The sequence below is a fragment of the Diplotaxodon limnothrissa genome, linkage group LG18 (genome assembly GCF_057381915.1).
Source record: "Diplotaxodon limnothrissa isolate DT_005_m linkage group LG18, D_limnothrissa_male_GT1.1, whole genome shotgun sequence".
Taxonomy (NCBI): domain Eukaryota; kingdom Metazoa; phylum Chordata; class Actinopteri; order Cichliformes; family Cichlidae; genus Diplotaxodon; species Diplotaxodon limnothrissa.
This window is the reverse complement of record NC_140613.1, coordinates 5,419,982-5,476,787: the sequence shown is the minus strand read 5'-3', so window position 1 is coordinate 5,476,787 and position 56,806 is coordinate 5,419,982. Positions and strand designations below refer to the sequence as shown.

Here is a 56,806-nt window from a genome sequence, read left to right as displayed (position 1 = left end):
TTGAACCACATTTCTTATGATACTCAGAGTTTACATTTTGGAAATGTGGTGAGACCTGGGGTAGAAAGAGACTGAAGCCAGCTTCAACCTCGGCAGTTTTGTGTGTGTCTGAAGCAGAAAGATAAGAACTGTGTGGCCAACTCATCACACACATAATCCTGAATCAGAAAAACAGCATCAAGTGTTGTAATTGTTAAACACAGAAGTGTGATTTATATGTGGTTTTACTGATGGTTAACACAGTCGCACAAACACCTGAAACTGATCAAAATATAAAACAACATATTAAACATAAATATGTGCCAGTTACCAGAACTTATATGTGGTTTCACTGAGGTTTAATTCTGCTCAGTTTCTCAATACTCACTCATACAAAAGTTTGTTATGTTTTATTGATTATTTGGCTTTAGGTTTTCCAGTTTTCCAGCTGCTGCTGTTTAATGTTTGCCTGGGAAAAGAAATTTCAGTTAGTGTGGGGAGTTTGGTTAAGCTGGTGGAAAACAATACTGTTACACTGACCTTTTGGATAAGATTGTCTTACCTGTGGTTTCTCTGATGTGCACGACAAAACAGTCTCCAGGCAGCTTGAGTGCCCATTTAAAGGTTCCTGGTGGTACCAAGTGATTGAAGAGAGGATTGAAAAGCCATATTAGTTTATTGTAGATTGTAGTCAGTTGGCCAAGCTTGTAATGAAAAACGGTTCATTACTCGAAGCTTTCATCACAGTCCTCTTTGGTGACATCTGGTGGACAAATATATGAAGAGCAGCTTGAGTCTGCAGCTTATAATGAACTGCTTCATTATGATTGCCCACTCTGCAGAGCTGACAGCTTGTGTTTGATGTCATGTGACAGTTCTGTGTGATATCGGGCTGATATGTTGCTTTGAACGTGAATTTTCGGGGGGTGAAAAAATTATGTTATCATCAATCAATCATGTGGTCAGAAGAATCTGTGCTTACCTTGCAGGAATGTTTTCAATTGACAGATTGGGAAGTTTTTATTCAGTCTTGATGCTTTGGTGGATGTTAGCTCATATGCAGGTTTTGTAAAGACATGATTATACCCCTTAAGCGTGCTAAAGTGTACCCTAACAATAAGCCATGGGTCACCAAATGCATCAAATCCTGTTTAAGGAAAAAGAGACAGGCTTTTAAAGAGGGGGCTGTTACTGACTTTCAGGCAGTCACCAAAGACTTGAAAATCGAGCTCTTGAAAGCAAAACAGATCTACAAAAACCTTCTTGAAAGAAAATTTGCAGCAAAAGATTTTGGGTCTGCCTGGACTTGTATGAAAACCATATCAGGGTTTCAAAATCCCCAGAGCAGCAGTCAGATCATTGTAGACGGTTTTAAGCCAGACAGAGATTTGAATATGCTTGATGCTCGTTTTAGTTCTTCTGAACTGAAACAGAAACTGAAAGTTACTCAACACTTCATCACTGAACTCAGCGATGTCCAAAAGGCCTTTCATACAGTTAATGTGAATAAGAGCCAGGGCCCTGATAACATTAGTGCCGCCTAATTAAATCTTGTGCTAAAGAGCTCAGTCCTAAATTTCAGCTTATTTTCAATAAATTCTTTCAAATACAAAATGTGCCCTCGCTTTGGAAGGAAGCTGTCGTCGTTCATGTCCCTAAATCTAGTCGTCCAAACGTCCTGAATGACTTCAGGCCTGTTGCCTCACCTGAGTTGTCATGAAAGTCTTTGAAAACATCATCAGAAATGTGATTATGGAAGAGATTGAATATCAGCTGGATCCAATGCAATTTGCGCACAGGCCCAACAGAGGAGTGCAGGACGCGCTTTTGACTAAATCTGATTCTTAAACATGTAGAGAGTAAAGGGACTTTTGCAAGACTTCTTTTCATTGATTTTTCTTCAGCTTTTAATACAATACAGCCCCATATTTTAATGAAAAGACTTTTAGAAGAGTTTGAAATCAGGAAAAACCTGGTTTGCTGGATTTTAGATCTTTTAACTCATTCACTGCCATTGACGTCTATAGACGTCAATTGAAAGCATACGTTGACTCATGGCTGGCAGTGAATGAGTTAACTGACAGGTCACAAAGAGTGAGAATAAATGGGGTTCTGTCTGACCCAGTGTTCTCCTCCAGGGTCTCTTATCGCCCTTATTATTCATTCTCTTTACAAACACGTGTCAGAGCAGATATGAAAACAGGGCCATCATTAAATTTACAGATGACTTTGTTATTGTCAGCTTACTGAAAGAGGGTGAAACTCACCATAGTCCAATCATTGATTAGTTTGTTCAGTGGTGGGAGGAGTCTTATCTCCAATTGAACATATCTAAAACAAAAGATAGGGTTATTGATTTTAGGAAACAACTAAATGGGCACAGAGTCACTTTAATTAAAGGTCAGAAAATAGAGCAAGTGCAATCATATAAATATCTTGGGACCATAATCAATGAAAAACTGAACTTTTATTGCAAATCGGTCTGTAAAAAGGGTCACCAGTGCCTTTACTGCCTCAGGAAACTTGCTCATTTCCACATTGAGCGAAAGATTTGAACTTTGTTTTCTTGTTCTTTTATTGAGTCTGTTTTATCTTTTTGTTTGGTGCCATGGTTCAGTCAGACCTCTGTCACAGGGAAAAATTGACTGATTTAGTGAGTGAGATGGTCCAGTCGTCTGATAGATGAGTCACAGGCCTGTTTAGACTCCCTGTACTCTAAACAGGTACCACAGATGGCTTAATCAATCCTTAAAAATGGTTCCCATCCTCTACGGGGTGGATTTAGCTTCTTTCTTCAGGACGGAGGTTTCTAGTTCCAAGATGCAGGACAAAGCATTATAAAAACAGCTTTGTCCCTGCTGCTGTCACTGAACTCAATAAGAATTGTTTTTGATTTGATTCACTTTGTTTAATTAAAATATGTGTTTTGTCAGGTTTCATTAGGTGTGTGTGTTTGTGAAGGGAGGCCAAATGCTATCATTGTTCTGTAAAGCAAATTTACCTGTGGGTATAAATAAAGTAACCTTAACTTAAAGCTTATAGGAGGTTGTGAGGTCACTGCCTCCACCTGATTATGTAATTAATCAGCAGACTGGTACGTTTATATATAATATACTATAAGTTATATCATTATAATTATGTGTACATCATATTTCTTATGTACATTTTAGACCTGGGAGCAGAAATGCTGATGAACTGGTTTTTATTGAGGAACAGGCAGAGCGTCCTCTCTTCCTGGCTCCATGTCTATAATTATGTCACACACTGATTCGCTCTCACAAAATCACCAAAACACAGCACAAATCCCACCAATGGTTCAATTCCTTATAAATCTTTGAATCAGGTACTGAAGCAGTGACGTGCTGAATGAAGCTTCAGACGTCATTGATCACGTGACTCTGTTCAGTCAAACCAAGCCTCAGCACAGCGTTTCTGAAGCAGTGTGTTGATTTTTTGACACACGTGCCGGAGCTTCAGCTTCAAACGGGCCGTCACCATCAGAGTTGCTGGAACCATGTCCCACTACTGGCTACTCTGTTTTATTCTGTGTTAAGTTTTTGAATGTGAATTTTCTGTGTTAAGAATAACAAAGAAAATGTAATGAAGTGATTTTAAAGTTTAAACTTTGTGTTAAATCTTGTGAGTCAGAGAGAGAGAGAGAGATGAGGTGTGGGTGGACATCAGATGATCAAATGTCAACAACCTGATTGGCCCAAGTGTGAAGATGTGGCGTCCAGTGAGGGAAGGGGGGAGAAAGGGTGAGCAGGTATAAAAGTGAGGTGAAGAAGAGATTCGGAGTTCTTCCCTTTTGTCCTCTGTGAGATGAGCAGTTCAGAAGTTTGGATCTAAGAGGTTCACAGTTAAAATTCCAGCAGAGACGCTAAAAGGAGAACCACAGTCCAACCTGTGAATGTTTTTAACCCTTTGTGAAACAACAAAGGCATAAATATGATCATATCAATATTATCTACTGGGTCAGACTCATATCAGGGATTAGAACTCCTTTTATCAGAGAGATGAAATCTACTTCCTGTACAGGGTTTTTTGTGGGCCTAGCGATCGACAGAAACTAGAGTCAATAAAAAAACTAGACATTGGCTCAATGTGTGTGTGGCACAGGCAAACAAGGACTGAGCGCTGTGTAGTCCCACATAAAGTCAGACACCTGGTCACCCTAGGTGGACCATGGCATGGTCTATATGGAGGATACAGACACTGCTGAAAACATGACTCTGTCTGGTTTAGATGATCAAATGTCTTTACTTTAGGAGGCTGTGGCTCAGAGTACATTCACATAATGCCTTTGAATAAATGTAAAAAGCTTGTTTTGCTCCTGCTTTGATTTCTTTGTCCAGGTAGAAATTCTGCTTTTTGCCTCTAAAATCGGAAACAGTTTGAAACAAAGTTTGGCGCTCTAATCCTCTCTGTGTTTGTCCTTTGGTCAGATGGTGATATTGAATGAAATATTCCAGTATTCAGTAGCTCAGCAGCTTTGTAACATGTGGTTTTGCACACTGTTCAAACCTCAGATGTTTGTGTAAACAAGTGTGGAGGACACAAACTCACGGGGGGAGGAACGACATTTACTGTTGATGTGTCTGACATTTAGTCTCCATGAGTTCTCATAAGACTGAAGAACTCTGTGATCTCTAACATGCAGCTGTATGTTTTGAAATCATGTGTCTCATTCTCTGGACTTTACTAGACAACGAGTGAAGAACAGATAACGAATATCATCTTTAAAGTGATGAATAATAACTCTGCCTCTGTGTCTTCATAAAAAGATCGTACTTCTGAAAGGTCAGAGGGCAGCATCCACTCTGGGTTTACACAGTTTTGCAGCTTTAGCTCTTCTGAAGTTCAGCACCTGCTTTTTCAACCAATCAGAAGCCAGTATTGTAGAGAGTTCATATTTCTTTTCATGCAATTGAATAATTTTGAATGTTTAGGTGAATATTTATATTTAGAGTATTTTCTCGATCAGTGTCTTCAGTCCTGACCCTGAGTGCGTACGTTTAAAAATAAAGTGATATAACTTCTTTTACATTACTGTGAACTTCTTGTACAGTTTGACAGCTGATTGTTGTCGTGTTTGTCGTCATATGAAGATCGTTTCCTAAAGAGGACTGAACAGTCATTTAGCCTCTGGCTCCATCCATGAATCTGATGTTTGCTGTATAATCTGTGCTGTTAATAGTGTAATGGAACATATAATTTGCACATATAATTTCATATGTAATTATGATGATCTTTACCCATTAAGATTTCAAATGAAACGATAAACAAAGGCCAAGAAAACTGAGTTAAACTCCTGAGTCTACTATATATTTGCACCATGAAGAAATGAATTGTTAAAGGTTAACTGGGTCAGACTTGTTACTGCATGCTGTAACCAAACATACCACACCCTGCATCATGTGATTGGCTCTTGGTCACTCTGTAAGAATATTTCTTTAGTGCCTCCCTTCACAGATGTGTCTGTATCAGGATGGGTCTAAACAACATGGTGTAAATGCAGTTGCTGGTGAGCCTCATTTCCTGTAGGAGGTGAACAAGAGCAGAGATCTGTTTCCCTTCAGAGCACAGATGTTGTTTCTGTTCAGAGGAAGTGAAACTGTCTGACAGTCACTGAGAGACGGTGAAACGGCACAGCACATGAATCAAATGGATCAAACAAAATTCTGCTGTTCAGTCTGTTTGGATCTACTGAAGGATCCGGTGACTATTCCCTGTGGACACAGCTACTGCATGAACTGTATTAAAAGCTTCTGGGATGGAGAGGAAAAGAAGAAAATCTACAGCTGCCCTCAGTGCCGGAGGACTTTCACAGCGAGGCCTGTCCTGGAGAAAAACACCATGTTAGCAGATTTAGTGGAGGAGCTGAAGAAGACTGGACTCCAAGCTGCTCCTGCTGATCACTGCTATGCTGGACCTGAAGATGTGGCCTGTGATGTCTGCACTGGAAGAAAAATAAAAGCTTTACAGTCCTGTTTAGTCTGTTTGACATCTTACTGTGAGAAACACCTTCAGACTCATTATGATGTGGTTCCATTAAAGAAACACAAGCTGGTGGAGCCCTCCAAGAAGCTCCAGGAGAACATCTGCTCTTGTCATGATGAGGTGATGAAGATGTTCTGCCGTACTGATCAGCAGAGTATCTGTTATCTCTGCTCTGTGGATGAACATAAAGGCCACGACACAGTCTCAGCTGCAGCAGAAAGGACTGAGAGGCAGAGAGAGCTGGAGGTGAGTCGACAAAACATCCAGCAGAGAATCCAGGACAGAGAGAAAGATGTGAAGCTGCTTCAACAGGAGGTGGAGGCCATCAATCAGTCTGCTGATCAAACAGTGGAGCACAGTGAGAAGATCTTCACTGAGCTAATCCATCTCATCCAGAAAAGAAGCTCTGATGTGAAGCAGCAGATCAGATCCCAGCAGGAAACTGAAGTGAGTCGAGTCAAAGAGCTTCAGGAGAAGCTGGAGCAGGAGATCACTGAGCTGAAGAGGAAAGATGCTGAGCTGAAGCAGCTCTCACACACAGAGGATCACATCCAGTTTCTACACAACTACCCCTCACTGTCAGCACTCAGTGAGTCTACAGACTCATCCAGCATCAATATCCGTCCTCTGAGCTACTTTGAGGATGTGACAGCAGCTGTGTCAGAGGTCAGAGATAAACTACAGGACATTCTGAGAGAGGAATGGACAAACATCTCACTGACAGTCACTGAAGTGGATGTTTTACTGTCACAACCAGAGCCAAAGACCAGAGCTGGATTCTTAAAATATTCATGTGAAATCACACTGGATCCAAACACAGCATACAAATGGCTGTTATTATCAGAGGGGAACAGAAAAGTAACAGCAGTGGAACAACAACATTCTTATTCTGATCATCCAGACAGATTCACTGGATCATGGCAGGTCCTGAGTAGAGAGAGTCTGACTGGACGTTGTTACTGGGAGGTGGAGTGGAGAGGGAGAGTTTATGTTGCAGTCGCATACAAGAATATCAGCAGAAAAGGATATGGGAGTGAATGTTGGCTTGGACATAATGACAAATCTTGGTCATTAGATTGTGACAACAACAGTTATACATTTTGGTACAACAACATCCAAACTCCTGTCTCAGGTCCTCGTTCCTCCAGAGTAGGAGTGTACCTGGATCACAGAGCAGGTATTTTGTCCTTCTACAGCGTCTCTGAAACCATGACTCTCCTCCACAGAGTCCAGACCACATTCACTCAGCCGCTCTATGCTGGACTGATGGTTTGGCAAAATGGAGCCACAGCTGAGTTGATTAAAGTGAAATAGACTAAAGTCTTTCATATTGTGGGTTTAAATCTGTATTTTAGTTTCATTTTATTTTCTCTCCATCATTTCTGCACAGAGATCAGCTGTCAGTCAAACTTCTTGGCTCTTGAAGAAGGTGGTCGCACTTTTCTCCTCCTCCTCCTCTCCCTTAGCTTCCCTGCTTAGCCTCTTGTGTCCTTGGGTAGTCTCGTGTTTTTTGTATTACTTTTCCCTGGAACATTTTTTCACAGTCTGTTCTCTAAAACCTAAAAGAGGAATTATGGATTTGATCCCGAAATGCTATTGACACCCTTTTCTCAACGAGAAGTCTGGGCTTGGGTGAGCCTGAGTGTCCTGGAGGTACGTTTCCTGCCAGCTACACAATGGACGGGTGGTAGAAGTGGAGGATCGTGTGCCTGGCGGGACTGTCGGTCGAAGACGCTGAAGATATCTACCTATTCGGAACCATGATAACAGGGTTCTTGCTGATCGGAGCTGGCTTATCGAAGAATTAAGAAAGCGGAGCCGGCTGTTCAAACCCCCCCAAGGCTGCCCGCTGGGACTGAAACGATGGGACGAGGTGTGAGTTTCTCAAAATGGGCTCATTGAGTGGAGCACGGATAAGATCTTGGAGAAGCTTGCGGCTGTCGTGAACACTCAAAATAAGACCTCTGAGCGCAAATTGGATCACATCTTGAAGAAGCTCACTGCGGTGGTGAGTTCTCGGAATTGGCTCTTTGAGCACAAGAATGACAAGACCACGGAGCGCAAGTTTGATAACATCATGGAGAAGCTTGCGGCTCTCCAACGGAGATTGAGAGACTAGTGTCGAAGTGTCAAAGAACAGCTTTTAAATTCTCATGAGTTGTTTGCACAAAAGAAAAAAACACCATCATAATGCGGCTATCCCTTTGGCGCCAGCTGTGGGCTCAAGGCATGAGCCGAACAACAACACTCTGATAACGACTGTGTTAAGACTGTTCTTCCCACTCTATGCAAGGCCACCTGGGTTGGCTGAAAGACTGTTTACTTAGCCTGGCAGGGCGAAGGACACTGTCTCAGCTGAACTCTGGACACGCACACACATACACTTACACTGATACGCACTCACTCATCCCCCCTCCCTTTCCAAACGTCTTTGATGCTTGTTCCCTCCTGGAGAACACGGCAGGTCTGGGCCCGCGCTGGAATTATAGCGCAGGGCAGGATGGCTGCTGTGTTTGCTTCTGATTACTCCTCACCCCCTACCCAACCCTGTTGCTTGTCACGTGCTCCATAATGTTGTACTGTGGGCATTTATGTGCTTTCTGTGCAGAGGAGTTTTTTTGATTCCTGCTCTCATGCTGCTATAGGAGCCCAGCATGAGTAGTGTTAGGTATTTTAGTACCACGGTAAGCATTTACAGAAGATTGTTTTATACAGGAAAACTGTTACTCAATAAGGCCTATATACTAGTTGTTTTTCTCTTTCTCTGTGACCCAAGAATTAAGGTGTAAGACTCACAAGCTGGTACCTCAAGGTCGAAAACACCACAGAGATGAGACCACTTCCTTACTCCCATCCTCCCTTTTTCTTTATCTCCTGGAAAAGGCTCGTTAAAGGCTAGGTGGTTTGTTTCAGAATTCACTGATGAAAGAACTCTGTATTCTATGTCTAGGAGTGTATTTTGCTGGGATGATCATAAATTGTAGCTGAGCTGATAAACTACACACAGGATACTTCTTTGCTCACAAGGCAGGAAGACGTTTCCTTATTTGGTCTGTACCGGTTTGAACTGGGAAAGCTGACACACGAACCTTTTTTTCCTCTATATAAGCTGTTATGTACTAAATAAACCTTTGAGTCGATTTGGGAAGACAACCTGAAGCAGTCTGTGTTTCCTTGTTCTCCCAAGCTGCTCCCGACGTCGTAACTAACCCAGCTGAATGGCATACCTGAGTGTTACTTTAAATAATTAGGAATCTTAGAAGGAAAGGACAGAACTCTGCTTATCGCTCACGCCACGGAGGAAACCCGGGAAGGCAATTTCCTTCAAGTAGAGGTCTGTTTTTCCTCTTGGACTTTCTCATTGTAGTGTACATTTCAGTGCGTTTCTGTAATGCTACCGATCTCCGACCTGTCTCCCCATGTGATGTCTTTGTTGTGTGTGTAGGGTCGGGGGGGAGGGGGGGTTGATTGATTGATTGATTAAACATTATGGGTGGTACCTCCACATCTTCTAGTTGTTCTCTTGATGTTTCTGAGTTTTTAAAGGAGATCTTTCCTGTGACTGTTTATGGAGGCTATCACTGCTCATCATCATTTTCATTTACTAAAATATTTCTCCACATGAAAATGTAAACTTCTCTATCCTCTAAATGTTTCTGGAATATTTGTATTGAAAAATGTCGACATTTCTCTTTATGAGTATGGCAGACCATGTGTGTGTTTGTGTTTGTTTTTGTCAAAATCATCAAACAAATGAGGAAAAACTGTGATTTTAATGAATGAATTCATATATTGTGTTGATGTTTTATTGTGTGAATAAACTGGAAGGTTTGACTATAAATCAAACTTTGAACAAAGTCTTTTCTTCTGTCTTCATTCCAGGATCTCACTCAAATCTGATGCAGAAAATATGAAACTAATCTGAGAGAATAACTGAAGCAGTTTTCCTCCCGAAGCATCACAAAGTTTAGAGTTCATGTTTAGAGCAGAAGATTCAGCAGTCGCTCTGTGACCTTTCAACTTTCTTCACTAAAACAGCTTCATTACAGAGAAACAAGTCACATTTTCTTGATGTTCTTAAGTCCTTTCAAATGTTTTTAATGGTCCTTGAATGCAGCATCAGTGTCGCAGGTTTAAAAGGTCACTTTCTGTTGTGTTCAAAGATTTCCTTCAGATATGGTCTTTAATCAGTAAAGCCAGTGATACAGCAGTGTCATTAGCTGTGTTATTGGCACCAGGCTGTGTTTATGTATGTGTTTAATTCTGTCTGAGGATGTCTTCAGCATGAAATGATCATTTGCTCAGCTGCTGTGTCTCATCTCTTATCAGACATTGGTTGGAACAGAGTTTTGTTGCTGACCATCTGACAAGAGGGTGAAGAAAAGCTTCAGGCTTCATTTGGACACTACGTTGGACAGAAGTCTCCACAAAAATGACTCAGAAACACAAATATTATTAATGAAAGTCCAAATGTCAAAAAGGGGTCATACATGATCCTGAGAAATGTCCTTGAACATTTGAACATGAGTCAGAGGGTTGTCAGGTTTCTACACTGCATCGTGGCATCAAGCCTGAGATGTCTGTGGAAACAAGTATGGAGGACACAAATGCACAGACGCAGTCGAGCTGTTTACTGCTGATGAGGAAGGAAAATAGTCTGTTGGATATTAAAGCAGCATTTATTAGAGTAAGAACAGATACTTGTGTCCTTCATTTGATCCCCGTCAATTTACAGAAGACTTAAGGACCCTTTGACTTCTAACATACAGCTGCATGTTTACAATTATTTATTTATTTCCAGCAAAGCGAGACTTTACTGATTAAAGACATATAATCAGACATATTACTGTTACTCTCTGAAAAAGACTCACATAAAGCAGATTTATCACAAACAAACATCAAGACACATCCTTCATGGCTTAAAGTTGCAGTGGGACTCTTTCGCCATCTGGTGGTTGTAACAGTTATGACAACTGTTCCTGCATATATGTCCCTCCTCAGTGTGAAGAAGACTGGACTCCAAGCTGCTCCTGCTGATCACTGCGTGTTCCTCCTGTGTCTAAAATCTATTTCCATTATGAATCAGGAAACTGTTTGCACCAATCATAAAGCCAATAAAATACGTCACACACTAAGAAATAACAAAAAGGAATTGTGCATTTCAAGGAGATTTTTCCCTCATTTTGTGAAATCATAAGAATACAAACTAATGCAAGACTGTCATGTTTTCATAAGTTTGTAGAGACACTGTTCTGTTGTATTCTAGGACATCAGTCACTTTTTAAATGCATGCTACTCCTCTTCATCATCAGCATCATCATCAGCACCCATGACCTCCTTTTAGTCTTTGTTTTGTTATTTTTCAGAGTTCAGGAGACGTTCTTATGGGATTTCCACAGTGTACAAGTACTGTTTAGAGCCTTTACCTAAAAGAAAAGAGTAAAGTACAAAGTAGATTTACTCACTGCAGGAAAATAATGCCTCAATCTGATATATTGTCTTATATGACAAACTGAAAGTGATGCATCAAAGTGTAAGCAGCATTTTCCTGTTACAGCTGGTCTAGATGCAACTGATCTGATCTCCTTTATGTACAGGTAGATATCCAGTGGGTTTGCTAAGGGTCACAGATGAGGGGCTGTGTGAGACGTTTAATGGGAAAGGAAATAAAACCATTGTTCCAGACCTGCAGCTAAGATACTCGAGTATCTTCAAATATGAAGCTGAGTATTACTTCCATACTTTCCTCCACTGCTGATGACCTTGTTACCTGCTGCTCCCTGTTAATGATCAGCCTCAGTTCTGATAGTAAACTGTTGGCTCTCTGGGGGGAAGAAAGAAGTTTGTATTTGTTTAAGATACAATGAAATCATATTTTGACATATTGGAAGATGACATGGAGCTGAAAAAATACTACAGGTATAAATGGAAACTACAGTTTATTTCTGTTATTTCCTGTGATAGTGTTTGTACACTCGCTCATGATAACTGTTCATTCAGCTGCTGTTTTTGTCTGCTGGACATCTTTAGCTTTCAGTAAGGATGCATTCATAGATCAGCACATCTTTTTGAACCACATTTCTTATGAGACTCAGAGTTTACATTTTGGAAATGTGGTGAGACCTGGGGTAGAAAGAGACTGAAGCTTCAACCTCGGCAGTTTTGTGTGTGTCTGAAGCAGAAAGATAAGAACTGTGTGGCCAACTCATCACACACATAATCCTGAATCAGAAAAACAGCATCAAGTGTTGTAATTGTTAAACACAGAAGTGTGATTTATATGTGGTTTTACTGATGGTTAACACAGTCGCACAAACACCTGAAACTGATCAAGATATAAAACAACATATTAAACATAAATATGTGCCAGTTACCAGAACTTATATGTGGTTTCACTGAGGTTTAATTCTGCTCAGTTTATCAATACTCACTCATACAAAAGTTTGTTATGTCTTATTGATTAGTTGGCTTTAGGTTTTCCAGTTTTCCAGCTGCTGCTGTTTAATGTTTGCCTGGGAAAAGAAATTTCAGTTAGTGTGGGGAGTTTGGTTAAGCTGGTGGAAAACAATACTGTTACACTGACCTTTTGGATAAGATTGTCTTACCTGTGGTTTCTCTGATGTGCACGACAAAACAGTCTCCAGGCAGCTTGAGTGCCCATTTAAAGGTTCCTGGTGGTACCAAGTGATTGAAGAGAGGATTGAAAAGCCATATTAGTTTATTGTAGATTGTAGTCAGTTGGCCAAGCTTGTAATGAAAAACGGTTCATTACTCGAAGCTTTCATCACAGTCCTCTTTGGTGACATCTGGTGGACAAATATATGAAGAGCAGCTTGAGTCTGCAGCTTATAATGAACTGCTTCATTATGATTGCCCACTCTGCAGAGCTGACAGCTTGTGTTTGATGTCATGTGACAGTTCTGTGTGATATCGGGCTGATATGTTGCTTTGAACGTGAATTTTTGGGGGGTGAAAAAATTATGTTATCATCAATCAATCATGTGGTCAGAAGAATCTGTGCTTACCTTGCAGGAATGTTTTAAATTTACAGATTGGGAAGTTTTTATTCAGTCTTGATGCTTTGGTGGATGTTAGCTCATATGCAGTTTTTGTAAAGACATGATTATACCCCTTAAGCATGCTAAAGTGTACCCTAACAATAAGCCATGGGTCACCAAATGCATCAAATCCTGTTTAAGGAAAAAGAGACAGGCTTTAAAAGAGGGGGCTGTTACTGACTTTCAGGCAGTCACCAAAGACTTGAAAATCGAGCTCTTGAAAGCAAAACAGATCTACAAAAACCTTCTTGAAAGAAAATTTGCTGCAAAACGTTTTGGGTCTGCCTGGACTTGTATGAAAACCATATCAGGGTTTCAAAATCCCCAGAGCAGCAGTCAGATCATTGTAGACGGTTTTAAGTCAGACAGAGATTTGAATATGCTTGATGCTCGTTTTAGTTCTTCTGAACTGAAACAGAAACTGAAAGATACTCAACACTTCATCACTGAACTCAGCGATGTCCAAAAGGCCTTTCATACAGTTAATGTGAACAAGAGCCAGGGCCCTGATAACATTAGTGCCGCCTAATTAAATCTTGTGCTAAAGAGCTCAGTCCTAAATTTCAGGTTATTTTCAATAAATCCTTTCAAATACAAAATGTGCCCTCGCTTTGGAAGGAAGCTGTCGTCGTTCATGTCCCTAAATCTAGTCGTCCAAACGTCCTGAATGACTTCAGGCCTGTTGCCTCACCTGAGTTGTCATGAAAGTCTTTGAAAAAATCATCAGAAATGTGATTATGGAAGAGATTGAATATCAGCTGGATCCAATGCAGTTTGCGTGCAGGCCCAACAGAGGAGTGCAGGACGCGCTTTTGACTAAATCTGATTCTTAAACATGTAGAGAGTAAAGGGACTTTTGCAAGACTTCTTTTCATTGATTTTTCTTCAGCTTTTAATACAATACAGCCCCATATTTTAATGAAAAGACTTTTAGAAGAGTTTGAAATCAGGAAAAACCTGGTTTGCTGGATTTTAGATCTTTTAACTGACAGGTCACAAAGAGTGAGAATAAATGGGGTTCTGTCTGACCCAGTGTCCTCCTCCACAGCTTCTCCTCCAGGGTCTCTTATCGCCCTTATTATTCATTCTCTTTACAAACACGTGTCAGAGCAGATATGAAAACAGGGCCATCATTAAATTTACAGATGACTTTGTTATTGTCAGCTTACTGAAAGAGGGTGAAACTCACCATAGTCCAATCATTGATTAGTTTGTTCAGTGGTGGGAGGAGTCTTATCTCCAATTGAACATATCTAAAACAAAAGATATGGTTATTGATTTTAGGAAACAACTAAATGGGCACAGAGTCACTTTAATTAAAGGTCAGAAAATAGAGCAAGTGCAATCATATAAATATCTTGGGACCATAATCAATGAAAAACTGAACTTTTATTGCAAATCGGTCTGTAAAAAGGGTCACCAGTGCCTTTACTGCCTCAGGAAACTTGCTCATTTCCACATTGAGCGAAAGATTTGAACTTTGTTTTCTTGTTCTTTTATTGAGTCTGTTTTATCTTTTTGTTTGGTGCCATGGTTCAGTCAGACCTCTGTCACAGAGAAAAATTGACTGAATTAGTGAGTGAGATGGTCCAGTCGTCTGATAGATGAGTCACAGGCCTGTTTAGACTCCCTGTACTCTAAACAGGTACCACAGATGGCTTAATCAATCCTTAAAAATGGTTCCCATCCTCTACGGGGTGGATTTAGCTTCTTTCTTCAGGACGGAGGTTTCTAGTTCCAAGATGCAGGACAAAGCATTATAAAAACAGCTTTGTCCCTGCTGCTGTCACTGAACTCAAGAAGAATTGTTTTTGATTTGATTCACTTTGTTTAATTACTAAATATGTGTTTTGTCAGGTTTCATTAGGTGTGTGTGTTTGTGAAGGGAGGCCAAATGCTATCATTGTTCTGTAAAGCAAATTTACCTGTGGGTATAAATAAAGTAACCTTAACTTAAAGCTTATAGGAGGTTGTGAGGTCACTGCCTCCACCTGATTATGTAATTAACCAGCAGACTGGTACGTTTATATATAATATACTATAAGTTATATCATTATAATTATGTGTACATCATATTTCTTATGTACATTTTAGACCTGGGAGCAGAAATGCTGATGAACTGGTTTTTATTGAGGAACAGGCAGAGCGTCCTCTCTTCCTGGCTCCATGTCTATAATTATGTCACACACTGATTCGCTCTCACAAAATCACCAAAACACGGCACAAATCCCACCAATGGTTCAATTCCTTATAAATCTTTGAATCAGGTACTGAAGCAGTGACGTGCTGAATGAAGCTTCAGACGTCATTGATCACGTGACTCTGTTCAGTCAAACCAAGCCTCAGCACAGCGTTTCTGAAGCAGTGTGTTGATTTTTTGACACACGTGCCGGAGCTTCAGCTTCAAACGGGCCGTCACCATCAGAGTTGCTGGAACCATGTCCCACTACTGGCTACTCTGTTTTATTCTGTGTTAAGTTTTTGAATGTGAATTTTCTGTGTTAAGAATAAGAAAGAAAATGTAATGAAGTGATTTTAAAGTTTAAACTTTGTGTTAAATCTTGTAAATCAGAGAGAGAGAGAGAGATGAGGTGTGGGTGGACATCAGATGATCAAATGTCAACAACCTGATTGGCCCAAGTATGAAGATGTGACGTCCACTGAGGGAAGGGGGGAGAAAGGGTGAGCAGGTATAAAAGTGAGGTGAAGAAGAGATTCGGGGTTCTTCCCTTTTGTCCTCTGTGAGATGAGCAGTTCAGAAGTTTGGATCTAAGAGGTTCACAGTTAAAATTCCAGCAGAGATGCTAAAAGGAGAACCACAGTCCAACCTGTGAATGTTTTTAACCCTTTGTGAAACAACAAAGGCATAAATATGATCATATCAATATTATCTACTGGCTCAGACTCATAGGATCAGGGATTAGAACTCCTTTTATCAGAGAGATGAAATCTACTTCCTGTACAGGGTTTTTTTGTGGGCCTACCGATCGACAGAAACTAGAGTCAATAAAAAAACTAGACATTGGCTCAATGTGTGTGTGGCACAGGCAAACAAGGACTGAGCGCTGTGTAGTCCCACATAAAGTCAGACACCTGCTCACCCTAGGTGGACCATGGCATGGTCTATATGGAGGATACAGACACTGCTGAAAACATGACTCTGTCTGGTTTAGATGATCAAATGTCTTTACTTTAGGAGGCTGTGGCTCAGAGTACATTCACATAATGCCTTTGAATAAATGTAAAAAGCTTGTTTTGCTCCTGCTTTGATTTCTTTGTCCAGGTAGAAATTCTGCTTTTTGCCTCTAAAATCTGAAACAGTTTGAAACAAAGTTTGGCGCTCTAATCCTCTCTGTGTTTGTCCTTTGGTCAGATGGTGATATTGAATGAAATATTCCAGTATTCAGTAGCTCAGCAGCTTTGTAACATGTGGTTTTGCACACTGTTCAAACCTCAGATGTTTGTGTAAACAAGTGTGGAGGACACAAACTGACGGGGGGAGGAACGACATTTACTGTTGATGTGTCTGACATTTAGTCTCCATGAGTTCTCATAAGACTGAAGAACTCTGTGATCTCTAACATGCAGCTGTATGTTTTGAAATCATGTGTCTCATTCTCTGGACTTTACTAGACAACGAGTGAAGAACATGTAACGAATATCATCTTTAAAGTGATGAATAATAACTCTGCCTCTGTGTCTTCATAAAAAGATCGTACTTCTGAAAGGTCAGAGGGCAGCATCCACTCTGGGTTTACACAGTTTTGCAGCTTTAGCTCTTCTGAAGTTCAGCACCTGCTTTTTCAACCAATCAGAAGCCAGTATTGTAGAGAGTTCATATTTCTTTTCATGCAATTGAATAATTTTGAATGTTTAGGTGAATATTTATATTTAGAGTATTTTCTCGATCAGTGTCTTCAGTCCTGACCCTGAGTGCGTACGTTTAAAAATAAAGTGATATAACTTCTTTTACATTACTGTGAACTTCTTGTACAGTTTGACAGCTGATTGTTGTCGTGTTTGTCGTCATATGAAGATCGTTTCCTAAAGAGGACTGAACAGTCATTTAGCCTCTGGCTCCATCCATGAATCTGATGTTTGCTGTATAATCTGTGCTGTTAATAGTGTAATGGAACATATAATTTGTACATATAATTTCATATGTAATTATGATGATCTTTACCCATTAAGATTTCAAATGAAACGATAAACAAAGGCCAAGAAAACTGAGTTAAACTCCTGAGTCTACTATATATTTGCACCATGAAGAAATGAATTGTTAAACTTTAACTGGGTCAGACTTGTTACTGCATGCTGTAACCAAACATACCACACCCTGCATCATGTGATTGGCTCTTGGTCACTCTGTAAGAATATTTCTTTAGTGCCTCCCTTCACAGATGTGTCTGTATCAGGATGGGTCTAAACAACATGGTGTAAATGCAGTTGCTGGTGAGCCTCATTTCCTGTAGGAGGTGAACAAGAGCAGAGATCTGTTTCCCTTCAGAGCACAGAGGTTGTTTCTGTTCAGAGGAAGTGAAACTGTCTGACAGTCACTGAGAGACGGTGAAACGGCACAGCACATGAATCAAATGGATCAAACAAAATTCTGCTGTTCAGTCTGTTTGGATCTACTGAAGGATCCGGTGACTATTCCCTGTGGACACAGCTACTGCATGAACTGTATTAAAAGCTTCTGGGATGAAGAAGAAAAGAAGAAAATCTACAGCTGCCCTCAGTGCCGGAGGACTTTCACAGCGAGGCCTGTCCTGGAGAAAAACACCATGTTAGCAGATTTAGTGGAGGAGCTGAAGAAGACTGGACTCAAAGCTGCTCCTGCTGATCACTGCTATGCTGGACCTGAAGATGTGGCCTGTGATGTCTGCACTGGAAGAAAAATGAAAGCCTTCAAGTCCTGTCTGATGTGTTTGGTCTCTTACTGTGAGAAACATGTTAAGCTTCATTATGAATGTCCTGCATTTGACAAACACAAGCTGGTGGAGCCCTCCAAGAAGCTCCAGGAGAACATCTGCTCTCGTCATGATGAGGTGATGAAGATGTTCTGCCGTACTGATCAGCAGAGTATCTGTTATCTCTGCTCTGTGGATGAACATAAAGGCCACGACACAGTCTCAGCTGCAGCAGAAAGGACTGAGAGGCAGAGAGAGCTGGAGGTGAGTCGACAAAACATCCAGCAGAGAATCCAGGACAGAGAGAAAGATGTGAAGCTGCTTCAACAGGAGGTGGAGGCCATCAATCAGTCTGCTGATCAAACAGTGGAGCACAGTGAGAAGATCTTCACTGAGCTGATCCATCTCATCCAGAAAAGAAGCTCTGATGTGAAGCAGCAGATCAGATCCCAGCAGGAAACTGAAGTGAGTCGAGTCAAAGAGCTTCAGGAGAAGCTGGAGCAGGAGATCACTGAGCTGAAGAGGAAAGATGCTGAGCTGAAGCAGCTCTCACACACAGAGGATCACATCCAGTTTCTACACAACTACCCCTCACTGTCAGCACTCAGTGAGTCTACAGACTCATCCAGCATCAATATCCGTCCTCTGAGCTACTTTGAGGATGTGACAGCAGCTGTGTCAGAGGTCAGAGATAAACTACAGGACATTCTGAGAGAGGAATGGACAAACATCTCACTGACAGTCACTGAAGTGGATGTTTTACTGTCAGATCCACAAGCAGAGCCAAAGACCAGAGCTGGATTCTTAAAATATTCATGTGAAATCACACTGGATCCAAACACAGCAAACACATGGCTGTTATTATCAGAGGGGAACAGAAAAGCAACATTTATGAATCATCAACAGTTTTATTCTGATCATCCAGACAGATTCACTTGGCAGCAGGTCCTGAGTAGAGAGAGTCTGACTGGACGTTGTTACTGGGAGGTGGAGTGGAGAGGGGGAGGAGTTTGTGTAGCAGTCGCATACAAGAATGTCAGCAGAGCAGGGAGTGAATGTTTATTTGGATGTAATGACAAATCTTGGTCATTAGATTGTAACAACAACAGTTATACATTTTGGTACAACAACATCCAAACTCGTGTCTCAGGTCCTCGTTCCTCCAGAGTAGGAGTGTACCTGGATCACAGAGCAGGTATTTTGTCCTTCTACAGCGTCTCTGAAACCATGACTCTCCTCCACAGAGTCCAGACCACATTCACTCAGCCGCTCTATGCTGGACTCTGGTTTGACTACGATTATGATGATGATTATTGTGGAACCACTGCTGAGTTGATTAAGCTCAAATAGACTGAAGTCTTTCATATTGTGGGTTTAAATCTGTGTTTTAGTTTCATTTTATTTTCTCTCCATCATTTCTGCACAGAGATCAGCTGTCAGTCAAACATTATGGGTGGTACCTCCACATCTTCTAGTTGTTCTCTTGATGTTTCTCAGTTTTTAAAGGAGATCTTTCCTGTGACTGTTTATGGAGGCTATCACTGCTCATCATCATTTTGATTTACTAAAATATTTCTCCACATGAAAATGTAAACTTCTCTATCCTCTAAATGTTTCTGGAATATTTGTCTTGAAAAATGTCGACATTTCTCTTTATGAGTATGGCAGACCATGTGTGTGTGTTTGTTTGTTTTTGTCAAAATCATCAAACAAATGACGGAAAACTGTGATTCTAATGAATGAATTCATATATTGTGTTGATGTTTTATTGTGTGAATAAACTGGAAGGTTTGACTATAAATCAAACTTTGAACAAAGTCTTTTCTTCTGTCTTCATTCCAGGATCTCACTCAAATCTGATGCAGAAAATATGAAACTAATCTGAGAGAATAACTGAAGCAGTTTTCCTCCTGAAGCATCACAAAGTTCAGAGTTCATGTTTAGAGCAGAAGATTCAGCAGTCGCTCTGTGACCTTTCAACTTTCTTCACTAAAACAGCTTCATTACAGAGAAACAAGTCACATTTTCTTCATGTTCTTAAGTCCTTTCAAATGTTTTTAATGGTCCTTGAATGCAGCATCAGTGTCGCAGGTTTAAAAGGTCACTTTTTGTTGTGTTCAAAGATTTCCTTCAGATATGGTCTTTAATCAGTAAAGCCAGTGATACAGCAGTGTCATTAGCTGTGTTATTGGCACCAGACTGTGTTTATGTATGTGTTTAATTCTGTCTGAGGATGTCTTCAGCATGAAATGATCATTTGCTCAGCTGCTGTGTCTCATCTCTTATCAGACATTGGTTGGAATGTCATTGGTCATAGCAGATGGCCCCGCCCCTCCCTAAGCCTGGTTCTGCCGGAGGTTTCTTCGTATTAAAAGGGAGTTTTTCCTTCCAACTGTTCCCTAAGTGCTTGCTCATAGGAGGTCATATGATTGTTGGGTTTTTCGCTGTATGTATTATTGTAGGGTTTACCTTACAATATAAAGCATCTTGAGGCGACTTTTGTTGTGATTTGACGCTATACAAATAAAGTTTAATTGAATGGACACAGTCAAACTGCACGATGCAAATAGAATGACTAAAATCATCTTTCTTGTGGTTTATTGACTTCAGACCAGCAGACAAAGCCGACAGATTCTAAAGTTGGGGAGAAATCTAGATTGTGTACTAAAAAGTTTTTCTTGTTATCAATAGACATTTGGAATGACAGTGTTATGACGTGGACCGAAAACGCAGACAAAGGAGAAAATCAAAGAAAAAAAAATGTAAAAAAGGTGAACCGTTTCTTTTGGGCTGAAGTCAAAAATGGAAAACAATTAGGGCAAAACATCCTGGGACAAACTAAACTACAAACTAAACTGGGAGCAGCTAAATTACTATGATGACTGAAACATGAAACTGAACCGGAACATGAAGAAAAAAAAACATGAGCATGAACCTGAGAAGTAGAAATAAAACGCTGTGACCAGACGTGACTTGACATGGAGAAAACACACAACCTGAAAAAGAACAGGGGAAGGCAGAGGACATGAATACACAGAAGGGTAATGAGGAAAGTGGAAACACAGCTGACACAAATGTACCTGAACGCCACAGGGAAAGTACAACTAAACACACTGATTATGGAACAGAATCCACAATAAAACAGGAAACATTGAGACATGAACTGGGACACGCAAGCTTGACACGAGACAGAGGGAGCGAGACACAAAGGGAACCTACAGACGAGGAGATAACACATGGAAAAAAACAGAAAGAGACTCAAACAAGGAGACGAAGGAGAAACATAAACTAGGTTAAATCTCAACTAAACCCTAACTAATACTAAACACCAGAACCTAACATATTTACAATGTAACATAAAGCAAACTCAACTCAGTTGTTGTTTGTTCTAAAGTAAAGTTCACAGTCTTAAGTGTTGATATTCAACACAAAGAAAAGCTCACGTGTTTGAATTTACTTACAATTAGTTTTTATAAATTCTGACCGTAAACAATTTTTACAGGTTTGATATTCTTGGACACTCAATATCAGGTGATGCGATTTAATAAAAATTTTAAAATTTGTAATTTTATATGTCCCAATGAGTCATTTGCACTAAACAGTGACAGTATAACAGATTTGTCATTTAGATCCCAAATTTCTGAGAGAAATAACTGAATTTAAAATATGGCAGACCTCAAATCAGACTTAATTGATAGAGACATATGCAAATGTGGTGGCACAAAGGTGGAAAACAGGTAAAGGCAACTAGATGGTGTTGACAGCGCCACCTGGGGAGGAAGTTACACCCCAGGAGAGGTTACAATAGCCAGTGCAAACGTAACAGTTACAAAAGGCACACGGGCTCGTTATTAATCCTTTCATGGATGATGGGGGCGATCGTGGCTCAAGAGTTGGGAGTTCGCCTTGTAATCGGAAGGTTGCCGGTTCGAGCAAACCTTCCGATTCTGTTCGGTCGTTGTGTCCTTGGGCAAGACACTTCACCCGTTGTCTACTGGTGGTGGTCAGAGGGCCTGGTGGCGCCAGTGTCCGGCAGCCTCGCCTCTGTCAGTGCGCCCCAGGGTGGCTGTGGCTACAATGTAGCTGCCATCACCAGTGTGTGAATGGGTGTGTGAATGTGTGTGTGAATGGGTGAATGACTGAATGTAGTGTAAAGTGCTTTGGGGTCCTTAGGAACTAGTAAAGCGCTATACAAATACAGGCCATTTACCATGGATGAATTATGACAACCTCACTCAGGATTGTTTTCTTAAGTATTTTTATTCATCTTTAGTCATGAAAAAAAGATTTTTGAACTTGAGTTTTTTAAACGTAGTTTTCAAAGAGTTTTTTACATGTCCACTTAGGTGGACAACATATGTTTCAACTTGTGAATTTGACACTGTGTGTTGTGGTTATGTGCAAGTATATCATCAACACTGACACAAATACAAGAAAACAGCCTTTGAATAGCTGTCCACTGTAGTGACCACTATGTGTGAAAGGTCAGAGGTGAGGAAGGTCAGTTTCATAAAACAAAGTTTAGACAAAATAACTGCAAATGTAGAGCTGCAGAAAAGAAACTCCTTAGATAGCAGGGCTGTCAACACAGAACCGTGAATGAAAACACTTTATTAGCAAACATTCATTAAATGAACAGGCTTCACTGCAGTGATGGTGGAGACCGGCCACTTGAGGAGGCAACCTACAGCAAGTGAGAGCAGCTAAACAGATTCAGCACAAAGATGTAAACACAAAGCGTGGATCGTTCACCCGATGGCACGTACACAGACACATTGTCGGGGCTGAATGCTGACATCTCACATTTTCTGAAGCTGCAGGTTTTGTCACTCTCTGACCAAAATTCACTGAACGAGCAGCAAAGAAGATCAAAACTGCTTCACATTTGATGAACATCATCATAAAATCCCTCCTACCTTTGCTGTTTTGGTTCCACCAGGGTAAAATCACACCTCCTGCACAGCTCTCTCTCTCTCAGTGTACTTCAAGAACAGTTTCCCATCTCAAATCTGTTCTCTGCATTATTCACTTGCTTATTATGCACCAGTCTACCGTTGTGTACAGCGCTGTCAGGTGCTGTTTTTATGAAATAACCTCTGACAAAAAAGCCTCATTTCGGTTGTTCAATACTGAAGAAATCTAAACTTTTTAAAATGATGCCAAATTGCAAAACACTTAGCTGTGTCTCTAGTAAAGCCTCTGTACCTTTGCTCTGCTTCACTTCAGCAGCATCACGTAATCTTCATATGCTGAGTCAAAATTGGATCGAAATGGTGATTGAATCGAATCGGGACCTTGTGAATTGGAATCAAAATGATTGTAGAAATCAAAATCGATACCCAGCCCAAGATATAACCCCACATACAGCTGAGCCACAAAGTGAACCAACTCATCTAATTACAACAACAGAGGACCAAATGCACCTAACCAGCCTGCACCAACCTGACATTTCTTCCCCCTAAGTTAAATGAATAGATGGAAGTTAAATGACTGCAGACATAAAAGCGACTAGTTCCCACACAACAGTTCCCTGACACTGTGTTAATTTGTTTAGTTTTTATCAACAGTTGTAACAGACTAAGCTACCTGAGACATTGCATTGAATTATTGTTTATATCTTAATTATTTCACCTGACTGATTTCACCTCAGATATCTTGTTTTTTCCTTTTGGTAGATCAAAGCAGCTCGTGCTGTTTCTTCTTTCTTTTTCATGCCAAAAAGAAGAAGATTGCTTCAAAGAAGTGGAGTTCATGGTCTCAGTGGATTGTTGTTTGGAGATGTGTAATATTAGTGCATGCTACAGTTTGTTATTCAAAATTGTTCACTTGTTATCTGTTTTGCTGACAAAGCATTCAAACTGAGCAGAATACAGAAAGAGCAGAGATTACAAAACAAATCAGGAAATGACTTCAAACTTACTGAGAGCAAGGCCTCTGTTACAAATCTGTCTCATACAAAAACATGCTGTACAGGTACAATATGGTAAGTGTTCACGGGAATTCAACAGCTGGCTCTACCTGAACCACTTAAATATTTTATAAAGTCACTGAGTCAAGAGTTTCTAACGTTTGTTTTCTTACGGTAATTGCAGTTAAAGTGTGGCTGGTAAAGATGAAAACACATACAGAATGTAAACTGTCTGAGTTTGTGAGATTTGTTAATAACAACTGACACAAAAACAAAGATAAACAACACAAACAGGTTCTTAATATTCATTAATAATTAGAAAACATCTGAACATCCTGGTCGTGGATTTTTACAGTCTTAGTTGTGCTCACTGTCATCTTCATAATTATCATGATCAACATATGACAGGGGGAGGTCCTGAGGTGGGCGGGGCTGTCTCTGGTGACGTCACCATGAATGGCAGGAACAGCGTTTGCCACATGTTGCTGAAACATCACAGTACACTGGTGTAGTTTCATTTCCAGCTGTTTAACATTTGACACGTCAACACTGAGGCGAACAAGAAGAAACAGTGTTGGGTCTAAAATAACTGGCACGAAGTAACCAGTAACCAGTAGTTAGAAAGTGGCTGGCATGTGTTTATAGTGACTGCGTTATGATAACTACAGTTAGGTAACTATAGTTACCAAAAGCAGAAGCACACAGACCAACAGGGATCAGATGATGAATGTTACAGGAACTCGCTCATCTGTGGTGATCACTGAGTGCTGCTGCGTTCTTTTATTGGAGTTGGCTGGTTGGACAGTCGAATAGTGAAAATGACTTAAAGAGGTCTAGAATATTACTACTATTAAACATTAGAGCTCAAGTTTGGATCGTTTAGATCTAAATTGATCAAACTAGCTCTTAATTTCAGCAATCCAGTGAACAGACAGGAGATTAGAGGACAGTTTGGCGTTATATATCAAAATTACAGCCAATGAGATGTTGCATGGTGGAGCATCTTCTGATATCATATATCATATCATGTCAATTCAGGTGTCAAAGTAATTTGACAAACTTGAAATTGCCAAAATTTTCAAAAAGCGATCATTATAGTGAAGAAAATCTCTTTTTCATCCGTTTAACCAAACATTTTAAACCTCAGCTGTCTCAGTCCTTCTATAGCGTTCTGCAACTACGACTAACCTGAGGAGGCTTGGATTTGGTTGCAGGCGTCCCTGAACATCCTCCTCAGCAGCACACATGTGGGTACCATATAATATCACACTTCTTTCTGAGCTTTGCTTCCTCTAGACTAAAGATGGCATCCTGTGTCACACAGTCGTATCATCATCCACCTGGAGAAGAAACATTTACAGTAATCCTGGTTTTGTTTTCTGATCCTCTAAAAAGATTGAGGTCAGCAAAGCCCAGAGAACACAAGATACACAAGGTCAAACATTCAGACTCAAACAGCTTTCATCAATGAAGAACACAAGGTTGGTCCAATTATACTAGATATCATCATACATCACATTACTGTGTATGAATAATAACCAAGAAACAAACTCAGAGATGCTGAGGATGTGGTCCAATCATCAGACTATAAACAAACATCTACCAGACTTCTTTGTTGGAACAGGTAATGCCTAAAGTAGGGCTGATTCTCCCATCAGGGATCTGTACAGTGTATTCACCTGTGGTATAAGCAGCAGTCACTGAAATAAGAATAAGAATAACTTTATTTATCCCGAGGGAAATTCTTTTGTCATGTACATGCTCAAAGCAGCAGGAGAGACAGAGGAACAGATGAATAAGATATACAATATATACAATAAGAATAGTAGTGTACAGTAATATACAGTAGGATAGTGCAAGACATAGTATCAAATAACTCTAACGAAGTGTATAACTATATCCTGGAGAATAAATAACTTAACTATCAGTGCAGGCGATTCTATAAAGTGACATATTATTGTGCAATTGAATAAAGGGAGTAGCAGCATATGATGGAGGGATGAAACAAATATTCAATAAGGTACTGTTGGGTAATATTGCACGGTCTGGAAGGGAACAGAATAACATTGGTAATAGTCTCAGGAGACGTCTCCAGTCTGACACCCAGGACAGAACCAGCCTTTTTAATCACTTTGTTCAGTCTGTTGGCATCAGCTGTCTTCACCCCACTGCCCCAGCACACAGCTGCAAAGAACACAGTGCTCTCTACCACAGAGTGATAGAACATGGTCAGCATTTTCCTACAAGCATTAAAGGACCTGAGCCGCCTCAGTAGGAAAAGCCGAATCTGCCCTTTTTTAAAGACAGCATTGGTGTTCTTGGTCCAGTCCAGTTTACAGTCCAAGTGTACCCCCAGGTACCGGTAGTCCTCCACGATTATGCCGGCTTGTACACGTACACGAGAGACACGAGAGTTCTTCTTTACTGATGTTTACTGTGCTTCTCTTAACGTACACAGGTACACCGTAGAACTGGTGAATACAAATGTACAAGAAAATTATATTTCAGCATTAAAACATGTTACAATATAAAATTCACAAAATATAAACAAACATACCACTTTGGCCTGCAAGTAGACAAACCGGTGTAATTGGAACTTAGGGCTTATTTCTTCTTTAACATTCACACGGCTAGACCGTCACCATGAGCAGCTTCTCTGACCTAGGGGGCGGGCAAGATGGCGGACTGAGCAGTCGCATCCGTCTGAACTCCTCACTAAAGTCCCGATGTTTTAATCTTGAAGTTATAAAATCCACTCCTTTGAGCTATATTGACGACGTTTCAGCCCGAACATGAAGAAAACCAACAACACGAAACCTCCGGCAGTGAAAAACCTCCCTTTTACAACCCAGAGAAACAGCGAGCATGACTACCCAGCTCCGATGGAAACGGCTAATTCCAGCAGCAACAAGAGGGACAGACTGTTAACAACCCCTGATAATACTCCTGAGAAACCACATATGGAGAAAAAAGCAAAAGGTACGGCTAGTGATAATGACTCCAACACATCCACTGACACTATACTGAAAGCTATTGAGAGTCTTGGAAAACGTGTTGATGACCGCATGGACGAAGTTAGCAAACAAATTCAACAACATAGCGCCATGCTGGCTTCCATCGCTAAATCAGTGCAGTTTAATTCAGAGGAGCTGCAAGAATGCAAAAAGAAAATAAAACACCTGGAAAAAGAGATGGAATCAATCAAAAAAGATAATGACGATATTAAGGATCGTGTATTGAGCCAGGAAAGATACAAAAGAAGATGGTGTCTTCGTATCAAAGGGAAAAAGGAGAAAACAAATGAAAATATCAGAGAAGAAGTGGTGGAACTTCTAGGAAGGATTGCTCCGGACCTAAAGATGAAGATGGAAGAAGCAGTTGATGTTGTCCACAGAGTGGGAAGAGCGGTGGAGAATAAGCATCGACAAATCATTATTCTGTTTGTGAGACGTGCCGTGAGAGATGACATCTGGAGGCGAACAAAGGCTTCTCCCGTGTGCAAAGAAGAAGGCATCCGCTTTGCTGAAGACCTGACCCCAGAGGACTGGAGATCCAGACAAGCGTTGTGGCCAAAAATCGACCAGGCTCGGAAGGAAGGCAAGGCTGCAGGCTTCAGGGGCCCTTTTGGTTTCATAGAAGGCAAACGTATCAGGGTAGAGACTCCAGGTACGGGCTGACATCTGACTACGAAAGGAATATACAGTGGAACATTTCGGATGATGGGACTTTTACCTCAAGATTTTCCTACTCCATCTCCTAAACTTCCTCTTTAAAGCTGTTCATGTGTTCCGTGTTCCAACTAAAAACGAATATTTCTTTTTTTTCCTTTAATACAAGGGGAATTAAAGACTCAATTAAGTGCAAAGCTGTTTTTCTGTTCTGCAAGGGGCAACAGGCAAATTGTTTTTTTCTCCAGGAAACTCATTCTGAGGAATCTGATGTGAAATTTTGGTCACAACAATGGGGAGATAAAATTTATTTTAGTCATGGTACAAACAGGTCGGCTGGGGTTGCTATTTGTTTCAACAGATGTCCTGGAAGATTTTTGTGCAACATGGCAGACAAAAATGGACATTGGGTTGCCTGTGTGTTAAATACTGATAATACTCTGATTATTTTGGTTAATGTTTATGGATACAACAATGATCAAGAGAATAAGAACCTGCTGCATCAAATTTCTACAGTTATAAAGGAACTTTATACCAAATTCCCTACTGATTATATAGTAGTTGGAGGTGATTTCAATGTGACTCCTGATGAATGGTTGGATAGATGGCCTTCAAAGTTTTCAAGAGAACATAAAAACCCAATATTTGAAAAATTCGCTAATGATACTAAATTAATAGATGTATGGAGAGTGTTAAACGAAGATGTAAAACAATTCATTTCAAAAAATTAATTTTAGATATCCAGAATGATGAAGCCATCAATACACCGATACTCAAATGGGAATATCTTAAATTTAGAATCAGAAAAACCTCAATTGCATTCGGTAAAAAGTTAAACAGACAAAGAAAAGAAGAGGAATCAAATGTAGTAAAAGAACTTATGAATCTGTATGGCAAATTGAATTGGACTGAGGAAGAAAAAGGAAAAATTAATAATTTACAATCTAAGTTGGACGAAATGTACCTTTATAGAGCCAAGGCTGCTTATTTGCGATCCAAAGCCAAGTGGATAGAAGAGGGTGAAAAGAACACTGCCTATTTTTGCAATCTAGAAAAACGTAGACAAGAATATAACTCAATATGTAACCTAATAATCGACGGAGAGGAATGTACAGACCCTAAACGCATTTCAAATGAAGTATTTACTTTTTACAGTAACCTTTATAAGTCTTCATACTCAGAACAAAATGTCACCTCCTTCTTTGACAAAATCAGTAATTGGATTCCAGTAATTGATGATAATTTTAGAGAAATTTGTGATGAAGACCTGACTATAGAAGAATTTGACTTTGCTATTAAGAGCATGGCATCTGATCGTTCACCGGGACCAGATGGTATAACAACTAATTTCTACAAGCACTTTTGGGAAGACCTAAAATTACTATTATTCAGTGCAATAAATGAATGTATAAATCAAAAGGAGCTTATGACAACAATGAAACAGGGAGTTATAAAATTAATTCCAAAACCGGGGAAAGATAAGAAAAAACTAAGTAATCTAAGACCTATAACACTTTTAAATACAGACTACAAAGTTTTTACAAAAGTTTTAGCAACAAGACTAAAAACAGGTATTTCTGAAATAATTAGCCCGACACAATCAGGATTTCTCAAAGGACGGTTGATCCAAAATAATATCCGCTTGGTTTTGGACCTCATCGATTACAATTACCTAATTAAGGATGATGGTTTTATGTTGTTCTTGGACTTCCATAAAGCATTTGATTCTATTGAACACACTTTTATTATTAAGACATTTAAACATTTTGGGTTTGGTGATGCATTTCTGGATATGATCACTATGTTGTATACTGATATTAATAGTTGTGTTTCTCTTTTAGAAGGCACATGTCCCAGGTTCAGGGTGGAGAGAGGTATCAGGCAGGGCTGCAGCATCTCACCTCTTTTATTCATTGTAGCCACTGAATTACTTGCTATTACTGTCATAAACTCAAACATCAAAGGATTAGACATAAATAATCACAAATTAATAATAAGTCAGCTTGCCGATGATACAACAGTCTTTCTAAAAAATAAAGAACAAATTCCATTGGCCTTAGATACAATAAAGATCTTCTCTGATGCTTCTGGACTACGCCTGAACCTGGACAAATGTGAACTCATGAGTATCCACAATTGTTCTCACTCTTCTTTGTATGATATACCTGTCAAAAATGAAATCAAATATCTTGGAATCTGGATAACTAAATGCATGGCTGATAGTGAAGAAAAGAATATTCAGAATACAATTGACAAATGCAAAAAAACTCTGAACCATTGGCTACAGAGAGATTTAACGTTGTTCGGCAGGATAATGTTGACCAAGGTTGAATCTTTGTCCAGATTAATCTATCCAGCTTATTCCCTAGCCATCCCACCAAGAATTATAAAAGACATCAATAAGGTGAATTTTAATTTCATATGGAAAAATAAACATCATTATGTTAGTAACAGGGACTTGATAAAAGATTATGAAGAGGGGGGTTTAAAAGCAATCGATTTTGAAATAATGAATGGCATTTTAAAGATTAATTGGCTACGATCTTTCTTGAAAAATGATAATGAGATCTGGTTCTTGATACCATCTCTTATTTTCAACAAAGTTGGGGGGATCCAATTCCTTTTAGTATGTGATTTTGAAATTTCTAAACTACCCATAAAACTTTCCAAATTTCATCAACAAGTTTTGTTAAATTGGAAATTAATGTTTAAACATAACTTCAGTCCCCACAATGTTCCATTGTGGAATAATAGGGTGATATTGAATCGGGGGAAATCTATGTTTGTGGAAGAATGGATGACAAAACAAATTTGGTCTGTGACACATATAATGGATGAAAATGGAGATATACTTGAATTAAACAGGCTTAATGAGAAATATGACATGAGTTGCTCGTTCGAGCTTTATAAAAAGGTTTCACAGAATATCCCAACAGTCCTTGTAAATACGGTAAAGAACAATTTTTCAAATATACAGACTCCAAATTTACATAAAATTAAACTAGATGGTCTTGACTTGGTTGATGGAAAATGCAATAATCAGTTTTTGAGGAGGTATTTGGTTAACACCTTATATCCAGGTAGGACAAAGCATTCACTCGTCTTTAAAGATTATAACAAATCTGAGATCTCGTTGATCAGAACCAAATATTTAACATTTCCAATTCCCCCCAAATTTAAAGAAGTCCATTTTAGAACTACAAAAAATATTTACCCCTCCAATGAATTTATGAGAGACAGATTTAAATTTGTGTTAGACAACTGTTATATTTGTAAAACAACTTCGGAAACAACAGAGCACATGTTCTATGGATGTGTGACAATCCAGAATTTATGGAAATCTCTCCATGTCCTAATATTGTCCCAGTATGGATATATTGATTTTTGGTCTTTTCAAAATATTCAAATTGGAGTAATCCTTATGGACAAAAATAGTGAGTTTTTAGTTAACAATCTCATTATTATAACAAAGTATTACATACATAAATGCCGATATGCTAAATCCCCCCCTTCATGGCCTGCTATTAAAAACGAACTCTCCCTGTTCCGTAAATCCGTTAAGCTAATAAATAAGCCCCAAGCAATCAAATTGCATAGATTTTTAGAAGAGTTTGATTTTTCTTAGCCCCTTATTTAAGTTATGTGTCTTGTTTATGGAACCTCACTTTTAGAGATTTTATGATCCCCCTTGTCTTCTTTATTTCTGTTCCTTGTTTTTCATTCTTTTTTTATTCTTATTTATTTTTGTATTGGTTATTCATCTTTTTATATTATTATTATGTAGATGTGTGAATATGGATGTGTATGTATACATGTGTATATGCAAATATATGTATATATGTGTGTGTATGTATGTTTACTTTCAGTTATTGTCGATTTCATTGTGGTGTATAGGAGATGTGATTCTGTTCTGATTGTTTTAATATGTCGCTTGTCTCTTTGAGATTGTCATTGTTACTGTTCTAAATAAAGTTCATAAAAATAAAAAATAAAAAAAAAGAGCAGCTTCTCTGACCTTACTTCCCAAAACAGGAAGTGACCTCTGCCCTTACCTTATACTTACAAAATTAACCGGTTATTTTCCATGTACCAAATTAACTGTACACCAATCCGGTAGGCAAAAAAAGGAAAATGTTAACATGCTCAACACGAAAATAAAACATACAAAATAAAATGCGTTAATTACATTTATCATTACAAGAGCTCCGCCTTGTGGTCAAATAATAACATTTCACCAACTGTTACAACGATCTCTACATCAGCCCCCTCTGATGGTGACTGCGGTAGGAGGAGGAGCATGCTTCCTAAAGTCCATGATCAGTTCTTTTGTCTTTGTGATGTTAAGTTGTAGGTGGTTTAGCTCACACCACTCGACAAAGCTGTCCACCACACTCCTGCACTCCTCCTCCTGTCCATCCCTGATACAACCCACAATGGCAGAGTCATCTGAGAATTTCTGCAGATGACATGACTGAGACTTGTACCTGAAGTCAGGTGTGTAGAGGGGGAAGAGGAAGAGAAATATTATTGTTTCACATAATAAGATCTACTTCATAAAAACCAGGGTGGGAGGATTTTAGATGACCTCTGAAAACTGACTCACCTCTGCGAGTGTGAGGCTGTTCCTCCAACCTCAAAAAAAATCTGACTCTCCAGTCACAGACAAAAACAAATATCCAGCAGGGTAAACGCTGACTGGGTGGATGCTGGAGGTTGCTGGTCACACACATTAGCAGAGTGCTTCTAGTTCCCACTGACCCATGTGGACAGTGACTGTGGAGAGCTGCCCTGGCAAACTGAAAAAGGGAAATAAAATTTAAAAAGCCAAACAGGATTTCCGTAAAGACCATCTTGGAATCAGTAATCAAAGATGGATCACAAACTTATAGAAAATCATTGGTTCATCAAATAAATATGAACAGGTTCCTTAACTGTAGTGATTTGATTCCCATCCTTCATGTACACAGCACATTTGTCAGGGCCTTCAGGTAAATACAGGAATAATCTCAGGTAACATGGCTTATTGTAGGAATTCTGTGAGAAAGGTTGCTCTAATATTAATACCACAAAATCAAAGGACAAAGCAACAGCTCAGATTTCTTGAACAATTTAAAAAAAAACGTCAGCCTATCGATCCATTTTCTTCTTTATATTTAATTCAGGGTCACAGTGGGAGGGTTGGTGGGTGGGTGGGGACTAGGGCCTGTCCCAGTAATTATAGGTAGAGTACACCTGGACAGGTCACCAGTCTGTGGCAACACTAACAGAGACAGACATTAGAGTAACAAGTCTGTTTAAAATGACTGCAAGCTTGCTACAGCTGCATATATGACCATGTGTTTCTGTGCATACAGTCCACTGCAGGAAGCTGCTGTCAATTTTTTTGAGTCAACTTTAAACAGACCTCACAAAAGGCTGATGGAGCTCGTCCAGTAGTCTGAATTAAGAATGATACCTTTGGCCAGGGATGAATCCAGCACATCTCCTCACCACCTTCATTTTAACGGTCCTGGAGTGTGTACTCTTAAGTATTTTTCCCAAACTTAAATAAAAAATACTGGTATTTAATAAAATACTCGGTTAAGTAGGTGAGGCAAAGTTACAGTTACTGGATCAGTTTAAGACCAAAATACATTCAAATGAATTACTGACATGGACACTTTGTAAAAAACAAAAATTACTAAACAGTTCATGAAAAAATTTTACTAAAACCTTTGAATTAAACTTCAAAGTTTTCATTTCAAGCACATCTTGATGTTTTCTTTTAAATTCCACTGTGACTGTGTACACAGGAAAAACTACAAAATAATGTTTGTTTGTTTGTTTTTGTAAACACTGTGGACCGATCTGCATTTGTTGTTGCTAAATTTAAATATTTGTTACTATTTAATAATAATAATGGATTGGATTTATATAGCGCTTTTCAAGGCACCCAAAGCGCTTTACAATGCCACTATTCATTCACTCTCACATTCATACACTGGTGGAGGCAGCTACAGTTGTAGCCACAGCTGCCCTGAGGCAGACTGACAGAAGCGAGGCTGCCATATCGCACCATCAGCCCCTCTGGCCAACACCGGTAGGCAAGTAGGGTAAAGTGTCTTGCCCAGGGACACAACGAACAGGACAGAGAACCCAGGGATCAAACCGGCGACCTTCCGGTTACAGATGCGATTCCCAACCCCCCTGAGCCACGGTCGCCGATCATAATCTCATTTGAACATAGGTTTGATTTAGTGGAGTCAGTTGTTCCCATGCATCATTCTGTAAGTGTGAGAATGAACTAAGATTAGAAAATGTCAAAATATAAAGTTTGATTTATTTTTATTGATCACAGCATCCTAAACTTTGCTGAACTTTTTGAAATATAAAATGAACTCGCTGAGTGTTGACTGTCATAACTCAAAAAAGTTAAACTGGGCTGACCCAGTTGAAACTAATTTTAACAGTTTAAACCAGTTAAACTAGTTTGCCTGGGTCAGACTTGTTACTGCATGTTGTAACCAAACATACCACACCCTGCATCATGTGATTGGCTCTTGGTCGCTCTGTAAGAATATTTCTTTAGTGCCTCCCTTCACAGATGTGTCTGTATCAGGATGGGTCTAAACAACATGGTGTAAATGCAGTTGCTGGTGAGCCTCATTTCCTGTAGGAGGTGAACAAGAGCAGAGATCTGTTTCCCTTCAGAGCACAGAGGTTGTTTCTGTTCAGAGGAAGTGAAACTGTCGAACAGTCACTGAGAGACGGTGAAACGGCACAGCACATGAATCAAATGGACCAAACAAAATTCTGCTGTTCAGTCTGTTTGGATCTACTGAAGGATCCGGTGGCTATTCCCTGTGGACACAGCTACTGCATGAACTGTATTAAAAGCTTCTGGGATGAAGAGGAAAAGAAGAAAATCTACAGCTGCCCTCAGTGCAGACAGACTTTCACACCGAGGCCTGTCCTGGTGAAAAACACCATGTTAGCAGATTTAGTGGAGGAGCTGAAGAAGACTGGACTCCAAGCTGCTCCTGCTGATCACTGCTATGCTGGACCTGAAGATGTGGCCTGTGATGTCTGCACTGGAAGAAAAATGAAAGCCTTCAAGTCCTGTTTATTCTGTCTGGCATCTTACTGTGAGAAACACCTTCAGACTCATTATGATTCACCTACATTCAAGAAACACAAGCTGGTGGAGCCCTCCAAGAAGCTCCAGGAGAACATCTGCTCTCGTCATGATGAGGTGATGAAGATGTTCTGCCGTACTGATCAGCAGAGTATCTGTTATCTCTGCTCTGTGGATGAACATAAAGGCCACGACACAGTCTCAGCTGCAGCAGAAAGGACTGAGAGGCAGAGAGAGCTGGAGGTGAGTCGACAAAACATCCAGCAGAGAATCCAGGACAGAGAGAAAGATGTGAAGCTGCTTCAACAGGAGGTGGAGGCCATCAATCAGTCTGCTGATCAAACAGTGGAGCACAGTGAGAAGATCTTCACTGAGCTGATCCATCTCATCCAGAAAAGAAGCTCTGATGTGAAGCAGCAGATCAGATCCCAGCAGGAAACTGAAGTGAGTCGAGTCAAAGAGCTTCAGGAGAAGCTGGAGCAGGAGATCACTGAGCTGAAGAGGAAAGATGCTGAGCTGAAGCAGCTCTCACACACAGAGGATCACATCCAGTTTCTACACAACTACCCCTCACTGTCAGCACTCAGTGAGTCTACAGACTCATCCAGCATCAATATCCGTCCTCTGAGCTACTTTGAGGATGTGACAGCAGCTGTGTCAGAGGTCAGAGATAAACTACAGGACATTCTGAGAGAGGAATGGACAAACATCTCACTGACAGTCACTGAAGTGGATGTTTTACTGTCACAACCAGAGCCAAAGACCAGAGCTGGATTCTTAAAATATTCATGTGAAATCACACTGGATCCAAACACAGCATACAAACTGCTGTTATTATCAGAGGGGAACAGAAAAGCAACAGCAGTGGATCAACAACAGTCTTATTCTGATCATCCAGACAGATTCACTAGATGGTGGCAGGTCCTGAGTAGAGAGAGTCTGACTGGACGTTGTTACTGGGAGGTGGAGTGGAGAGGGAGAGGAGTTTATGTAGCAGTCGCATACAAGAATATCAGCAGAAAAGGAGGGGGTAATGAATGTGGATTTGGACATAATGACAAATCTTGGTCATTAGATTGTAACAACAACAGTTATACATTTTTGTACAACAACATCCAAACTCCTGTTTCAGGTCCTCGTTCCTCCAGAGTAGGAGTGTACCTGGATCACAGAGCAGGTATTTTGTCCTTCTACAGCGTCTCTGAAACCATGACTCTCCTCCACAGAGTCCAGACCACATTCACTCAGCCGCTCTATGCTGGACTGATAGTTTATAATTATGGAGACACAGCTGAGTTGATTAAAGTGAAATAGACTGAAGTCTTTCATATTGTGGGTTTAAATCTGTGTTTTAGTTTCATTTTATTTTCTCTCCATCATTTCTGCACAGAGATCAGCTGTCAGTCAAACATTATGGGTGGTACCTCCACATCTTCTAGTTGTTCTCTTGATGTTTCTGAGTTTTTAAAGGAGATCTTTCCTGTGACTGTTTATGGAGGCTATCACTGCTCATCATCATTTTGATTTACTAAAATATTTCTGCACATGAAAATGTAAACTTCTCTATCCTCTAAATGTTTCTGGAATATTTGTATTGAAAAATGTCGACATTTCTCTTTATGAGTATGGCAGACCATGTGTGTGTGTTTGTGTTTGTTTTTGTCAAAATCATCAAACAAATGAGGAAAAACTGTGATTTTAATGAATGAATTCATATATTGTGTTGATGTTTTATTGTGTGAATAAACTGGAAGGTTTGACTATAAATCAAACTTTGAACAAAGTCTTTTCTTCTGTCTTCATTCCAGGATCTCACTCAAATCTGACGCAGAAAATATGAAACTAATCTGAGAGAATAACTGAAGCAGTTTTCCTCCTGAAGCATCACAAAGTTCAGAGTTCATGTTTAGAGCAGAAGATTCAGCAGTCGCTCTGTGACCTTTCAACTTTCTTCACTAAAACAGCTTCATTACAGAGAAACAAGTCACATTTTCTTCATGTTCTTAAGTCCTTTCAAATGTTTTTAATGGTCCTTGAATGCAGCATCAGTGTCGCAGGTTTAAAAGGTCACTTTCTGTTGTGTTCAAAGATTTCCTTCAGATATGGTCTTTAATCAGTAAAGCCAGTGATACAGCAGTGTCATTAGCTGTGTTATTGGCACCAGGCTGTGTTTATGTATGTATTTAATTCTGTCTGAGGATGTCTTCAGCATGAAATGATCATTTGCTCAGCTGCTGTGTCTCATCTCTTATCAGACATTGGTTGGAACAGAGTTTTGTTGCTGACCATCTGACAAGAGGGTGAAGAAAAGCTTCAGGCTTCATTTGGACACTACGTTGGACAGAAGTCTCCACAAAAATGACTCAGAAACACAAATATTATTAATGAAAGTCCAAATGTCAAAAAGGGGTCATACATGATCCTGAGAAATGTCCTTGAACATTTGAACATGAGTCAGAGGGTTGTCAGGTTTCTACACTGCATCGTGGCATCAAGCCTGAGATGTCTGTGGAAACAAGTATGGAGGACACAAATGCACAGACGCAGTCGAGCTGTTTACTGCTGATGAGGAAGGAAAATAGTCTGTTGGATATTAAAGCAGCATTTATTAGAGTAAGAACAGATACTTGTGTCCTTCATTTGATCCCCGTCAATTTACAGAAGACTTAAGGACCCTTTGACTTCTAACATACAGCTGCATGTTTACAATTTTATTATTTATTGATCTCTAGCAAAGCGAGACTTTACTGATTAAAGACATATAATCAGACATATTACTGTTACTTTCTGAAAAAGACTCACATAAAGCAGATTTATCACAAGCAAACATCAAGACACATCCTTCATGGCTTAAAGTTGCAGTGGGACTCTTTCGCCATCTGGTGGTTGTAACAGTTATGACAACTGTTCCTGCATATATGTCCCTCCTCAGTGTGAAGAAGACTGGACTCCAAGCTGCTCCTGCTGATCACTGCGTGTTCCTCCTGTGTCTAAAATCTATTTCCATTATGAATCAGGAAACTGTTTGCACCAATCATAAAGCCAATAAAATACGTCACACACTAAGAAATAACAAAAAGGAATTGTGCATTTCAAGGAGATTTTTCCCTCGTTTTTTGAAATCATAAGAATACAAACTAATGCAAGACTGTCATGTTTTCATAAGTTTGTAGAGACACTGTTCTGTTGTATTCTAGGACATCAGTCACTTTTTAAATGCATGCTACTCCTCATCATCATCAGCATCATCATCAGCACCCATGACCTCCTTTTAGTCTTTGTTTTGTTATTTTTCAGAGTTCAGGAGACGTTCTTATGGGATTTCCACAGTGTACAAGTACTGTTTAGAGCCTTTACCTAAAAGAAAAGAGTAAAGTACAAAGTAGATTTACTCACTGCAGGAAAATAATGCCTCAATCTGATATATTGTCTTATATGACAAACTGAAAGTGATGCATCAAAGTGTAAGCAGCATTTTCCTGTTACAGTTGGTCTAGATGGAACTGATCTGATCTCCTTTATGTGCAGGTAGATATCCAGTGGGTTTGCTAAGGGTCACAGATGAGGGGCTGTGTGAGACGTTTAATCGGAAAGGAAATAAAACCATTGTTCCAGACCTGCAGCTAAGATACTCGAGTATCTTCAAATATGAAGCTGAGTATTACTTCCATACTTTCCTCCACTGCTGATGACCTTGTTACCTGCTGCTCCCTGTTAATGATCAGCCTCAGTTCTGATAGTAAACTGTTGGCTCTCTGGGGGGAAGAAAGAAGTTTGTATTTGTTTAAGATACAATGAAATCATATTTTGACATATTGGAAGATGACATGGAGCTGAAAAAATACTACAGGTATAAATGGAAACTACAGTTTATTTCTGTTATTTCCTGTGATAGTGTTTGTACACTCGCTCATGATAACTGTTCCTTCAGCTGCTGTTTCTGTCTGCTGGACATCTTTAGCTTTCAGTAAGGATGCATTCATAGATCAGCACATCTTTTTGAACCACATTTCTTATGAGACTCAGAGTTTACATTTTGGAAATGTGGTGAGACCTGGGGTAGAAAGAGACTGAAGCCAGCTTCAACCTCGGCAGTTTTGTGTGTGTGTGAAGCAGAAAGATAAGAACTGTGTGGCCAACTCATCACACACATAATCCTGAATCAGAAAAACAGCATCAAGTGTTGTAATTGTTAAACACAGAAGTGTGATTTATATGTGGTTTTACTGATGGTTAACACAGTCGCACAAACACCTGAAACTGATCAAAATATAAAACAACATATTAAACATAAATATGTGCCAGTTACCAGAACTTATATGTGGTTTCACTGAGGTTTAATTATGCTCAGTTTATCAATACTCACTCATACAAAAGTTTGTTATGTTTTATTGATTAGTTGGCTTTAGGTTTTCCAGTTTTCCAGCTGCTGCTGTTTAATGTTTGCCTGGGAAAAGAAATTTCAGTTAGTGTGGGAAGTTTGGTTAAGCTGGTGGAAAACAATACTGTTACACTGACCTTTTGGATAAGATTGTCTTACCTGTGGTTTCTCTGATGTGCACGACAAAACAGTCTCCAGGCAGCTTGAGTGCCCATTTAAAGGTTCCTGGTGGTACCAAGTGATTGAAGAGAGGATTGAAAAGCCATATTAGTTTATTGTAGATTGTAGTCAGTTGGCCAAGCTTGTAATGAAAAACGGTTCATTACTCGAAGCTTTCATCACAGTCCTCTTTGGTGACATCTGGTGGGCAAATATATGAAGAGCAGCTTGAGTCTACAGCTTATAATGAACTGCTTCATTATGATTGCCCACTCTGCAGAGCTGACAGCTTGTGTTTGATGTCATGTGACAGTTCTGTGTGATATCGGGCTGATATGTTGCTTTGAACATGAATTTTTGGGGGGTGAAAAAATTATGTTATCATCAATCAATCATGTGGTCAGAAGAATCTGTGCTTACCTTGCAGGAATGTTTTAAATTTACAGATTGGGAAGTTTTTATTCAGTCTTGATGCTTTGGTGGATGTTAGCTCATATGCAGTTTTTTGTAAAGACATGATTATACCCCTTAAGCATGCTAAAGTGTACCCTAACAATAAGCCATGGGTCACCAAATGCATCAAATCCTGTTTAAGGAAAAAGAGACAGGCTTTTAAAGAGGGGGCTGTTACTGACTTTCAGGCAGTCACCAAAGACTTGAAAATCGAGCTCTTGAAAGCAAAACAGATCTACAAAAACCTTCTTGAAAGAAAATTTGCTGCAAAAGATTTTGGGTCTGCCTGGACTTGTATGAAAACCATATCAGGGTTTCAAAATCCCCAGAGCAGCAGTCAGATCATTGTAGACGGTTTTAAGTCAGACAGAGATTTGAATATGCTTGATGCTCGTTTTAGTTCTTCTGAACTGAAACAGAAACTGAAAGATACTCAACACTTCATCACTGAACTCAGCGATGTCCAAAAGGCCTTTCATACAGTTAATGTGAACAAGAGCCAGGGCCCTGATAACATTAGTGCCGCCTAATTAAATCTTGTGCTAAAGAGCTCAGTCCTAAATTTCAGCTTATTTTCAATAAATCCTTTCAAATACAAAATGTGCCCTCGCTTTGGAAGGAAGCTGTCGTCGTTCATGTCCCTAAATCTAGTCGTCCAAACGTCCTGAATGACTTCAGGCCTGTTGCCTCACCTGAGTTGTCATGAAAGTCTTTGAAAAAGTCATCAGAAATGTGATTATGGAAGAGATTGAATATCAGCTGGATCCAATGCAGTTTGCGTGCAGGCCCAACAGAGGAGTGCAGGACGCGCTTTTGACTCGACTAAATCTGATTCTTAAACATGTAGAGAGTAAAGGGACTTTTGCAAGACTTCTTTTCATTGATATTTCTTCTGCTTTTAATACAATACAGCCCCATATTTTAATGAAAAGACTTTTAGAAGAGTTTGAAATCAGGAAAAACCTGGTTTGCTGGATTTTAGATCTTTTAACTGACAGGTCACAAAGAGTGAGAATAAATGAGGTTCTGTCTGACCCAGTGTTCTCCTCCACAGCTTCTCCTCCAGGGTCTCTTATCGCCCTTATTATTCATTCTCTTTACAAACACGTGTCAGAGCAGATATGAAAACAGGGCCATCATTAAATTTACAGATGACTTTGTTATTGTCAGCTTACAGAAAGAGGGTGAAACTCACCACGGTCCAATCATTGATGAGTGTGTTCAGTGGTGGGAGGAGTCTTATCTCCAATTGAACATATCTAAAACAAAAGATATGGTTATTGATTTTAGGAAACAACAAAATGGGCACAGAGTCACTTTAATTAAAGGTCAGAAAATAGAGCAAGTGCAATCATATAAATATCTTGGGACCATAATCAATGAAAAACTGAACTTTTATTGCAAATCGGTCTGTAAAAAGGGTCACCAGTGCCTTTACTGCCTCAGGAAACTTGCTCATTTCCACATTGAGCGAAAGATTTTAACTTTGTTTTCTTGTTCTTTTATTGAGTCTGTTTTATCTTTTTGTTTGGTGCCATGGTTCAGTCAGACCTCTGTCACAGAGAAAAATTGACTGAATTAGTGAGTGAGATGGTCCAGTCGTCTGATAGATGAGTCACAGGCCTGTTTAGACTCCCTGTACTCTAAACAGGTACCACAGATGGCTTAATCAATCCTTAAAAATGGTTCCCATCCTCTACGGGGTGGATTTAGCTTCTTTCTTCAGGACGGAGGTTTCTAGTTCCAAGATGCAGGACAAAGCATTATAAAAACAGCTTTGTCCCTGCTGCTGTCACTGAACTCAATAAGAATTGTTTTTGATTTGATTCATTTTGTTTAATTACTAAATATGTGTTTTGTCAGGTTTCATTAGGTGTGTGTGTTTGTGAAGGGAGGCCAAATGCTATCATTGTTCTGTAAAGCAAATTTACCTGTGGGTATAAATAAAGTAACCTTAACTTAAAGCTTATAGGAGGTTGTGAGGTCACTGCCTCCACCTGATTATGTAATTAACCAGCAGACTGGTACGTTTATATATAATATACTATAAGTTATATCATTATAATTATGTGTACATCATATTTCTTATGTACATTTTAGACCTGGGAGCAGAAATGCTGATGAACTGGTTTTTATTGAGGAACAGGCAGAGCGTCCTCTCTTCCTGGCTCCATGTCTATAATTATGTCACACACTGATTCGCTCTCACAAAATCACCAAAACACGGCACAAATCCCACCAATGGTTCAATTCCTTATAAATCTTTGAATCAGGTACTGAAGCAGTGACGTGCTGAATGAAGCTTCAGACGTCATTGATCACGTGACTCTGTTCAGTCAAACCAAGCCTCAGCACAGCGTTTCTGAAGCAGTGTGTTGATTTTTTGACACACGTGCCGGAGCTTCAGCTTCAAACGGGCCGTCACCATCAGAGTTGCTGGAACCATGTCCCACTACTGGCTACTCTGTTTTATTCTGTGTTAAGTTTTTGAATGTGAATTTTCTGTGTTAAGAATAACAAAGAAAATGTAATGAAGTGATTTTAAAGTTTAAACTTTGTGTTAAATCTTGTGAGTCAGAGAGAGAGAGAGAGATGAGGTGTGGGTGGACATCAGATGATCAAATGTCAACAACCTGATTGGCCCAAGTGTGAAGATGTGGCGTCCAGTGAGGGAAGGGGGGAGAAAGGGTGAGCAGGTATAAAAGTGAGGTGAAGAAGAGATTCGGGGTTCTTCCCTTTTGTCCTCTGTGAGATGAGCAGTTCAGAAGTTTGGATCTAAGAGGTTCACAGTTAAAATTCCAGCAGAGACGCTAAAAGGAGAACCACAGTCCAACCTGTGAATGTTTTTAACCCTTTGTGAAACAACAAAGGCATAAATATGATCATATCAATATTATCTACTGGCTCAGACTCATAGGATCAGGGATTAGAACTCCTTTTATCAGAGAGATGAAATCTACTTCCTGTACAGGGTTTTTTTGTGGGCCTAGCGATCGACAGAAACTAGAGTCAATAAAAAAACTAGACATTGGCTCAATGTGTGTGTGGCACAGGGAAACAAGGACTGAGCGCTGTGTAGTCCCACATAAAGTCAGACAGCTGGTCACCCTAGGTGGACCATGGCATGGTCTATATGGAGGATACAGACACTGCTGAAAACATGACTCTGTCTGGTTTAGATGATCAAATGTCTTTACTTTAGGAGGCTGTGGCTCAGAGTACATTCACATAATGCCTTTGAATAAATGTAAAAGCTTGTTTTTCTCCTGCTTTGATTTCTTTGTCCAGGTAGAAATTCTGCTTTTTGCCTCTAAAATCTGAAACAGTTTGAAACAAAGTTTGGCGCTCTAATCCTCTCTGTGTTTGTCCTTTGGTCAGATGGTGATATTGAATGAAATATTCCAGTATTCAGTAGCTCAGCAGCTTTGTAACATGTGGTTTTGCACACTGTTCAAACCTCAGATGTTTGTGTAAACAAGTGTGGAGGACACAAACTCACGGGGGGAGGAACGACATTTACTGTTGATGTGTCTGACATTTAGTCTCCATGAGTTCTCATAAGACTGAAGAACTCTGTGATCTCTAACATGCAGCTGTATGTTTTCAAATCATGTGTCTCATTCTCTGGACTTTACTAGACAACGAGTGAAGAACATGTAACGAATATCATCTTTAAAGTGATGAATAATAACTCTGCCTCTGTGTCATAAAAAGATCGTACTTCTGAAAGGTCAGAGGGCAGCATCCACTCTGGGTTTACACAGTTTTGCAGGTTTAGCTCTTCTGAAGTTCAGCACCTGCTTTTTCAACCAATCAGAAGCCAGTATTGTAGAGAGTTCATATTTCTTTTCATGCAATTGAATAATTTTGAATGTTTAGGTGAATATTTATATTTAGAGTATTTTCTCGATCAGTGTCTTCAGTCCTGACCCTGAGTGCGTACGTTTAAAAATAAAGTGATATAACTTCTTTTACATTACTGTGAACTTCTTGTACAGTTTGACAGCTGATTGTTGCCGTGTTTGTCGTCATATGAAGATCGTTTCCTAAAGAGGACTGAACAGTCATTTAGCCTCTGGCTCCATCCATGAATCTGATGTTTGCTGTATAATCTGTGCTGTTAATAGTGTAATGGAACATATAATTTGTACATATAATTTCATATGTAATTATGATGATCTTTACCCATTAAGATTTTAAATGAACGATAAACAAAGGCCAAGAAAACTGAGTTAAACTCCTGAGTCTACTATATATTTGCACCATGAAGAAATGAATTGTTAAAGTTTAACTGGGTCAGACCTGTTACTGCATGCTGTAACCAAACATACCACACCCTGCATCATGTGATTGGCTCTTGGTCGCTCTGTAAGAATATTTCTTTAGTGCCTCCCTTCACAGATGTGTATGTATCAGGATGGGTCTAAACAACATGGTGTAAATGCAGTTGCTGGTGAGCCTCATTTCCTGTAGGAGGTGAACAAGAGCAGAGATCTGTTTCCCTTCAGAGCACAGAGGTTGTTTCTGTTCAGAGGAAGTGAAACTGTCTGACAGTCACTGAGAGACGGTGAAACGGCACAGCACATGAATCAAATGGATCAAACAAAATTCTGCTGTTCGGTCTGTTTGGATCTACTGAAGGATCCGGTGGCTATTCCCTGTGGACACAGCTACTGCATGAACTGTATTAAAAGCTTCTGGGATGAAGAGGAAAAGAAGAAAATCTACAGCTGCCCTCAGTGCAGACAGACTTTCACACCGAGGCCTGTCCTGGTGAAAAACACCATGTTAGCAGATTTAGTGGAGGAGCTGAAGAAGACTGGACTCCAAGCTGCTCCTGCTGATCACTGCTATGCTGGACCTGAAGATGTGGCCTGTGATGTCTGCACTGGAAGAAAAATGAAAGCCTTCAAGTCCTGTTTATTCTGTCTGGCATCTTATTGTGAGAAACACCTTCAGACTCATTACGATTCACCTACATTTAAGAAACACAAGCTGGTGGAGCCCTCCAAGAAGCTCCAGGAGAACATCTGCTCTCGTCATGATGAGGTGATGAAGATGTTCTGCCGTACTGATCAGCAGAGTATCTGTTATCTCTGCTCTGTGGATGAACATAAAGGCCACGACACAGTCTCAGCTGCAGCAGAAAGGACTGAGAGGCAGAGAGAGCTGGAGGTGAGTCGACAAAACATCCAGCAGAGAATCCAGGACAGAGAGAAAGATGTGAAGCTGCTTCAACAGGAGGTGGAGGCCATCAATCAGTCTGCTGATCAAACAGTGGAGCACAGTGAGAAGATCTTCACTGAGCTGATCCATCTCATCCAGAAAAGAAGCTCTGATGTGAAGCAGCAGATCAGATCCCAGCAGGAAACTGAAGTGAGTCGAGTCAAAGAGCTTCAGGAGAAGCTGGAGCAGGAGATCACTGAGCTGAAGAGGAAAGATGCTGAGCTGAAGCAGCTCTCACACACAGAGGATCACATCCAGTTTCTACACAACTACCCCTCACTGTCAGCACTCAGTGAGTCTACAGACTCATCCAGCATCAATATCCGTCCTCTGAGCTACTTTGAGGATGTGACAGCAGCTGTGTCAGAGGTCAGAGATAAACTACAGGACATTCTGAGAGAGGAATGGACAAACATCTCACTGACAGTCACTGAAGTGGATGTTTTACTGTCAGATCCACCAGAGCCAAAGACCAGAGCTGGATTCTTAAAATATTCATGTGAAATCACACTGGATCCAAACACAGCACACAAACTGCTGTTATTATCAAAGGGGAACAGAAAAGCAACACGGATGAATCAACAACAGTCTTATTCTGATCATCCAGACAGATTCACTGACTGGTCTCAGGTCCTGAGTAGAGAGAGTCTGACTGGACGTTGTTACTGGGAGGTGGAGTGGAGAGGAAACGGAGCTTATGTAGCAGTCGCATACAAGAATATCAGCAGAGCAGGGAGTGGATTTGGACGTAATGACAAATCTTGGTCATTAGATTGTGACAACAACAGTTATACATTTTGGTACAACTACATCCAAACTCCTGTCTCAGGTCCTCGTTCCTCCAGAGTAGGAGTGTACCTGGATCACAGAGCAGGTATTTTGTCCTTCTACAGCGTCTCTGAAACCATGACTCTCCTCCACAGAGTCCAGACCACATTCACTCAGCCGCTCTATGCTGGACTGTTGGTTTACGGTAATTATGGAGCCACTGCTGAGTTGATTAAATTGAAATAGACTGAAGTCTTTCATATTGTGGGTTTAAATCTGTATTTTAGTTTCATTTTATTTTCTCTCCATCATTTCTGCACAGAGATCAGCTGTCAGTCAAACATTATGGGTGGTACCTCCACATCTTCTAGTTGTTCTCTTGATGTTTCTGAGTTTTTAAAGGAGATCTTTCCTGTGACTGTTTATGGAGGCTATCACTGCTCATCATCATTTTGATTTACTAAAATATTTCTCCACATGAAAATGTAAACTTCTCTATCCTCTAAATGTTTCTGGAATATTTGTATTGAACAATGTCGACATTTCTCTTTATGAGTATGGCAGACCGTGTGTGTGTGTTTGTGTTTGTTTTTGTCAAAATCATCAAACAAATGAGGAAAAACTGTGATTTTAATGAATGAATTCATATATTGTGTTGATGTTTTATTGTGTGAATAAACTGGAAGGTTTGACTATAAATCAAACTTTGAACAAAGTCTTTTCTTCTGTCTTCATTGCAGGATCTCACTCAAATCTGATGCAGAAAATATGAAACTAATCTGAGAGAATAACTGAAGCAGTTTTCCTCCTGAAGCATCACAAAGTTCAGAGTTCATGTTTAGAGCAGAAGATTCAGCAGTCGCTCTGTGACCTTTCAACTTTCTTCACTAAAACAGCTTCATTACAGAGAAACAAGTCACATTTTCTTCATGTTCTTAAGTCCTTTCAAATGTTTTTAATGGTCCTTGAATGCAGCATCAGTGTCGCAGGTTTAAAAGGTCACTTTCTGTTGTGTTCAAAGATTTCCTTCAGATATGGTCTTTAATCAGTAAAGCCAATGATACAGCAGTGTCATTAGCTGTGTTATTGGCACCAGGCTGTGTTTATGTATGTATTTAATTCTGTCTGAGGATGTCTTCAGCATGAAATGATCATTTGCTCAGCTGCTGTGTCTCAAATGACTCCTACAGTCTTTGCTTATGTGACCAACTTTTAAACAACCAAAACAAATTCCCCTTTCCTTGATAAAAGTCAGCTTATCCCGATGAATTTTAGCTTTAAACTGCTTACAATTCTCTAGTAAATGATTGCTGTGTGAACAAAACAAACAACTATGCAGAACAGTGGAATTTGTTCTGCTTCCAGTTGATTGAGTTTTGAGGTACGATTACTTGTGATTCAGATGTAGAATTTGTACCAGAGTAATCTCTTTCTGCCGGAACAAATGTATCAGCACAAGGCGCTTCTTGTACGTGCCCTCTTTCAAAATAAGAGTTCATTCCATCAGAACGCTCAGAGCTACAAACTGAGTTTATTTTTAAGACACGAAGCTTTGCCTTAGTTGCTGCCAACTCTGTTTCCAAGGATAATTTCTCCTTTTCTTTTCTCAGTTTTTCCTCTTGCGCTTCAATAGAATGTTTTTCTTTAATGCAGCGAGTCGCTCCATGAGCGCTGCCTTGTCAGCCGCAGCTTTAATGCGTGCGGAAGATGTTGATGAAATTCGACTTTGCTGTGACAATGTTTTCGAAGGTGGCTTTACACTTGAGATATTAGAGACACTGTCTTCAGGATTTATTTCATCCAAACTTTCAACAGCTTGATCATTAAGAGCAGTATTGCTTTGTTCAGTATACGGCTCGCCTGCTTCCTGCAACCAAACCTTTACTTTGTCCGTAAAAACAGAGAATGCTGTCACCTTAGACTGAAAATGTGCGCTTTGCCTTTTCACTTCATCTTCTGGCAGTGGCAAACTTAAAAAGGATTCTTGCAAAGCGTTTGCATCTTGATAGCATTTAATAAACTTCCCAAATTCAGAAGACACTTCCTTAACGCTCTCATGTGAGGTCATTAAAGCAGAAATTTTCCCCATGTACTTAGATGCTTGCTTACACATTGAACTCCGCTTTTCTTGGCATGTCTTTATATACAAATCCAAATCTTTTGGCGTAAATTTGATGCTTCTTTTCTCTGCTTGCATCTGAGTGTCATCCTCTTGTTTACTCTCTTGTTTACTCTTAATATCCGACATTTTTATTGTCCTCTTGGATTATTTCAAACATTATAAAGATGCACAGCACACTGAGAATCCATAGCATAAAGCACAAACATGATTGCACCGAACAAACATTTCCACAGAGGGCGTTGGCATGTTTCAATTAGTGATCCTATTATGCACAAATTTAGTACATCAAAACTCAGTTCATCAGTCTTTGTAGTGAAATAATGTCTTTAAACTCCAATAGCTTCACCGTTTTCCTTTACGGCTTAAACAATATTGTCACTCACCAGCTTTGATGAACGAGTGACATGTTGATCCAGGCTTCAACATCAAATCCGTCTGGAGTACTTACAGACGATCCAGTAACTTTTATTCGAGTTCGACGGTGATCCTTGAAATCCATATATCCAACATATCCATTAATGAAGGATTATTCCTTTGTCCACGGGCAGGTTTTTTACTTTTTGTAGTGGCAATTCCTTTTGTTTGACAAACCAAACATCCCACAATTAAAAGTCCACAAGCCACTGCTGCACTGAGATAATATTTCGTACGCAGGCAAAAGAAGTCCACTGTCCAAACTTTAAAGTTGCGTTCTTATGGTTTATTTTATCCAGTTTGGCAAGCAATAACAAGATCCATTTTTAGTTACGTCCTGCTGCTTCTCCTGCTCTAGTAAAAAACCATAGGCTCACCCCAGTGCATGCTGGTCCTATACCAGTCTCTTTATTTATAGAAACAAAATGGCCCTACAGCTTTTACTGACTAATTTAACAAGGTAACATCAAACAAACAAAACATTGAAACAAATATTAACCTACAAATAAACTTGTAAATAAACCCCAAAATATAAGTAAACTAACAACAAACTTTAACTAATTTCAAAATAATAAAAAAATAAGAACAAATAGCTCCAACAGAAGTTATTGGTGCAGACTGAAGCTTCTGTAAACTACTCAGTCATAGAATGATTACGATATTGAACTAAAACAAATGCCTGAATCCTAAATTATGGATATCCTATTGTGGTGATCTAAAATGTAACACTAAATGTGATTAAAACACTAAAACTCTGGACTCCGGGGCTGAACGACCGCGGGGATCACCAGCCCGAGGAAAACACAAAATACACATGACTCCGTGAGAAAGACAATTCATTCTTGAATGAAGACGTTGATCAGACACATTTAAAATGTAGCCAATTGTGTTTATTATTAAATTATTAAGGAAATAGAAAAGCGGGGGAATAGAAAAGGGGGAGGGGTGGGGGTTAAAGAAGAGGGTAAAGGAAAGGGATAGAAAGGAGGAAAGAGAGGAGAGAGAACCCCAACTATGCCCTCTGAGCAAGCACTGGGTGCGACAGTGGATAGGAACAACTCCCTTTAAAGGAAGAAACCTATGACAGAACCAGGCTCTAGAGGGGCCAGTCAACTGTCGGGACTGGTTGGGGGGTGAGGGTGAAAGAGAGAGGGGGGGGGGGGGGGGGGGGGAGATGGGGCAGGTGTTAGGAGTTAAGGTGAAAATTACGATGCAACGGTGGAGGAGGAAGACGGGGTGACATCAGCAGAAGGAAAAGTAGAAAAAGTAGAAAAAGCAGGAGTGCTCTTTCTCCAGAAGAAGCGGAAGCGTTTTTTCTTCTTTTCCGTGATCTTTTCCACGAGCACTATTTTCTCTAGGATGAGGGTTCGTAACTCATCAATTGTTTGTGTGTTTTCCTTCTCAAGTTTCCTGCATGTTGTCTCCACTTCTTCTAATTTGGCTTGTTTTTCTTCCAGCCTTTCTTTCAGTTCTTTACATTTGGCCTCCTGCATAAGCTTTGCCTCGTGCATCTCTGTATAACTGTGTTGTAATTTGTTGTGTGCGTCTTGTAGCTGCTGACTTCTCTCGAGTTCTTGAAGTGTACACTGCAGGTCTTTGTTTGTTTTCTCTACTTGCTGCTTTAACATCTGCACCTCAGTGTTTTTGCACTTCAAATTGTTGGAAAGTTTCTCCAGTTCTGTGTTTTTTCTCAGCATGTCACTGAGCTTACTCTGCATCTCTGAGCATTGTTTTTGCACTTTTTTCTTTTCCCCCTCCAGCTCAGTTGTTTTGGAGTTCAGTTGGTTATAACAGTCTTGCAGTTGTTGGTTTTTCCTCTCAAAGTCCTGGAGAATTTGTTTATCTTCTTTCTGCTTTATTTCCCATTGTTCTTTGTCTTGTAGGAAATCCTTATTTCTTTGCACTGTTTTATCAAGCTTTATTTTCAGCGCGGTGTATTTTTCCTCCACGCCTTCAAGCTTGGAGTCCGTTTCTTTCTGTTTAATTTCTAGTTGCTTTTTTTCTTGAAGCAACTCTTTATTTTTGTTCAGTGTTTTATCAAGCTTCGCCTGCAGTGCTTTGTACTTTCCCTCCATGCCTTGCAGTTTGCGCTGCTTTATGTCCATTTGTTCTTTTTCTTGGAGGAGTTCTTGATTTTTTTGCAGAGCTTCATCAAGCTTTATTTGCAAGGCTTCCTTGTGTTTCTCGCTGTCCTGAAGCTTGCAATCCATATCTTCCTTTTTCATGGTCTGTTGCGCTTTCTTTCGAAGAAACTCAACCCTTCCTTTCAGCACTTTTTCATTTATCTCAGTGCCTTGGAGTTTTATGACCAGTTGTTTCTTCTCTTGGAGGAGTTCTTGATTTTTTTGCAGAGCTTCATCCAGCTTTACTTGCAGCTCCTGAATCTTTTTTTCCCTCTCTTTCTCGTTTTTCTTCTGTTGGAGGATTTCTTCTGTTGGTTTTTCTTGTACTTTATTAAGCTTTGCTTGGAGCTCAAAGATCCTTCCCCGCATGTCTAGGAGTTCCATTTCTTTCTCCTTTATAATATCTTCCTTATCGAGAAGCTGTCTGAACAGTTTATCTGCTTCAGCGGTCCTTCTCTCACAGTGCTCTCTCAGTAAGATAATCTCCGTTCGTTGTTTAAAAAAACTTTCCCAGATGTAATTGGTGTACTCTGGCTGGGGCGGGTGTCGCGTATTGTGATTGTTCATGAGATTTTCCTCATGCATTTCTTCCAAGCACATCTTCTGCAGTTGCGTATCGTCTTCTCGATTGCAAAGAGGAGCGCTGGGCTTTACGTTTTCTCTTTTTTTCTGCTTTCTTGGAGACATGTTGGAATCTGTTAACAGTGACTCTGAAAAGGATCCAAAAAGGGCTTCTCTGGCGAACGTTCGTTTGAATGCTGCAAACATAAATGCTGCGAATAACGGACTAAAAGTTCTTGCGTCTCACCCCTATTTATAGGTTTTAGGATCGAAGGATCACAGTGGTGGTAAGATTCTAAATGTGTGTGACATCACAGTTCCGTAAGCCAATGAGGTTGTCACATGACATTTGTGAGAGGGCATTCCTTACTTGGACAAATTATCAATAAGCTTTCAATACCAGTAACAATGGTGACAGTATAATTGACAATTATGTGTCCAGTATGTTGGCTGATTTGCTTTTACTTTTTGCATATGAAAATAAAAGCTGGGCTGATTTTAACACCATTACAAGAAGTGTTGTTAATTATTCTTTTTGAATCCTAATCAGGTTACCACAAATTGTCTTTTAATTTAGTAGAACTTGAAATGTTTGTCAGTGGATAAACAATTCATAATGCAAAGTCAGAAACATCAAGTTATTCTTAGTACTGCATACTTGCAATACATAAGTTGTCCTAACAGTCATGTAGGGCATCTGTAGTTCAGGGGGTCGGGAAGCTCATCTTGTAACTGGATGTAATATTAGCAGACAGAGGGTTTGATGTTGCAGAATCTTTGGAGTTGTACCATGCTGAATTGAAGAGCCCAACTTTCACCAAAGGAAAGAACTAACTGGCCCCTAGATTGCCCAATCAAATCTCTTAATGCCACCAGCCCTCCCCTACCTTCACTGTGTGCTCAGCTTGTAGAAAAGAGTTGAGTGTGGAAGAAATGGCAAAAATGTGGAGCTGAAAAGCTAAGAGAGAAAAAGAAATTATATATAAATCAACGTGTCAAATTAATGGACATGTTAGTTATTGGAGTTCTGGCTGCATTTTATATATCTATATTGTGTCCTTTTTATAATAAATAATAAAAAACATTATTTATCCTCACTGTATGAACATTGTTGGAGTCCTTGAAGTCTCGTCATGTTGAAGTTACTCATGTGATGTGATGTTGTTATAATGATCCAGCTGGTGTGCAGCCATCATATTAGAGTTCTCTTTCTTCTTCTGATTTTATACAATTTTTCTGTGATGGTGTCACATTTACAGTGGTCGCAACAATTGCACCTATAGGACCCTGAAAAACTGGTGCACAGACTTCAGAGTCTAATAAGTGTCACCACTGTAACCACTGCATAATGCAAACCATGACACGAGTTTAGTCTTGGTGTGAAACTCATTTTGGTTCATAGACACCAATCTGACCTTAAGTGGAACAGACCCATAAAACTAATGCGTAATAAATAAATCGAAATTCTCCCATCATCATTCTTTGGTAGGAAGTCATAAATAGGAGTTAAATTCAGACTCTGCACGGCTGGCTTCTCCTGTAACCCTGCATGTTTCTAAGGTTTGTTTTCTTTCTTTTTTTGTTGTTGTTCTTGTGCTTTTTGTCCTCGGGTGAGGTTTGAAGTGTCTGTGTGGTGCAGCTGGTCTGGTCTGTCCAGGCTGCACCACACAGACACTTCCAATCACCACACATCAAAGTACAAAGCGTATGACGTCATCACATTCTGTGTTAGGAAGTCACATTTAGGAGTTAAATTCATTGTTCATCATACTCAAGATATCTTTCTGTTATCTTGATTAACTTATCCCAACATTGTCAATCAGACTAAGTGATCACATGACGCTAGTTATCAATCTATGAGGTAAACCAGGGTTTCCCATTTTAGCTACTAGCCTGTTTACATGAAAGGGGTGGCGTTGGGGGCATCTGACCAATCACATAGAGAGCAGCAGAACAGCTGACTTTACAAAGAAAGATAAAACTATAAACATGAAAAGGTTAAACACTTGTATTAATAAAGTTCAAATAGGAACTAAAAGTTCTTTTGCTGAGCTCTGTTGATGTTTACCAGTCTGGGAGAAAATACAAGCATAAATACAAAAATGGCCGTGGATATACTGGGAAAAGCATGTCGAATGATGAGCAGTGATACAGGAGACCAAGAGGAATTGCTCAGATAAGATTAAATGCTGTCATGGACGAGGACATGCTAGGGACAAGTGTTGCAGACAAAAGAAAAAACGAGATTAATGTTTATAGAGGAATTCAAAATGTTGTGAAATTGTTCTGCAGACAAATGGGAAAAGTCAAAGAACGAAGTTGAATTTAAGAATCTAAACTGATTAGACTACTGATGCTCATCAATGGAAAGATCCTCCCACTATCCATGGCACAGCAGTCCAAAGGGATCTTTCAGGTACTTGTTGTAAAGCAGTTTTCCAGAGAACTGATTGGTAGCTAAGTGGTGATTTCATACTTGTTGATCCGTAATCTCAAACACAACCTGCTCTGAAGCAGGTTTGCTCTACAGTTTAAGTCACTATGGTGATATACTCCAGTAAGAAGTGAGCTACCTTCATAGTACCTCTGTACTCATACCTGTGTGTTTCTTTGGCATTGCTTGTAGATATGTTTTAAAATGCAGCTGCAGTGCATTTTAAAACCTTAAGGAAGCTGTTATTGATATGGTGTAGATTAGCCAACAGATTTCTTTTCTTTTTTTACCTGATGGACATAATGCAGTGTAGTAGCCCTGCCCCTCGCTATGGTTTGTTCTTCATCATTCACTCACTGTGCGTCGATATGCTGGATGTCTCCACAAACAGTTCTCTGCATGCAGATGCAGTTTTTCTGCATTTGGAGCTTTGTGGGAGCTGAGTTCTGTTTACAGAGATGTTAATGGTCCTGTATGTGACCTGTCACATTTTATTTATTAAACAGACCACCTTGCAGTGTAGCTTCCACGTTAGCTGAGGTTTGTTTTATTATTTGTTTTTGCTTGTTTTTTATTATTCTTGCTGATGATTTGTATTGTCTAAATGTAAGGTTCATTCATATCAGTTTGCTTATTTAATTTAATACAGTTTTTTTTTTTGCCTTTATCTTTGTCTCCATAACTGATAGTCTCTTATATCAGTTTCTGCTCATAAGGTTACTTTAACATTTGAGGCCACGTTATGATTGGTTTAGGTGGCAGCACAAGCAGCTTCACTTTTAGATATATATTTTTTAAATAACATCTGAAGTAATTTAATGAGGAATGAGTCATCCAGTTCAGCTCTGGTATTATGATGATATAATATGTGCTTCAGTCTTAAACAAGCACAGAATTTAATGAGCTGCTTCTTCCCGACTCCCTGATTTCTGCACAGCTGGATTATTGTACCAAAGAAACTGTTTCTGTAATATTTCTGTGAAATATAGTAATCCACTAAAACCCAGTGAGTGTTGGTTAGCTAAGATTTGTTTTTGTTCTTGATGGAATCGAAACACTCAGAAACGTCATTAATATTCGCTTGTCCTGCTGCAGACTTTTCTATCCAATCTAACAGTGAGAGCGAGCATGTGGTGCCCCACCCACTGGCTACAGGCCACATATTTCTGCAGATAAAGGCACCACCGTATTTGCCTTTATTCCGATGAAATGTCCTCTAAAGGACGCCCACACAATTGATGAGAAGTCAGAGGCCAGATGCCGATATTGTAATTCCATTAGAAAAAAGGCTGCACTTAAGTAGGGAAGATATGTGTAGGGCTTTTAAGGCCATTGCAGTCCCAAATGGAGGCAGATGGGGTATGTGAAGTTCAATATCTGTGGGCTGAGCACCCTGATACCACAACTCAAGATTTCTGTTTCTGCGTTATCAAAGGTAGCCGGTCAGAATATTCTGGTTAATCCTTCATAATTGATCAGAATTTGCCAAATAGACTTAACATGGTGTTAAGTCTGTCACATCATTTATGAAAGTCAAAGGTTAAAGTGTGATTTTCATCAAGAAGAACTTGAAAAGAGAAACTACATGACTATGACTCGACATTAGGCACAGACAGGAATGCTCAAGCGGTATTAGCTGTTTGAAGGTACATTAGGAAAATGTTGAACGTAATGCACAACAAGCACCTTATTTCCTCCACAGAAGGTTGATAATTAACCTTTAACCTCCGTCACTGTGATGTGTGAATACTTCTGCTACTTTACGAACTATTGTAATCATAAAACACTTTTAAAATCTGTATACTCCAATGATTTAAAAACAATAATACAGCAAACATTTAAAACCAATCTCATGACCAAGGGCGCTGCTGGCTTCAGGACCATGCAATAATCCATGTGTGGTTTGTATTTGTATTATAATACAGTCTGTAAGAAAGCCTTTTGTTATATTATTGAGAATATTGATCAACTAATTGTGATGGTGATGGTGCTCATCCGTCTTTTATCAGTCACTGCATTTTAACACAGTTTGCTCACCGTACATTCCAGTTTCTGGTCTCTGAAACCAGTCAGACCTGAGCTCCTGGGGGCCTCCCTCAGGTGAATGTTGTTTTTTAAACTTCGTACCACTTACGAAACTTCCCCAGCAGAACAATTGGTTTCAGGTTTATTCCTGTTAAGAGTTTGTACATGATAGATAGTTGTTGTTGTTTTTTAAATATCGGACACATAATCGGGAAAACACAAAAGGGAAACATTTGTCTTCTTCCTTTTTCATTTTCCCAGCACTAGTTTATTACATCACAGCTTAAAACACCGATTCCAGTATTGAACTAGTTATACATCATTTCCATCCCTTCTTCTTACTGTGTTGAGCCATCAGAGATGCTTCATATTTGCATGTTTTACAGGATTGTCTGCCTGGAGTCTGTCGTCATTGTGCTTAAATAGTAGTTTTGACTTTTCATGTAAATGTCAGGATAGGCAGCATCTTCTTTAACTAGTTCAAGCTGCCAAAATTAATCCATAATTAAATTTTAATCCTCATAAAAGGCTGAAAATATTTGTTCTGAATCCAAAACAGTTAGATGTAGTTTGTTAATTTCCCTCGTTTTGTTATTACCCTAGAGTAGCTTTGGTGTATCTTTTCTCTCTCAGTTAATATTTATTATAAACATCCATCATAACAGCATATATGCAATTACTGGTCACTTTGTTAGGTACACCTTGTTGCTGACAGAACTGCGTCATGAAGTCATGTTCATTAATTGTTGACTTGAATCTGCCGTTCCACCTCATCCCAAAGATGCTCTATTGGAGTACAGTGAACTCATCTTCATGTTCAAGAAACCAGTTTGAGATGATTTGAGATGATTTTGAGATGGAGTGGTAAAGTCTATGTTTTTAGGGGAAATCACTGAAAAAGAAATCATAGCTAATGTAGCAGAATCTAAAAACAAGACATCCACTGACTGATGGGTTAGACATGGTCATCGTAAAAAAGACCTTGGATTGTATAATCAAACCTCTCTGTTATATTTTTAATCTCTCATTTTATTCGGGTGTATTTCCTTTTTTTTTTTTTTTTTTTTTTTTTTTCCCCCTTTGGATCTATAGCCCTCAGAATTGTTGTCTTAAGGCCAAGAAAGATGCCAACCGGATTTATTTTACCAAGTGGATCATCATGGCCTTGCCATATTGGTCCATTTGATTGACCTTTATTGAATTTATTTTATTTTCAGTTGTTACAAACGGGACAGACATGACTGTGGGATAGGACAGGGGGAAAGAATGAAAGAAAGAGAGGGAGAGAAAGAAAACCAAAGGGGAGAAGAGACGGTGAGAAGGGGAGGGGGGGAGAGAGAGAAAGAAAAACAAACAAACAAAAAAAACAAAACACCTGGGTCACCTGTATGGAGAAAAAACAAACAAACAGAAGAGAAAGCAAACAACAAAGAGCAACATAATAAGAAAAAAAAAAAGCTCCATCACAATAAACTAGCTAGCAGTAGATATCAATAGTTACTA

At 39.6% G+C, this 56,806-nt stretch overlaps 4 protein-coding genes across 12 annotated transcripts; all 4 read left to right on the top strand.

Moving 5' to 3' along the window:
* Nucleotides 1–5,595: 5,595 nt before the first annotated feature.
* On the top strand, nucleotides 5,596–7,293 carry LOC146612949 (tripartite motif-containing protein 16-like). Of its 2 annotated transcripts, XM_085377074.1 has the most exons (2): nucleotides 5,596–6,133; nucleotides 6,197–7,293. In XM_085377074.1, the coding sequence occupies exons 1-2, from the start codon at nucleotides 5,635–5,637 to the stop codon at nucleotides 7,291–7,293; spliced, it is 1,596 nt and encodes a 531-aa protein (XP_085233200.1). In that variant the 5' UTR covers nucleotides 5,596–5,634. The 2 variants fall into 2 exon arrangements, with proteins under 2 accessions (XP_085233200.1, XP_085233199.1); XM_085377073.1 differs by having other exon boundaries at nucleotides 5,596–7,293.
* Nucleotides 7,294–17,587: 10,294 nt separating this feature from the next.
* On the top strand, nucleotides 17,588–19,297 carry LOC146612948 (tripartite motif-containing protein 16-like). Of its 2 annotated transcripts, XM_085377055.1 has the most exons (2): nucleotides 17,588–18,412; nucleotides 19,114–19,236. In XM_085377055.1, exons 1-2 carry the CDS (start codon nucleotides 17,621–17,623, stop codon nucleotides 19,168–19,170), a joined length of 849 nt encoding a protein of 282 aa, XP_085233181.1. In that variant the 5' UTR covers nucleotides 17,588–17,620; the 3' UTR covers nucleotides 19,171–19,236. The 2 variants fall into 2 exon arrangements, with proteins under 2 accessions (XP_085233181.1, XP_085233180.1); XM_085377054.1 differs by having other exon boundaries at nucleotides 17,588–19,297.
* Nucleotides 19,298–34,265: 14,968 nt separating this feature from the next.
* On the top strand, nucleotides 34,266–36,150 carry LOC146612947 (tripartite motif-containing protein 16-like). Of its 4 annotated transcripts, XM_085377103.1 has the most exons (3): nucleotides 34,476–34,743; nucleotides 34,785–34,808; nucleotides 35,359–36,150. In XM_085377103.1, the coding sequence occupies exons 1-3, from the start codon at nucleotides 34,491–34,493 to the stop codon at nucleotides 35,949–35,951; spliced, it is 870 nt and encodes a 289-aa protein (XP_085233229.1). In that variant the 5' UTR covers nucleotides 34,476–34,490; the 3' UTR covers nucleotides 35,952–36,150. The 4 variants fall into 4 exon arrangements, with proteins under 4 accessions (XP_085233228.1, XP_085233230.1, XP_085233229.1 ...); XM_085377104.1 differs by having other exon boundaries at nucleotides 34,299–35,081; nucleotides 35,786–35,895; XM_085377101.1 differs by having other exon boundaries at nucleotides 34,476–34,824.
* Nucleotides 36,151–44,190: 8,040 nt separating this feature from the next.
* On the top strand, nucleotides 44,191–45,870 carry LOC146612946 (tripartite motif-containing protein 16-like). 4 transcript variants are annotated; one of them, XM_085377078.1, is made up of 2 exons: nucleotides 44,204–44,543; nucleotides 44,715–45,870. In XM_085377078.1, the coding sequence occupies exons 1-2, from the start codon at nucleotides 44,215–44,217 to the stop codon at nucleotides 45,868–45,870; spliced, it is 1,485 nt and encodes a 494-aa protein (XP_085233204.1). In that variant the 5' UTR covers nucleotides 44,204–44,214. The 4 variants fall into 4 exon arrangements, with proteins under 4 accessions (XP_085233205.1, XP_085233204.1, XP_085233203.1 ...); XM_085377077.1 differs by having other exon boundaries at nucleotides 44,204–44,713; nucleotides 44,777–45,870; XM_085377080.1 differs by having other exon boundaries at nucleotides 44,204–45,006; nucleotides 45,702–45,817.
* The last annotated feature ends 10,936 nt before the right edge of the window (nucleotides 45,871–56,806 follow it).

What these genes read in the sequence shown, in the direction of transcription:
- LOC146612947 (XM_085377102.1), top strand. Translation starts at nt 34,290, where the DNA reads ATGAATCAAATGGACCAAACAAAATTCTGCTGTTCAGTCTGTTTGGAT.
- LOC146612949 (XM_085377073.1), top strand. Translation starts at nt 5,635, where the DNA reads ATGAATCAAATGGATCAAACAAAATTCTGCTGTTCAGTCTGTTTGGAT.
- LOC146612948 (XM_085377054.1), top strand. Translation starts at nt 17,621, where the DNA reads ATGAATCAAATGGATCAAACAAAATTCTGCTGTTCAGTCTGTTTGGAT.
- LOC146612946 (XM_085377079.1), top strand. Translation starts at nt 44,215, where the DNA reads ATGAATCAAATGGATCAAACAAAATTCTGCTGTTCGGTCTGTTTGGAT.